This window comes from Camelus dromedarius, chromosome 11 (genome assembly GCF_036321535.1).
Source record: "Camelus dromedarius isolate mCamDro1 chromosome 11, mCamDro1.pat, whole genome shotgun sequence".
NCBI lineage: Eukaryota > Metazoa > Chordata > Mammalia > Artiodactyla > Camelidae > Camelus > Camelus dromedarius.
This window is the reverse complement of record NC_087446.1, coordinates 9170379-9237857: the sequence shown is the minus strand read 5'-3', so window position 1 is coordinate 9237857 and position 67479 is coordinate 9170379. Positions and strand designations below refer to the sequence as shown.

At 54.0% G+C, this 67479-nt stretch overlaps 2 protein-coding genes across 3 annotated transcripts; both read right to left on the bottom strand.

Annotated features, from left to right (window-relative positions):
* Positions 1-16508: 16508 nt before the first annotated feature.
* Positions 16509-30422, bottom strand: MFNG (MFNG O-fucosylpeptide 3-beta-N-acetylglucosaminyltransferase). The gene is made up of 8 exons (XM_010983611.3): positions 29932-30422; positions 26079-26127; positions 25566-25668; positions 24981-25134; positions 21949-22034; positions 19761-19926; positions 18923-19008; positions 16509-17471 (listed from the first exon to the last, which is right to left on the bottom strand). The coding sequence occupies exons 1-8, from the start codon at positions 30181-30183 to the stop codon at positions 17405-17407; spliced, it is 963 nt and encodes a 320-aa protein (XP_010981913.1). The 5' UTR covers positions 30184-30422; the 3' UTR covers positions 16509-17404.
* A 1264-nt stretch (positions 30423-31686) lies between these two features.
* Positions 31687-57955, bottom strand: CARD10 (caspase recruitment domain family member 10). 2 transcript variants are annotated; one of them, XM_064491465.1, is made up of 21 exons: positions 57937-57955; positions 57504-57755; positions 56426-56563; positions 54508-54833; positions 50636-50827; positions 49567-49722; positions 48844-48969; positions 47436-47627; positions 46277-46411; positions 45825-45940; positions 44933-44961; positions 44368-44491; positions 39192-39351; positions 38641-38752; positions 37923-38166; positions 37690-37759; positions 36533-36635; positions 35162-35320; positions 34958-35073; positions 34345-34460; positions 31687-34092 (listed from the first exon to the last, which is right to left on the bottom strand). In XM_064491465.1, exons 2-21 carry the CDS (start codon positions 57736-57738, stop codon positions 33855-33857), a joined length of 3087 nt encoding a protein of 1028 aa, XP_064347535.1. In that variant the 5' UTR covers positions 57739-57755; positions 57937-57955; the 3' UTR covers positions 31687-33854. The 2 variants fall into 2 exon arrangements, with proteins under 2 accessions (XP_064347535.1, XP_064347536.1); XM_064491466.1 differs by having other exon boundaries at positions 31696-34092; positions 34345-34457.
* Positions 57956-67479: the final 9524 nt, after the last annotated feature.

Genomic DNA, 67479 nt, shown 5'->3' with positions numbered 1-67479 from the left:
GGTGGGGGTGGAGGAGAGAGGCTCAGCCTGTTGACATGCTAGAGGAAGCAGTTGGCGGGTGAGCCCAGGCTCTGTTACTGATGGTTTTTAATTATGTAAATCAGCCCAGGGCCTGCGTCTGGCACAGGCTTGGCATCTATTAGCTGGCAGCAGAATTAATCAATAAATAACCAGCTGGATGGGGCCTGGGCAGAAGCACCCAGCCACACCCCCTCCCCCTAGAAGGGTCCTCCCAAGCTGACAGGGGTGGAGGGATTACAGGAGAGCTGCAGCTCCCAGCTGTCAGGGCAGCTGCACACACGTACACGCACGTGCATACGCATGCACGCTCCACACATGTGGCTTTGGGCGCGCCACGTATACACACAGGTGGACACATCTGCACACACAGACCCTCCGCTGCAGCAGCCTGCATGTGCCTGGCACACGGAGAGCCCAGCACATGCCCAGGAACACAGCAGTGGGAGGCAAGTCCCTTTTCGACCTCACACTTACCACCTTTTAGGCAAGACAGAGCTTTGCAAGCTCACAGCCACTGCATTTCACCTCCACAATCGCCCTGTGAGGCTGGCCGGCTGGGCTGAGGCCCCTGTTTTACGGATGGGGAGACTGAGGCTAAGAGAAGGGATTTGCCCAGGGTTATATCCAGGAGTCTTTCCTCCCCATCCCAACCCCCATTCAAAGGTTCAAAGAGGCTGAAGACTCAAGAGAACTAGGGAAGAGAAGTGGGGGATACTGGGGACCCCAAAGCCACATGAGCAATGTCCCCTCCGGCTGAGAGCAGGGCAGGCTGGGCAGCCCAGCGGGGGACAGGCCAGGGCGGGTCCAGGCAATGGAGCCCGGCGCTGTGGCCCTGTCCGCTCCCCTAGGGAGCTGTGATGAATTGCTTTCTCCTGCAGCTGGTGTGCTCACTCCCGCTCCCCGGCGCTGCCCCCATAAATCAGCCTCCTCATCTCAGCCTTGGCTGTTCTTTGATCACTTTCCAGCATCGGGGGCTGGGGTTTTTCACCATCCCGAGTGGCAGGAGGAGACTCGCAGGGAACATCGTAAAATTAATGGACATGTTTCCTCTTCCCTTCTCCCTTCTCTCTGCCTCCGGCTTTCTGCTGGCCTCGACTTCACTCTGGTCAGGCTCACTAGACATTGGATGAGGGAATGAACCAAGACGTGAATGAATTCTTGAGATGTGGGGCTGTGGGTCTCTGTCTGTGGGTCTGGCTTACTGTGTAGCTGAGGTCAGCTCTCAGCATTCACTTCCCTCAGCCTCAGCCGAGGGGCTCCCGGAAGCACTTGAGAGGCAGGAAGAGGAAGCAGGAAGGTGCCCTCTTGGTCAGCGGGCCCTGGGGGAAGCTGGGAAAGGAACCTTAGAGCCAGGGGCACCCTTTTTGGAGCCACCACTCCCTGAAGCAGTGACAAAAGCTGCAGGCTTCTGGAAAGGTCTAGGATGCCCAGCACTGGGAATTCAAAACCGTATAGAGCAGTGGTTGGTGGTTCAGCCTCTGGAGCCAGCCTCCTCAAGCTCAAGTCCAGATTCAGCCATTTAGCAGCTGTGTGACCCTGGGTAAGCTCCTTCACCTCTCTGTGCCTCAGTTCCCTTATGTGTAAAGTAGGTTGAGTTATAGTACCTACACCGTAAGTGAGTGGGTACATCCTCTTTAGAAGAGTCACTGGTGAGCACAGTTAAATGCTCTAAAAATTAGCACTTGTGCCATAATTCAAGGCATGGTGCACAGACATTCGTGTGCATAAGAGTCCCTGGAGGGCTTTGAAAACCCAGATCGCCGTCCCCCTCATCCCCTAGAGTTTTGGCCTCAGTGGGTCTGGGGAGGGGCCTGAAGTCTTCATTTCTACCACTTTACCAGCTGATACTGGGACCACTGGTCCAAGGGCCACATTTTGAAAACCCACTGAAGCCCATGTTGGTGCTCAGTCTCCAGCTCAGCTCCCCACCCACTCTATAATTTGGGAACCAGGGCCCAGACAAGTGAGCTAGTGCCCAAGGCCACACACAGAGAGTGGCTCTGGCTTGGCCTCTGGGGGTAGCCACTCTCAGCAGGAAGAGGAGGGCCCTGGAGGTGGAGGCGGCTCCATCACCACCACCTCTTCACCCCTCCATCCCCCCACCCCCACCCCCTTTCCCCCATGGCTCTAGGAGCAAAGAGACAGAATTTGCCTTCCCTGCCAGAGGTAATCTTTTAATCTCTTTGGCTTTAATCTTGCAGCCCATCATAAACCCAAATCCGCACAGGGGAAGGAAGGGGGCGGGGGACACAGATCTCGTGTCCTGGGGAGGCTTTAACTCTGCCCTTCCCCATGGATCTCCCATTCCATCTCTGCCTTCCTCGCCCCCTGCTCCTGGGAGACACTCCTCATAGGGGATGAGGAGGCAGAGAGAGAAGCCAGATGAGGTTAGACCAGATGGACTCATGTGTTAAAAAGACCCCTTTGGGGGGCAAAGCTTTCTTAAACAGGACACAAACAATATTACAAAAAATTATGAATTGGGCTTCATTACAATTAAGAACTTCTACTCAAAGACACCATTAAGAGAAAGAAAAGCCAATCCACAGATGCAGAAGAGATAATTCAATACACAGACTAGTATCCAGCATATATAAAGAACTCCTACCAATTAATAAGAAAAAAACACAGTTAAATAGGCAAAGGATAGGAACTGGCACTTCACAAAAGAGAATATCAAAATGGCCAATTTGCACATGAAAAGATACTCCACATTAGTGATTACTAGAGATACTCAAATTGAAAGCACAATAAGCTACAATTCACACCCAACAAGTGGCCAAAATTTTAAAAAGACTGATAGTATCAAATATTGGAAGGATGAGCATCAACCCTCCTTACGTAGCCAGTGGGACTGTCCTTTGGTCCCTGGGCCTGGGTCACCTGGAGCTGGCTGGGCCTGCTGGAGAGTGTCAGGAGGTCTTCTGAGATGGGCCACACTCTGCTGGCCACCCACATCCTCATGACTCCAGGATACCCCAACCTGCCCTCCCAGGTGGACCACCTGGACCCCCCAACTCAGTGCCAAGTTACAAAATCACCACTGTCATCACAATTTCTTCTGGAACATACCTGCAAGATACAGAACATCATTCTTGGCGGCTTTCTCCCTCTCCCCTCCAGAACCCCTCCATGGTTGTCTAGCAGAACCCCCTTCCGTATGGCTGGAACTGCCACAGATACTAAAGGAGAAATAAAACCCCAAAATAGCTGGACCCTGGAGGGCCTGGGTCCTGGAACTTCCTGCTGGGTCTCCTTCCCCTCACCTTCTCTGGTGGTTTGTTTTGAAACAGTCACAGAACCTGGACAAAGAGATGGTTTTCACCTTGGGAGTAAGGTCACAGGACTCTTCTATACTCTGTGGCAGAGGCATAATCTCCTGTCTCCTATTTACCTTAGTAGTAAATACTCACTTGGGTCCAGCCAAAAGATTCCATTTTCCAGCCTCCCTTGGAGACAGAAGAGGCCAATAAGGGATGAGTGTAACTTGTTACGTGGGACAGAGGGGAACATTGTGCCAGACTGTGCCCACCCCACCCAGGTAGTAGATGTAATGATGGAGATCCAGCAGCCATCTTGGAGCATGAGGTGCCCCTGAGGATGGAAGCCACATGCTAAGGTTGGTGGGACTAAGAAAGAGACGGAGCCTAGGTTCCTAATGAATTTGTTGAGCCCCTCACCGGTCCTAAATGCCTACCTCCTGACATCCTTTATGTAAGAGGGAGATAAGCCTCAATCTGGTTTAAGCCACTGTTATTTCTAGTCTCTATTATCAGCAATGAGAAGCAATCCCTCACTCAAACACAAAAGCCTTGTGAGGGAGATATCACTGCGCAACCTCCACCTCTTGCACCCCAGTTTTACAGTTGCACCCCCAGCCGCTCTGCCTCCCTCTCAGATATTCATGATGCCTGAAAGTATTCAAATCCCAGCTCCCAGACACTGTGAATCAGCCTTGGCCTGCCCTGGAGGGGACCCACAACCCAGAGTTAGTAGGGCTCCGCACAGAGCACTGGAGCTGGAGCTGTGGTCACAGTGCAGTGAGACAGCAGAGTACTCGGCTGGACCTCGTATCTCTTGTAGAGGTAAAGGGGAGGCAAAGAGCAAACAAGCAATCGAAACGAATACTAGCCTGGTAGGGTACAAGTCTCCTTTAAATTTGCCCTCCCCTGTCTTTGCCTTGTGAAACGGGAGGTTTGCCTGGGTCGCTTACAAGATGGGGAGCCATGAAATCCACCCTGAGGCCAGGAATGTCCTACAATTCAGGGCATAGCAGCTGGATACTGGGCTAGGACACCGGACAGACTGGGTTCAAGTCCCTGCTCCATGAACTGTGTACTCTCAAGGCAAATGCCTTACCTTCTTCGTGCCTTAGTGTCTTCATCTGTAAAATGGGCACCATAAGGTGGCCGTGAGGGTTACAGAGCTGACCTGGGAAGAGTTTGATGCCTGATACACAGGAGGAGCTTCTACATATCAGCCACTGTTGACACATTCATGTTGAGAACTTTCTTAATTGTATGTTTGCTGTAGGAAACAATTTCCTCAACCAGTTTTGGAACATTTCATCTGCTGACTCCACATTCGCTGCTCTGATCGTAATTAACCTGGTGGAGTGTCTCCCGGCACCAGGAGGAAGAGCCCAAAGCTTTTCCTCTTGCTTAGGTTTATGCAAGTAAAACTAAGTGGTGATTATCCGCGATTCATTTGTCAAGCACAAGGTCAAGAATCTCAATTTGTCCGTGTCACTAAGGCAGCATCAGGAAGTGCCCTACATCCCAAACTCTCTCTCTTCTGACTGACAAATTCTACCATTAGAGCCAGAGAACCCCTAGGAGGAGAAGCAATTTAAGAGCAAAGCATCTTGGAGTAAATGCACGTATCCAGGTCAGCCAGGGGTACTGAATTATGTCAAGGGAAGAGAGGGAGGGAAACGCCATGGGCAAATTTTTGGACCTTCTTGGGGGTGGTTGAGGATTCTGCAGCCGCTAAAAGCCATGAGCTCAGTCTCATCCACCTACGCAAGCCCATGAGCGTGTGAACACACACACACACACACACACACATGCACATAATCGCTTTACCCCAGCAGTAGGGGCTTAAGCTGCTATCTAGGCTGGCACCATCCCCGCCCCTAGCTGCACCAGCCACCTCTGTCCCAAGGTGGGGTTCCCAGAGGCTCAGCAAGGAAACTCTGCAGGGCTGGAAGCTGAATCCCACACAGCTAGCAGCTACCAGTGGTAACATCAGCCCTCCCTCCCTCACACACACACACACACACACACACACACACGCACCGAAACATAGCCAGAGACAACACACCAGACGCAGACGCGCACTGAACTGTCCTCCCAAAGGCAAGACAAAGCCAGAGAGACTGCAGGTAATTGTCTTGTCTCAGAAAATGCCACAGCTGCACACTCCCAGAAACAAGGGAGACCTGTGCACAGAAAACGCTCACCCACAGACCTGCTCCCCTGGGGTCTCTCTGCCCCCAGAGTCTTCTCCCTGGGAGCCAAACCCAACCAGGGTTCCCTTTCCTCCCCTACCCCCTTTCCCAGGTACTCAGGCCCCCCGGGAACCTTCACCCTCCCATACTTCCTCCATTACCACGGCTCCCAGGACCAGGGCTGCAGATAGTAGGTGCTGGACGGCAAGCCTCCCCCTCCCTTGCCTGGGGTTCGCTCCCCACATCTTCCCTCCTCAGTGGAGCTGGAGGCTCTTCTCGTTTTCCAGCAAGTGTGTGAAAACTCAGATTAGAGCAATTAGAGAAGAGTCATCGGAGGGCAAGGCAGGAGCCACCACCGCACCTAATTACCAGCTCCAGCAAGGCATCCACAGACCCACTCGCACAGATTACAAATTGGCACAAATTCCAAAGCAGGAAGGGGTGGGGAGGGGGGAGTCAGGTTCCATTTTGGGTTAGATTTCCTTGTTTCTGTTTAAGCCTATTCTCAGATGTTTGCAGCAGTTTTCACATCCATGCTCCCAAGAGAGGCAGGCAGGGCAGAAATGAGTTCAGTCCCATTTCATAGAAGGGAAAACTGAGGCTCAGGGGAAGAACAGTTGCAGAAGGCCTGGTCCACCCAGACTGGTCTTCCTAACTGGGGGTGAGGATCAGGGTAGCCCTAGTCCTGAGGAGAGGCCCCCATTGCCCCATTGGCCCTCGCCTCTCCCTGGAAAGAACCAGCAAAGGGTTGAAGCACAGGGCAGGTTCAGAATCGGCCAGAGGCACACTGTCTGATGCTCATGGTGGACTCAGCATCCGCACATGGCCTTCACCAAATGGCAAGATTATTTAATTGATGGCTGCTGCCCGTGCTGCTCCTGTGTCACTGAGCCTGGTAAAAAGATGTACGGTATGCTCTTTTCCCCTAACAAGGAGGAGGGGAAATTTCCTAGAATCTGAGTGCAGGAAGCCTATTTTCATGACCCTTTGTCTCATAAGGCCCTTCCCAAGCCCGGCCTTGTCCCACCCCCTGCTGTCCACCCCCACCCCCAGCAGCACCGCAGGCATCCTAACCTTCAGGCTAGGCCCACTGGCCCTGGCCTGGGCAAGAAGCCAGCAATGAAGCAGGAGTGCCCCCTGGTGGTGACAGTCTACACTACACACTGGGACTCCAACTTGAGGGTCTAGGCAACAGTACCCTGTATACATACCCCCCACACACTTACCTCCAGGACTGCCAGCCTAAGAAAGGAGCAAGATGGGTGCTTCTGGAAGAAGCAGAGAGCAGAGGACGTTGGAGATGGCTCTATTCCTGTCCCAGGAGAAGGGACGATAGGAGGCTCCCAGATGGCATGTACATACCAGACACAGTAAAGCAAGAAGACAGGAAAGGATTTCCAGCATCAAGCATGGTCCATCAGAGGAGCTCAGGAAACGTGGGATGGATGAATGAAAGAATGAGTGAACAAATGCAGAAATGAATTATTTGTTTCCTAAAAGGTGGTGTGAATATCACTAGTAACATACAAGGTACCTTTTAGATAATAGTTTACTTTTTAGATAGTAATGTACTTTGTAGACAATAATTCTTGTTTATTTTAAGAATCATAGACTTATTTTGTTGTATGTTAGATATATCTGGGCCATCAAGTCCATTGTATAAACTTTCTGTTTAAAACAAATGTCTTTAGTACAAAAGAAAAACATTAGGTAAATAACAGGTGGGTACCCTCAGGACCTAACATAAATGATGTTCAATAAATGCTACTGTCACTCATGAATGAAGAGCTGGCTATGCAGATACTGGTGATCTTTATAGAGCAGTAGGTCCCAAACTTTGCTGTGCACTGAAATCACCTGGAGAGTTTTAAAAAATATCTCTGGGCAGGTATGTGTCTCAGATGGCTGAGGAAGAAGCCAGTGTGTCCTGGACAGCTCCCAGAGGAGGGAAAAACCACAAAGCACCCAAATTAGGTGACATAAACTAATGCCACCTTCATTACCATTTGAAATAATGAAATCACCATCACTGGAGGAAGCAAGCAGTGCTTGGGTGACCTGGGAGTTCTTTGCTGGGTAAGAGGTTGGAGTAGATGGACTCAAAGGTAACATGCAAGGAAAGAGGAGTGAGCTATTATTTATGTACACTAGCTTCTAAATGGATACATAGCATAAAGTTAATGTGTATTTACTATAGTTTTAACACACTATTTCTCATTTATTCACCTTGTGCAACATGTTTTATTTGGCGTATGTCTTTATTATCAGTTCGTATAAATGTTACATTAGTTGCTGTGCAGAGCATTTAGAATTTGCTGTCCTGAGTTGATTTACAAGTTAGTTCTTCGTTTACAGGAGTTTTCTCCCTTAAAAGATCCTCTTCCTGATTGGAGGAGGGTATATATAGCTCAGTGGTAGAGTGTGTGCCTAGCATGCATGAAGTCCTGGGTTCAATCCCCAGTACCTCCATTAAAAACTAAATAAATAAAACGTAATTATCCCCCTCAGATATAGAATGCTGTATGTCAATTGTATATCAATAAACTAGAAGGAAAAAAAATTGTAAAAAAAATGTTTAATCCCCTTCTTCTTGAAAATTGTGTCTAGTTAATTATGAACATATATTAATATAATGTAGTTAGTGTGGCTACAATCTGTTTATCTGTTCTAATTGGATCTTGGTTTGCCTACAACAACTTTCAGTTACTTTCTTAGTTAGAAGTTGGAGGAATGAGGGGTTTGGTGTTGGCTTTGGAAAGGGATGCTGTTTGCTTCTAAATCCACACATGGTCGAGAAAGTGCAGGTTGAGTTAACATTTGATATGTGAGTTGTTCCATTATCTTGTTAGATACCATTGATAAGAGAAAAGAATTTCTAGTTGCGAATCTTCATGGCTATACCTCTGGGGAAAAAAAAACTGATGAAAATAATTCTATCTTATTTGGAAAGATTGGCATACTCATTGAGATCGAGTCTACTTTTAGAGCATTTTAATAGTATTGAAGTAGCAGCTTTTTTAAAACTTTGAGTGGATTTTTAGACATAAAACATGAATAGATTTGTCATAGCACAGGGTCAAAAATTAGTTCTGTTGATGGTAAGTTATTCAATATTAATTCCATTTTATGAGCACATGCAATAATTTGCAAATCCCATAACAGAGGGCAGTGTTATGCCAACATTTTAATCGGTATTAGGAAATGTCAGATTAGCGTCCCCAAGGAAGAAGAAATCCTGAAAACATATGTGTTAGTTTTAAAGCTGTACCTTGCTCTCTTACATAGCTACAGAGAATATAAATCATTACATCCTCTCTCAAGAGCAATTGGACAGTATCTACCTAAATAATAAATGCATCTTCTCTTTAATTCATTGATTCCACTGCTAGGAATTTACCCTCCAATATACTCAGACATAAGCATAAAAACATATGTATGAGAAAATTCATTGTTGCATTGCTTGACTAGCACATGACTGGAAACAACCTGAATTTCCATTAATAGAGGGCTAGTTAATAAAAGAAACTGTATAACTCTCCTTTGAAACAATATATGGTTGCAAAAAAGAATGAGGGCTCATCAAAAATAACCCAATTAAAAGCTGGGCAAAGAACTTGAAAAGATATTTCTCCAAAGGAGATACATAAATGGCCAATAAGCCCATGAAAAGATGCTCAAAATCACTAATCATTAGGGAAATGTAAATCAAAAACACAATGAGATACCACTTCATACCCATTAGGATGATGATTATTTAAAAACACACAGAAAAAACAAGTGGAGAAGTTCATTCTTGTGCACTGCTGATGGGAATGCAAAATGGCACAGCTGCTGTGGAAAACAGAATGTGAGTTCCTCAAAAAAAAAAAAATGTATACAAAATTACCATGTGATCCAGCAACTGCATTCCTTGGTATATTCCCAAAAGAATTGAAAGCAGGAATGCAAACAAATATTTGTACACTTGTGTTCATAGCAGAATGATTCCCAATAGTCAAAAGACTGAAGCAACCCAAGAGTCCATGGATGGATGAATGGATAAACAAAATGGGACATATACATACAATGGAATAGTATGCAGTCATAAAAAGAAATGGAGTTGTGATACATTTTACAACATGGAGGAACCTTGAAAACATTATGCTTAACTATTATGAAAAAGTTTGGGTGGTGGTTGCACAACATTGTGAAAGTAATTAGTGCCACTGAAATGCACTTAAAAATGGTTAAAATGGCATATTTTTATATTATATATATATTTCAATACAATTTTTTAAATTAATAATGTAATGTTTTAAAGGCAGGGGCAGGGAGTCTAAATCCCCTGTCTTTGAATCTGGGCTGGCCTTGGTTGATGCTGCTTGACTTCCTAAGCTGAGTCATAAGAGGCAACCCAGCCTATACCTAACTCTATTGGCTAGGAGCCCTGACCCAGCAGGTAGGAAGTCCAGCTACCCTGCAATGTCACATCAGAAAGACCTCATAGAACAAAAACAGCAATTTGACTCTTCCCCACCTGGGCATCAGACACGTGGGAGAGCCTTCAGATGATCCTAGCTCCAGCCAGAGCCACCCCGGCTGACACCCAGTGGAGTAGAGTCAAGCTGTCGCATCAAGCCCTGCCCACACTACAGATTCATGAACAAAATAAGTGGTGTCACTATTTAAGGCACTAAGTTTTAGGGTAGCTTGTTATGCAACAGTGGGTAAATGGAACAGTAAACACATTACTTATGTATTAGAATTTATTTCAATTTAATTTAAAAATAATCAGACAGAAACAAAACAGATTTGGACTACATAAATGTCTCTTGCAAACCAACTGGTAAATTGGATGTTTTCACTCTCATGATCTGTGTCCTGCCTCTGTAAAGTCATTAAAAGTGCAAATCTACTTTTACTTGAATCCCAAACAAAGCTGGGGGTGGGGTCTGGTCAATGGACTGGAGAGATGGGAACACAGGTCCATCTGGAGCCCCTTTTCCCAGAAGGCCCAGATATGGGTGGGAAAGAGAAAGGTCGCTGGAACTACGTAGCATGAAGAGACAGGTTTGCAAACCAGCAGGGCCAAATGAAAGACAAATCTAGTCAGCAGGTCCTTGAAATAAAATCCAGAAGGTGGAGTGGTGAGTGTATGTATCATGCAAGATGGGGTTCCAGGAGGCTTGAGAAGGAAGTTATGTGGCCAAAGCTAGAGAATTTCAAACCAGGACGATTGAGGGGCTAAAGGTTTATTTGTTAAGCTTAGAAGAATTTCGTTAAAAATCCAAAGTATGTCCTCCAAACTGCTGTCTCTTTCTTGTGTGTGGCCCTCATCATTCCTTCAGTTTCTGGAACTCCTGCTTGTTTTTAACTGTTCGTTGTATCTCCCTGTACTAGTCAGGGTAGACTAAGGGCTATAACAAACACCCCAAAACCCAGGGACTCATCAACACCAGCTTGTTTCTGGTTCTTCTAACAATTCAGTGCAGCTGTTTGGTGGACAGATTTCCACAAAGAGATTCTGGGACCTGGGTCCCTCCCATCTCCAGGCTCCTGTAACCCAAAGTTCTCGCCAAACAGCCAGCGACATGGGTAGAGAGAGATCATCTTGTGGGGGCGGGTTTTATGGGCCAGGCTTGCAAGTGGGGCACATTCAACAGCCAGAACTCAGACACATGGCCACCTCTCACTTCAAGGGAGGCTGGAAATATAGTCTCGCTGGGGGCCAGAAATATTGCCCTACCCACCCCCCCAATATAAGATCCATGCATGCCAGCTCTCTTGCTCAGTGCCTGTCGCCATGCCTGGCATAAATGTGGAGTCTATGAGTGAATGAATGGTGATGAGGCTGCATCCCTGGAACCAGGCTGAGTGGGCACTTTCTTTACAAATGTCCTGGGGGTGGGAGGATGTGCTCACTTTCATTTCTCAGATCAGGAAACTGAGGCTCTGAAAGCCAAACAGCAAGCACAAGGCCACACAGCTAGTCGGTGCCAGGGCCACGTCTCAAACCCAGGAAGCCTCTTCTGTCACATATCTGTTCTCTCCACTCCCCTGGCTGCCTCTCCAGTAAACACATTCAGTGACTCCGGGTCTGGTTATCTTCAAGGCCACTCTCCTTTCTCATAGTCAACGAACTGTATTTGACAAGCTGTGGGTTCCTTGGGGCGGCAGCTGTATCCCACTCGTCCCGAGGTGCCCCTTGGCTATCAGCACAGCCCGTGAACCCAGTAGGTGCTCAAACCACGTTTGGGGGATTAATTTGTTCACACTGGCTCAGGCTTCATGCTTTCCTGCTTGCACAGTATGGGGGTCGCTTACAACTTATAAAAGAAATGGAGGAGAGATTTATTATCCTGCCTCTCCCTGTGCAGTCAAAGCTGTCTCCCACCGCAGGACCGGTGCCCACCGGAAATTCCCTCCTGAAGCTCAGACGAGGGCTGAGTCACAAGCGGACCAAGGCCACAGGTATCACATGGCCTCCATCAGAATTAGACCATGAACTTCCGTCACATACACCCAGAGTGCCCTTGCCGCAGCTGGTCCCTGGAAGGAGAATAGACAGACGCAGCAGTGTGGCTTTCTGTCCATGGTGCTGAACTCACCTCAAATCCCACCTTGTTCTCTAACACAGCAGCAACTTAGATCCTCTTGGGAAATCAGGTAAAAATGCAGATTCCCTGGCCCATTCTTTGGAGACTTGGGTTCTGAGGATCTAAGATGGGGCTTTTGGAATCTGTTTCTACCAAGAACCTGTCATTCTAATACAGCCAAGCTGGTACTAGCCTGAGATTGACTCACTCACCTACATACTCATTAGTCTTCATGAAGAGCCCGCTACGTGCCAAGCACTGTGCCAGAGACTAGGAAGCACAGAGATGCATCAAGCAGGGTCTCTGCTCAGGGGGAATTTACAAAGTGATTCAGGAGGAGATGTAAGGAGGGAAGGAGGGAAACTACTCCCTCTGTGTTATGTGGACGCTGTGCCAGGTACTTTCTTCACCTTTAGCCTGCAAGGTGAGACAAGTAGGCACATGAAGACAGTACTCATACCCACAGCTAACTTTCATATCTCTCCTGAGGGTCTCCCTAGCCCTATCTGCAAGGCAGTATGTAATGCATTCTATTCCTTCTGACTTCCTTGTGGCTCAAGACCCAGACCTTCCTGATTCCTACTGCCCCGCATACCCCTTAGAATTTAGTCCTCCCTTCTTCTGCCCCATGGTCACATTTCATCATCTACATGATATGCCGTTTTCAATACTGTTCCAAGTGGGATTTGAGCTCCCTCATGAGGATAGGGCTTGTGTCTGACTCCCCTGTGTAGCCTGTAACACAGGGACCCACACCCCCACACACACAAGAAGAGGTGAGCAGTACATTTTTATTGGATGGATAACTGGGGAGAGTGGTAAGTGGGCAGAGGAATCTGCCCAGTGACTGTGCCCAAGGGAAGTGCTGGTGGGCTACAAAGCTGCTGGGACAATTGCTTAGAACGAAAAGAAACCAGGATGGGCCTCAGGGAAACCAGGAAACAGGCAAAATGCAAATCAGGCAGGGGCCAGCTTCTGGTCAAGGTCTGCCTCTCCTTTCTCTGGGTGTTTGGGGGAAACAGGAAGTAGAGTCAGGACCGAAGTGTCTGATGAGAACTGAAGTTCTCCAGGCCTGAATGTGGGGCGTGGAGGAGGGGACAGGAGGGAGAAACTGAAAAAGGGAAGGAGGAGGGACAGAGCCAGCAAAATGGAATATCCACAGGCCCCCTCATTTATTTAATTTTACTTTTTACTATGGAAAATTTCAAACACACACCAAAGTAAAGGGAATAGCATAATGAATCTCCACGTGCCCATCACCCCACTTCAACAGCCATCCCCATTTTAACATCCTTATTTCATTCCTTCCTCCCAAGCATCTCTTTAAAGAAAATTCTGGACAGTATATCATTTCATCCATATATATTTCAGATGTATCTCTCCCACATTAGAACATTTCTGAAAAAAGTAACCTCATCACACCTAATAAAATTAGTAATTTCTTAATACCATTTAATATAGAGTCTGTGTTCAAATTTCCTCATTTTTCTCCACAATGTCTTTTTAGGGTCCATTCATTTGAACTAGGATCTAAGCAAGGTCCATGCATTGCATTTTATTGTTATGACTCTTAAATCTCTTTTCACCTCTAACATTCCTTACTCCCTCTCTTAATACTGTTTTACTTGTTGGAGAAATCAGGTCTTTTGTCCTGCAGAATTGTCCTGATTGTTGATTTGGTGGGTTGAGCCCTTTAACACGTTCCTACTGTACCCCACCCCATTTCCTGAAACCTGATATTTAGATCCAGAGGGCTGATCTGTGTAGGACATTGGTCCTATTTTGGTGAGCAGACTCCCAGGTAGAGCTATGTCCTTCCAATTGCATGATATTAGGAGCACTTATGGTCAGATTTTCCCTTTCTGTGTGAGATTTAAAAACGCTCAATGTCTCCAGCCGGACCCCTCCATTATAAAGCTTCTCTGTCACCTTGCCCCCCGAGGGGTTTTAGCACCTTCCGAAGAATCTTAAAACTGACAGAGCTCTGAGAAAACCATTTCACTCATTTTCCTACTCATCCCACAAATATCTGTGCCAGGAGGTGAGCAGCAGTGAGCAAAACCAACACGGTCCCTGGGATCACTGAGCCAACAGTCAGATGGGGGCAAACAACAAACACATGTGCAAGCAGATGCCCCGACAAGAGACACCTCTGCGAAGTTTACAGCTACATAGAGAGCTACCCTAGAGTGAAGAGATGGCGGTCAGGCAGCCGCACTGTGGTGGGTGATCAGGGAGGGCCTCCCTAGGAGAGGACACTGACACTTAATAAGAGCAATCAGCTGTGCAGGGATCGGGGTGCAGGGAGAGGGACGAGCTGGTGCAGGCAGAGGGGTGCGCATCCACCAGGAGTAACGAGGAGGCGAGTGTGCCCAGCACCGGTGGGCATAGGTGAGGGGCCTGAGGGGATGCCAGCTGTGGCAACACAGGAGAGACTGACCATGGCCCAGGCGTGATGGCGGAGGGGAGGTGATGGCCAGTCCAGCACGCCTTCTGCCCCCTTTTATAGCCAAGAACACTGAGCTCGGGGAGGGCAGGGAGATACTGATTATTGAGCAAATACCTGCACCAGGAGCTTTCAGTGCAGCATCTCAAAACCACACAGCACACTATGGAGAAGTCATTGTGTATTTTACAGGTGAGGCCAGTGAACAATGAAGTCACCTGCCCAAGGGCAAAGAGGCAGAGGTGCAAAGCAGAGTACCGCCCAGGCCTGATGAGGCCCTCTGACCCTCCAGAGTTGTCCCACACTGAGATGACCACTGTGGAGCCTCAAACCTTGGCTCTGGCCCCTAAAAGCCCTCTGTCCTGGACCAAAGGCCTCCTCCTTCTCTGTGCTTCAGTTTCCTAACCTGTAAAATGGGAATAACACTTGCCCAAGGGGCCCAGCAAGGCTAAGACAGGGTGGTCCAAACTCGCCTCCCCACAATCCCTGCCTGTGGGGCCCACAAGGGTCACCTGAGGACAGCCTACGGGCAGCTACACACCCTGCCACACAGAGTCACAAAGGGTTAAACCCAGACTCCCTCCTTCCTCCATCCCAATTCTGATCCTTGCTGACTCTGCTCCCCCTCCCGACCGTAGCTATTCTGGGACAATGGAGGCAGCAGATGGCCCGAGTCCTGTTCCCTCCACCCGACCCTCAGGATCTGGGAACAACCCGCAAATCTGCTGCTGCTTCTAAAAGTGGGCTGGCCGGCCGCCTTCTGCACACAGGGTGGAGGGGACAACGGCTGTGGAGCACACCAGTCCGTCCCCACCAGGCTGTGGGCCCAGGGTCCGCCCCACTTGGCCCACATCCCACAAACCCAGTCTTAGGTCAACCCAGATAGAAAGGGGGTTTGGAAGAGTCCAAGCAGCCTGGCTCTGCACCAACAAGTACACGGTGGTCCCTCTCTGGGTCAGGCTCCTCCTCGGAAAACACGGTGCTAAGGTTCCAGTGCTCAGAGATTCCCACCAGCCCAGACAGCGTTGCGGCAGGGACAAGGTCCTCCAAGGGCCGGAGGACGTGCTCCAGAGGAGCCCCCAGGCTCGGCTGCCTGGGTCAGAGCTCCTCCATCTCTTGGGCCCTCTTGTCCCTCCTCCCACCCAGCCCCGAGCCCGCTGTGACCCTGACTCCCCAGCATCACAGGGCACGATGCGGACTGGGAGCGGACATCTCCTCTTCTTCCCTCCCTCCCCTCCCGCCAGGCACCACCAGGCCTGAAGTTTCACCATGATCACTTTCATTCAGTCATGCAATCTCTTTGGGGCCTGAAATTCTGCAGGCACGTACATACTCAGCTCTTACCCTGGCTGTCAAAGTGTCCCTTTATCTAATACCAGAGGCTGAATTTCTCAGCTCCATTCTGCCTTCCCTAATTGTCTCTTCCCTAATTCTTCCCTAATACCAGAGGCTGAATTTCTCAGCTCCATTCTGCCTTCCCTAATTAACCGCCAACCCAGGCCATGAGGGCAGATAAAAGGAGGAATCACTCCCGGCAAACCAGCACCTCGTGGCACACATATATTCCCATGTGTGCGTGTCACACAGAAGTGTGACATAGGCACCAACACATCCACACACCACCACACATCTGTCCTTATGCACAGACAAGGGTAGAAGGGTACATGGCACACACACACCTATGCACATGCTCACATGCCCTGACACACCAGAACACAGTACTCGCTCCTAACAGTTACTGTTCACTGAGCCATTCCTTTCCCCATGCCAGGCTCTGTGCTGTGCCCTTTACAAACCCTGCATCATTTCACCCACATATCAACTCCTTTTCTCATCTATAAAATGAGTGAATGGGCCAAAGAGACCAAACAGTTTCCCCAAAGTCACACAACCAGCAAAGGCAGAGCAGGGCTGTCTAGCTCGAGGACCCAAATAGACACCACTGAGAGAACGGATCAAAGACCCTGCCCCAGTCAGAAATGACTTTGGTTGCATTTAACAGAAAACTGAATCAAGAGAGGCTTAAACAAATAAGGGTTTAATTTTCTTACAGAAGCAGATTTTGGAAGGGATAGCTGTGGATGATTGTCTTGGCCTTTCCTTCATGGCAGCAAGGTGGCTGCCCGAGATCCAGACATCACACCCACATTCACAGCAGGAAGATGAGTTATAGGGCTGCAAAACCTTCCCCAGAAGCGTCTCTGCTGTCCTTGCTTAGTTCACACTAACAGACAGAGCTCTGGCTCTGGCCAGATCTGGGTCACATGGCAGCCCCTAACAGCAAGGGAAGCCAGGGAAGTGAGCAAAAGGATCATCAAGATTGGCTGGAACCCATTCTGACCCCCATCTGGATCTGAGCATGCTGATGCTCCGAACAAAATCAGATGGGGAGCAGGGGCTGGAGACTGGTCACCAGCAGCAGTATCTGCCACAGAGCCTGCCATTCTGCCACCTGGGTCCTGCCAGTGACTGGGGATCCAGCCAAGGAAGCCAAGAATGGGTGGCTCAGTGTTTGGCCATAGGGGAGTGACTGAGAGACCAGAGCTAGGGGCAGAAGCCAGAATGCACCCAGAGGCCCGTGAATTCTCTGGAGGGTTAGGACTCCCCGAGCCTAAGCAGCTCAAGGACTCCCACCTTCGTTCCAGTTCAGCCACCGAAGGCCCGTGGAAGCCCAGCCCCTGAGGCCTTTCTGGCCCTCACTCGGTGCACCTGGTCCTGAGCTGTCCGACCCACCTCCCAGGGGCTTGGGATGCCTGCAGCACCAGCCACCATCCAATCCTGGGCTTGCCCACCACTCAGAGGCCCTGCTGGGAACTGCCAACCACACAGGACCTGCCACAAGCCCCCAAGGCTGCCCGGGAGGTGAAGGACAATCAGAAGCCTCAGCCCAAACTTTGCCCCGCAGCTCAGGGTTCACCGGGCCAGCAGCTGTGGGCACCAGGGAGTATCCGGGTAGAGGAGACAATGGAGGGAACGAAACCTGTGGAGAGACCAGAAATGGACGAGACAGTCACCCCCATGGGCTCCTAGGGGAACACGTGTCCTAGAGATGGTTTGGAGCAGGGTTTTGCACCTCAGCATGATTAACATTTGGGGCCAGGTAATTCTTTGTTGTGGGCGGCTGTCCTTTGCATTGTAGGATTTTAGCAGCATCCCTTGTCTCTGCCTACAAGATGCCAGTAGCATCCCTGCGAGTCTTAACAATTAAAAATGTCTCCACACATTGCCGATTGTCCCTTGGCTGGGGCAGGGAGTGGTGCAAAATGGCCCCTGGTTGAGAACCACTAGCTTATAAAGACTTCAAAAGCCAGGGAAACCATGAAGAGACCTCAGCTGAGGCCATACCATCTGACCACACATGTTGGTTCCATCACCATTAGGCAGGAACTTAGAGAATCTAGAATCTTCAGGCTTTGAGAGAATTTAATACCAAGTCTTAAACCTCCTAGCAGTATAGCCATAGCTTGCACACCTCCACTGATGGGGAGCTCACTCCATTAGAAGGCAACACCTTTCATCTTGGAATTTGAATGTTTTTTCCCCGTATAGAGCCAAACTCTGTCTCCTTGTAATGTCCAACTGGTTCACAACAGCCCTGGCCCCAGCAGCCTTGGGACAGACAGACAGACAGCTCTATAGGACTTCAAGGGCAGAAGTGCTGGCTCCTCTAAGAATTACACACCTCAGATAAATCCAAAGCCAGACAGAGTCCAGAAGGCCTTTGGGGCATGGGGTGGGGCAGGGGGGTTCCCTGCCACCTCCCCCACTGAATCTAATGCCACTTTCCTCTCCTCTCCCACGTTCCGGTCACACTGACTTCTTTTACTTCCTTGAGTAGGTCTTGTTCCCCTGCCCCAGGGTGTCAGAGGCTGTGCACAAAGCTGCTTTACAGCAACCAGGGCAGGACAAAGAGGGCTGAGCTGAACAGTCCTAATCCCCCTGGGGCCTGTTTGGGGACAGAACTGGAAGGTGCCTAGGTGATATTTTAGCCCCCACTGCAACCCTCTATCCATCGAAAAGTATCACCAAAGAGACAAAGAGCCTAAGAAATATTCTTTTTTAAATTCCCCACGAATGCCTGAGGTTTCCTCCATTAGAGCATCTCCTTTGTTCAGTGAGGACATTTCTGTCTTCCAGGGGCTCCTGAAGAACCCCAGAGGCTTAGGCCCGGGAGAGCCCTTCAGATCCATGATGCCCAGCCTCCTTGTATTACAAATAGGGTGACTGCGGTCCAGAGAGGGCAAGTCACTTGCTCATGGTCACACAGCAATCCAGTGACAGAGCGGAGACTGAAATCCACTCCCTCCACTCCCAGCTTTGTGCTGTCAGCCACTGACCTCTCTCACTCCCTTCCCTCCCAGCTCCCCCATCTTCGGATGCCTGGACTCAGGCCCCACTCTTCCATTCTACAGTTTCAGCCCCCAGACTTACCTGGAGGGGTCCTCCTCAGGGGAGAAGGGGCCATGGAGTTTAATGACATTGAGTTTCCCTTCAAAGACACCATAGCTGAGCGTGACCTGTGCAGAGAGAAGCAGAGAAGAGAGTGAAGGGTTGAGGGGTAGCCCACTGGGGACCCCACCAGGGGGCATCATTTGGGCAGAGACAGAGAAGGCACATAAGGCTTTTGAGGGGCACAGAAAGCCTGCCTCTGTGCCTGAAATTCCACCAGTAGCAATGAGGATCCCACCCCACTCCCATTTGCCCATAAACCTATCTGTGCCCCTAAGAGTCTAGTTTATGTGGGAGGCTGGACCAATTCCCTCATTTACAGATTGGGAAACTGAGGCTCAAGAGGGGAAGGCACATTTCCAGTAAGTTGTGTGCCTGGACGGAGGTTTCCTGAGACCCACTCTAGGGCCTTGGCAATCCTTCTCCACCCACAGCCTCAGGTTACTTCACGTGCAGTGAAGATGTGGGATGCTGACCCCACACAAGAGGCAGTCAGGCACACAGGTTAAAGACTGTGGGCTTAGGGGGTCATCCAACCAGAGTTCAGATCCCTCTCTGTCTTGTTCTAGCTGTGTGCCAGTTAATTTTGCTCTCTGGATCTCAGTTTCTCCATCTGTAGTATGGGAATAATGTTAGGATCCACCCATATGAATGTTGTAAGGAACCAGAGAAATAAAGAAGATAAGGCCCCCAGTATGGTGCCTGGCACAGCAGGGGCTCTGAAAACCCCAACCATTAGGGTGCTTTGCTTTTGGTTGCCCCAGATCTGCCGCACATGCACACCTCCCCCATTGCCACCTTAGCCCCGAGGCTGACTCACCTGCTCCGGGAGCTGGGCGGCCCCCAGCAGCTGCAGGGTCTCCAGGTGGGAGTGGAAGAGGGGGCTGGGCTGCAGGTGGCCGCCCAGCTTGCACTCAACAATGTAGCCCACAGTGCAGTCGTCCGGCAGCCGAATGAGGGCAGATGTGTCCACGAAGCTGGGGCCACTGAGGGAAAAAGCCATGCTGTGGCCACTGGCCTAGGCCTTCGACACCTTGAGCTCCCCCTGTCTCTCAGAAGACCATCCCTCCACCACGGCCAGCTGGGAGAGCAGAGCTCAGCTCTAGCATCTGCCTCCTGCATACTGTGTGACCTCCAGCAAGTCACAAACCTCTGGGAGCCTCAGTTTCCTCCTCTGTAAAATGGACATGATAATGGCACTGCCCTCCCAGGGCTGTTGTGAGGATTAAGTGGAATGATGAGATGAAACTTTTATAAATGCATCCTTTCCTTCTCTCTCTTTCTTTTAGTTCATTCATTCACTCATTCTTTTGTTCTTGAGTTTGAGCATCTGCCTGGTGCCACCATGCTAGGGCTGAGGACACAGAGGTGAGAAAGAAATGTTTCCTGCCCTCACCAGCAGCCCTGCTTCTGGAGGGAGACAGACAGATGAGCAGGCCATTTCAGAGAAGGACTGGTGCTAAGTCAGAGGGAAGCACAAGGGCTGGGGACACAGAGAGGGAAGGTGGATTCCCAGAGGAGGTGGCAGTCTTCTGTTTTGCTTTTCATTTAATCGTGGCAGTGGCAGTTGTTAAAAGGAGTCTTACAGGATGAGCTGGAGTCAGCCAAGTGCCACGAGGGAGAGAAGCAGTGTCCCAGGCAAAGGCATCACCTGACTGCCTACCCCGTGAACACCCTGGGGCCAGGCTGGGCAGCTGGCCCCACTGCTCAGAATGCCTGACTAAGGGATCAAGTGCATGCAGAAGCCCAGCCTTCACTCCCCTACCCAAGGGGCCGTGCCAGGGGCTGAGGCACAGAGAGGGGGCGCCTTTTTTTTAATTCACACAAATGTACCATAGAGGTGGGCCAAAGCCCAGATGGGGGCATGCCAGGCACAGGGATGACCCCGGACCCTGTGTACACGCCTGCTGTCAACAGGACCTAGGACAGCATTCCTGCTCCCAGTCAGGGCACAAACTGCCCCTGCAGGACCCCTTCCATCCAGGGCAGGCTGGTGCAGAGGCAAAGCACTCAGATCTTGGAACCAAACCCAGCAGCTGAGTGACCTTGAACCAATCACTTGCTTAACCTCTCAGTGCCTCAGTTTCCTCAGTCAAGTAGAAATAAGGCCCAGGGTGGTGGGTAGGAACGTAGGTGTTTAGCATGCACGAGGTCCTGAGTTCAATCCCCAGTACCTCCATTTCAAAATAAAATAAAATAAATAAAACCAAATTACCTCCCCCTCCAAAAATAAAGACTTAAAAAAATAAGGCCAATATCCCTTCCTCCCTTCCTCCCTTCCTCCAGGGGGGGCTGTGATACTGTTAGCAAAGCACAGGCCTGGCTCAGAGTCAACCCTTAATATGAGGTAGTGACAGCGATGTGGCTGTTAATGACAATAGTGGCCTGCCCAGCTAATCTCAAGAGGCTAGACCTTTGCCATGTCCTCTCTGGAACACCAGTACCCCTGCCCCATACTGAGAGCTCCCACTGCACCCACAATCCCCTTCACTCTGGGCCTCTCTCAGACCACCTTAGCTCAAATGCTACCTCTGCCAGGAAGCCTGCCCTCCCATCCCCAAGCAGAAGGCCCTACTTCCTCCTCTGAGTGTCCCTGCACTTGGCCTTCACCTCCCCTGCAAGAGTGACCAGTCAGAAGAGGGCTAAAATAGAACCTAATATTTGCCTGGCTTGGACCACGTGCCAGCCCAGACACTCTCTCATTTAACCCTACTCACAACGGACGACCATCAGATCCATTTTACAGATGGGGGTACTGAGGCTCCAGGAGATTACACAACTTGCCTGTGTGTGGCAGAGTGCACTAGGCTGTGTACCCCCAAAGGCAAGGTGGCAGGCAGCTTACCCACCACTAAATGTGTAAATCTGTGACTCAGTGGGAATGAGAGGGAGTTCCTCTTGAGCTTGTTCTCAAATCCTTCCTGCTGCAAAGTCCCCCACACACACCAGCCACCACCCCTTTTCTGCAACCCCCACCCTCCCCCACCTGCCTGCTGGTCTCCACTTACCTGGCCCATGGGGCCATCTTCAAAGCCAGTTTGCGGTTGATGCAGAAGCCAGCACCTCCAGTGGCGAACCAGAACTGTACAAGCCTCTGAGGGGAGAAAGGGGGTGGGCCAAAGTGCAGGGTGAGCCTGGGGGTGGGGGCAAGAGCCAGGCCACCCCTTGCCTCCATCCAGCATGACTCAAAAGCTTTGCATTTCACATCTGTCTAGAGTCTTGCTACAGCCTGGCATTATTATGTTCATTTTATAGATAAGGAAACTGAGGCCCAAAGTAACACAGCTAATTAAGAATGATAGCACCTGAAACTAACATTGTAAATCAACTACACTTCAATAAAAAACTAAATTTAAAAAAAAAAAATGATGGTGACACCAGTTAGACCTCAGTCTGGCTGGATTTCAGTTAAAGAGGCCACGTATCATATTTGTCCAACCGCTGCACCTTACTCCTATCCCCAGAGAAATGTCTCTGCCTCACCCCATGCGGTTCAGGAGGGGCTGCTAAACACAGCACCTGCTCCCACAGGCCACAGAGACGGGAAAGTGCCCCAGGAATGACGGATCACAAGACCACACCCCTTGACCCAGTGACTGGCTCAGCAGCAGGCACATGACTTAGGCTAGCCAATCAGAGTCCTTTCCTGAGCTCCATATGCTATGAGAGAGAGATGCTTTTACAGGGTCACCAGTAAATATAATGCTGATGCCATTTCCACCAGGCTACTTACACTGACCTTACCACTCCCAACTCCTGGGATCAAGAATGCTTTTCCACAAAAGGAGAGAATGAGGCCTCTCATGGAGTAGAGAGAAGGGCAGAGGCCTGTGAGCCCGTGAGGCCAGCAAACGCCTTGACATCTCAATCTCAGGAACCAATACCATTCCTTTGGGGTTTCAACCACTTTCTGCCCTCACCCAACATCACCACGGCCCAAAGTCTCTTCTACCTCCTCTACGGGGACCTGGAAATTCACCCATGGATTTCTTTAAAGCTTTTGAGAAACACTACATTTTCAGCTGTACCACCTCTTGGTCAAACAAGTGCCCTAAGGTTACCTTCTCCCAAGTACACAGTTGGTGCTTCATTGATGCGTGTTGCATTGGGTTGAGTTATCTCCCGCGATGCAGCAGTGAGAAGAGCCCTGGGCAGGGAGTTGGAAAGTCTGACAGTGGGCCCCCCGCCTCCTCCACTGCACAGCTGTGTAACCTTGAGAAAGCCCCTCCCCGGACCTCAGATTTGTCAACTGTGAGTACAACACTGGTTCCAGTTCTGAAATCCAGTGGCTCTCCTGGCCCAGAGGTGTCCTCCTCCTAAAGACCTCTGTGAGCTTACTTCTGAGACGCTGAACTCTTAGAGAGAGGTCGGGCCTCAACCAGGCAGAATGAATGGTTTCTTGAGGCCCTGACACACAGGAGGCGCCCAATAAATGCTACTAGTTTAATGAATTGATGAGGGCAGGGGTCCCACTCCCAAGGAATTATAGTAACACCAGCGGTGACCGTATAGGCACCTAACCCCGAGCACTGACTGTGCCGAGCCCTGCGCTAAGAGCTGTAATGCAGGTGAGGTGACCAAGGTGCACAGAACTGAGGTCGCTTGCCTGAGGTCCCAGAGCTGGGACTGACCCTGAGCCAGAGCTCTTGCCCTGTTTGCTGTCCCACCCCAGGGGATGCCAGGGTCTGAACAGGCCAGGACCTTTGGGTCAGAGTCCTGGGATCCCACCTGTGGAGTCTAAAGGAGGGCATTCATGCACGTTGTGGGGTTGGGGCGTGGGTGTGCCCAGCAGGGCTCCAAATCTGCACAGGAAGAACACGGCTTGGAGTCACGAGGCTGAGCTGAGCCGGGTGCTGATCTGTAAGACTCAGTAGTGCCTGCCACATGCCAGGCCCCTTCCCAAGCACTTGGATAGATGACCTCATTTAATTCTTTTTTTGCCCACAACCACCCTATGAGGTAGTGACTATTATTGATTTTACAGATGAGGAAACTGAGGCACAGAGAGGTGAGATGACTTCAATCAAGGTCACAAAGCCAAAAGGTAGCAAGGTGTGTGAACTCTGGGAGTCAGGTCCCAGAGCAGAGCTCCCAACTCCAGGCCAAGGGTCAGGTGCGTGGGAGCCTCGGGGACCTGTCAGCTCACCTGGAATCAGCTCGTTCACACACACCTCCAGGGCCCAGGAGGATTAATTAGGGCTCAGAGGCTGATTAGCTGCAGATAATTAAGGTTTTGTGTTTCCTGCTTTGGTTTCCCTAGTGAAGCAGATGGTGACCCCGGGAGGGAGAAAGCCCCACAGCAGGCCCAGTTCCGCTCCAGGCGCTGCCTCTAGGGAGGAGGACCCCTGACTTGCCCTTTCACTGGGGCCAAAGGAGGCCGAGGGTCCTGTGCCATCCCAACACTGGGAGCCTGGTGGGTGCTGGGGATGAGGGAAAACCATCCAACATACCTCTACTAAAAAAAATTCTACACTGTTTCTCTGAAAGTCAAATTTAACAGGTATCCTGGTTTTTCGTTTGTCTTCTAAATCTAGTGACCTTAATCTGTCCATTCAGGTCTGGAGCTGAAGCTGGTGCTGGGGACCCTGTTGTGCCAAGTGTCAACTCCTCAGTTGCTGGTTAGAGATGAGGGGTACCTAGGGGAGGGTTCAGGGCTCCCGGCAGCAGCAATTTCCCACCTGGCCCAGCAGTACTTAGCATTTTAACAACCTGTACAACTGCATGGTGATACCAGGTGGTTAGGCGCCCTGCCATGGAGTCAGGAAGCCTCAGCCCACCCCCATCTCACTGTGTGCCCAGGACGAGCCGCTGCTCCTCAGTGGCCCAGGCCCTACTAAGTGCCATCTCGATGCCTCGTCTGCGTTATCTCAGTCTCCCCATTTCATAAAGGAGGAGACAGGATCAGAGGCCAAGCCACCAGCCTAGACAGGCAGGGATGCAGCCAAATCAGAAACCCAGGAAATCCATCAGGCCCTTCTACAGCCCCGCCCCCGCGTGGCCCCGCCCCCGGGACCAGCGGCCAATGCAGGGAGCTACCCACCGTGCGGTTGCGGGGCTGTGGCTCAGAAGCGTGGATGGGCCGGTTCAGGCTGGGCCGGCCTACGTAGACGTCGAGGGTCTGCGGAAAGGCTTTCAGCAGCTTCAGCAGCGCCCTAGGGTTCAGATAGTTGTCGTCGTCCACATGGCAGAACCATCTGTGGGGGTGCGAGGGGGGACAGTGAGCTTGCAGGGGGTCCCAAAGGCTGCCAGCCAGCCAGCCAGCCAGCCACACTCCGCCTGCGCCCCGATAAGGAGTCAACAAACAGCTATGGGGTGGGGGTAGCTAACATTTAAGGCACCTGTTCTGTGCCAAGCAGCATCTTGTGTAAGCTCATGCGGAAGCTGTGCACACTTCACAGGTCCGGACCTAGACTCAAAAAGGTTAAAACACTTGCTCAAAGTCACACAGCCAGTGAATGGCAGGATTCGAACCCAGACTATCTGCCCAGAGACAGACCCCAGGCAAGCCCTACATAATTAAATTCACAAGACCTAAACAACTTTACTTTTTTGACACAACCATTCCAATAAGGAATTGGCCTAAAGCAAAGGTCACGCCTGCCCCCAAAGTCCAAGGTGAACTCACCTCAGCCCACTGGCCAGGAAGGCATCGAACTCAGCAGCCATCTTGCAGGACAGGGCAGGGTGGCTGTGCTCCGCAGAGCAATTGGTGATCACGAGGTGGGACCCTAGAGAAGTGAGGACAAGTCAGGGGCCCCTGCCCAGCTCCTCCCCAGAGCCCTGCACAGTGTGAGCATGCAGATTAAGGAGAGGCCTCAGAGAGCCTGGAGCGGTCCACCCACTCCCATTTTACATATAAGGAAACTGAAGCCAGGGAGGGCTGAACTGCTCAGGACCCCAGAGCTAATGGACAGTAGGCAGAGCTGGGACCCAGGTGTCCAGGGCTTTGTCCAGCACAGTCCCTCCCCACACCCATCCTTGTTGCCAGGCAAGAAGCCTGCTCCCTTCCTGGGCACAGGGGGAATCCCCATGTGCCAAGGTGGGCAGCCTTGTCTCCCGGAGACCCCCCAGGCCAGGGAGCAGCCACCCCAGCTTTCCTTGGTAACAGCCAAGGTGCCCCTACCCAACCCAGAGTTACCCAGTCTCTCCTGGAGACCTTCATCTGGGCTGTCAGTGAAGATGAATGTCTAGGAAAGAGAAATCGAATCAAAACTAGGGTCAGCCAAGGGGAGGCCGGTGCCAGCCCACAGCCCACCACCGCCAAGTCCAGGTGGAGGCACACAGCAGACCTCTGTCCTCCTTCAGTGAGGGGCACATGCCCCTCTCACAGTCACACACTCCTTTAGGACAACATGACTTTCTCAGCTACCCAGCCCCCCTCCCCCATACAACACACATAAGCCAGCTTTTGTAGACACACAACTTTAAAGTGTACACCAGCCCATGAGTCTCACACTCAGCCCCCTTACAGACCAGCACCCACTGGGACCCTGCCAGAATCACACACCCTTGGCAGAATCACACACCCTTGGCAGAATCACACCTTCTTCAACCACACTCACACACACACACATCACAGTCCCACAAACACATATACACAACACTGGGACACTGTACTCCTTAAGGAGATAGGCAGGACTTTGACAGCCACGCAAACTCCCTGCGTAAGTGTCAGGGCCCTTACACATCTCCCTAATAGGACAGGTGCCGACAAATAGCATTCACACTCCTGGTCCCCTGTAACCTCACTAGACCTCCAGACAGGTGTTGTGATCTGTCCCCTTTGCAGATGGCAGATGGAGGCTAAGTGATGGATCATGGCTGTGCAGGTGGCCAGAGCTGAGCTAAGATTCGAACCCACAGGCCTGGACCTCTCCCTAGCTGTCACCTCCCACCGCGGCCAGACATCTCCCCAGGGACCTAGCAGGGGCCTCAGACTCAGTGTGTGAGCGCCCGTGTGCCCCCAGACCTGGGCCCCTCTCACTCTTCCCTTTTTCACTGGGACCCAACACCTTGGGGTCACCATGCCTCCTCTCTTTCTCTCACACCCACATCCAATCTGTCAGCAAATTCTGTCCACCCAATTCTCAAACTACCAGCATGCGTCCTCTCCCCGCAGCCTCCACGGCCAGCCGCAGTCCAGCCCCCCTCGTCACCTCCTGCCCACTTTGCTGCCATCACCTTTTCCCTGCTCTGCCTGCTCTGTCCTGCCCACCCTAAGTCTGTTTTCAACACAGCCCCAGGGGAGCCTGTGAAGTAAGTCAGATCTTTCTCTCCCTGCTCCCTGGCAAACTTTTGCCACCAAACAGTCACCAGATAGTGGAACTCTCTGAAGTCTGGAGCATGGGCCAAATGGGCCAGGGAATGCTTGTGAATGAATCCATGGTGGGGAGAGGGGAAGACGGGTCCCACAGCAGAGCCCGGCAGGCTGGTGTTTTTGGTCCCCGGGAATCCTGAGGCTGGCACAGGGCGGTAGGCAGAATTTCTTCTAAGCTGAGGGTTGCATTTGATTTGTTTCAAGGAGGGACCCTGACAATGGTTAAAACCTCGCAGGAAAACAAAGGGACAGACAGCCTGCTGGGGTCAGGGGAGGGGGTGGCCGGGGACCATCTGCTACAGAGGAGGGGAGATGTGGGGCTGTCGTTTCTCCCCCCACCCGCCCCTGCCCTCGAGGACAGTGGGGAAGAGAAAGTCTCCCCCTGGATCAAAAAACGTGCCTCCCCCAAGCCCACCCCCTCTGCCTGGGACAAAGGCTGCACACGAGCCCTGGCCCGCTGCCACAAAGGCCCACCTGCCACCCGGCCGCCTTTAACCAGCTGGGGCGGGTGCCCAGCCCTGGAGTTAACTAGCTCAGGCCTGCTCCTGATGGCAGAGCTGAGAGAGGCGCCGAGATCCTCCTGCCCTGTGCAGCTGGGAAACTGAGAGCTGAAAGGGAAGCCCTTTGGACAAGGTCACCGGTAGAAATGAGCCAAAGGGTGGAGACAAAGGGGGCCCAGAGGCAGTGACCAGAGTGGGTCTCCCTGTCTCCTCTCCTCGTTCTCTGTTTGAGCATCCTTCCTCTTTTCGACTCTGCCTGAAAGGACAAGATTCTAGACTCTGCTCCTTGTGCTAGGGGCAAGGATGGGGGGGATGGGAGTGTAAAACTAAGCGAATTCATCTCCTACATCTGCTTAACTTGGCTCAGTTTCCTCACCTGTAAAATGGGACTATCAGTACCTCCCACTTGGGTTGTTGTGAGGCTTAAATAGATGGATACACCTGATGTATGTCCCTTAGATGCTGCGAGCTGGCGGGTACTCCCTCTGGCTGCCTGGTTAGCATCTGGGATTGACCTCATGGCACAGACCGGGTGGCTGCTTGCCTCTCCTCTAGCAGCCTGGTCCTCCCAGACCTAGACCCTCAGGCTGGAGGCGCAAGTGACCGGGTAGCTGTGGGATCCCAGGTCTCCACAGGGAAGGAGAGGCCCCTGCCGGGAGGTGGGGGCTGGGTCCCACTGGGCTCCGCCCCCTCAGGCCTCCCGGGTGATGCTGGCAAGCACTTCCTCCTCTCTGGCCTCAGTTCCTTCATCTGGAGCAGGGGCACCACCATAGTGATCAAGACAAGACAGGAAAGGGCCTCAGACCACGTGAGGCCATGCTCCCGGGTACACACAGACACAGCACCATAAACAGGAAGGTCTGTGGGGAGGGCCAGGCTCAGCGGCTTCCGCAAGCGGAACCAGAACCTCCCCAAGATGAGAAGCCGCACAGAGCCCCAGGGAAAAGCCCGAGGTGTGGGCGGTCCAGCAAGGGAAGTGTTCATCCAGGGTGCCAAGACATTAGGGCCAAGAAATCAGGGTGGGGGTGTCCCCTCCCTAGGGGGCCCTGGCCTTTTCCAGGTACCACCTCCCCTCTCCTTGGTCTCCAGGAGCCCCAACCCCCTCCAAAGTCTCAGTCAGTCACTTCCTCCCACTGTACCAGCCACCAAAGTGGGGCAGCACGTGTGTGTGCCACGCACGTGCGCAGGTACGTGTACAAATCTGCCCCACCACCTCCCCCAGAGGCGGCTCCCAACACCCCCAAATCACTGACTTTGCTTGAGGAGGGCACTGGGTGTGGGGAGGGGAAGACCCAGAAGGGACTCTGCTTGTCAGCGCCGCCTTCCCAGAAAGACACAAGCCATGCACCCCTGTCACACACACGCCTCATCGTTTGCACATCTAACACTGACACTTTGGCTCCATGCATGTGAGCATACACACATGTGTATACACACACACATACGCATGAAATCCTGCAGGCCAGGCAGGCCTCTCCCTCCACCTCTTGCCCACCACTGCCTCAGCCACCACCATCCCAGCACACATCCTCACTCCCTCCCTCCCTCGGAAACCGCCCCACAGGAAATGGAGCACAGGAGGTGAGGTGCCAGTGCCCTGGGCACACCCTGGGCAGCAGAGGCATGGGGGCAGGGGCTGTCGGGAATTCTGAAAGGATACCCCCCTGCCCCTCTCCCCAAACAAGGTCCCACCAGGACGTTCCCCTCCTCATCAGCTCAGCCCCTGTGCTCCACCCTCACAGCCAAGGCAGGAGGACAACACCCAGGGCCTGGACAGGGGCAGCCGGGCCTGGACACATGTCAGAGTCAGGGCCTTGCCCCAGCTGCCCAACACCCACCACTGCCCCCGATGCCAGGCTGGGCCAGGATGGGCAGGAAGGAAGCCTGCACTGTAACAACTAAGGAATAGAGGGACCCCCAGGAGGGACCCAGAAGCCTAGGGTAGGGGCCCAGCCTGGCCCCAAAAAGAAACGAAGCAGAGGACACCTGGCTCTGAGGCCAGCGACGGGCACAGTCAGGGCCACAGGAGCCCCTGATGCTGGGAGCAAGGAGGGCAAGACAGCCCAGGTGAAGCAGGTGGGTGAGCAGTTTCTCCCTCGAGGCTGCCAAGGACCTCAACTCAGTAGAAAGGCCTCTGTGAGTCCCTCCTGGGCCCGCAGCCACCCACTTGTCACCTGTTCCCTGGTCCTGGAGACCCATGTGTCCAGCAGCAGCTCCAGGCGGGAGCGGTGGAAGACCCGGGTCGTCTTGACTGCGATGAAGACGTCGTGCAGCTGCAGCTCAGGGAACAGACGGCTTGGCGGGCTCAGCCCAGGGGTCTCCAGCCCGCCCTGCGGGGACAGGCTGGAGTGGTACCGGAGGGAGAGGAGCCCCATGCACAGAAGGGTGAGGAGGGCTCCGGCCAGGCCCCGGAGCCGGCACTGCATTGGCTCTGGGACCTCAGACAGCTCAGCCCCCAAATCCCAACTAGACGGGGAGGGGAGGCTGCTCAGGAGGGAGCCCCAGCAAAGGCAAAAGTCTGCCAGGCATCAGGGGCGGGCCAGGAGGGGAGAAGTGGGAGCTGGTGCTCTGGCCCTGGAGGCTGAGCCATGGCAGCCCCGCCGCCACCAGCCCTCCACCTGCTCCGCAGCCCTCCCGCCACCACCGCCACCGCGGGCTCTGGAGCGCCTGGCCCCGCCTCTGCCTCCAGCGCAGCCCAGGGGCGGGGCCGGCCCAGGGAAGCCCCAGAGGTGGCTGAAAAGAGGCACTGGCTGAAGGGACAGCCCCGGCTCTGCCAGCTGCCACGGTGGGGGTGGGGGCAACAACAACCCCTCCATGCTTGGATGGGAGGCAGGGGCCCTCCAGCCTTCCCACTCCCCAGGGACCACTGGCTAAGCTCATTCAACACTCTATTTTCTGGTGTCCTGGTAGCCAGCCTCCCAGGTTTTGCTCACATCATTCCTCATCCTGGATGCTCTCCCCTAGCCCCCGCCATCCTCACTCATGTTCCCTCTACCAGGCTTGATGTTATTTAGACTTTAAGGCTCAGCTCAATTGTTCCCTCTTCCAGGAAGCCCCCCAACCTCGGGGGCTCCCACAGTAGTTCCTTTAATCTTTACAACAGTACTAGAATTGTTATTTCCAATTTATTGCTGAACACATAAGGCTCAGAATGATCTAAGATGATCCAGCCGCTCAGCCACAGAGCCAGGTGGAACCCAGGTCTCTGGCCCTCATCTGGCTCACAGGAGTTCCCCTGAGGGTGCATGTCCTGCTGTGGCCCACCATACTCTATCTTACTCAGCAGTCTTTATTTCTGCCTCTCTCCCAGCCAAGCCAGTGAATGGAGGACCTTCTCCAGCTACCATCTCTGTCTTGTTTTGTATAAGGTCACTCACATCTTGTCCTCCCTCCACTAGAACACTGCACTGGCTCCCATCTCCCTCAGAACAAAAGCCAAAGATCAGACACCAGCCTACAGGCCTTGTGTAAGCTGGGCCCCTGTTACCTCCAACCCCATCTCTCCTACTATCGTCCCCTTGCTCGCTCACTCCAGACCCAGTGGGCTTCTGGCCAGCTCAAGGACACACTCACCTCAGGACCTTTGCACATGCTGTTCCTGCCTCAGCCTCTCCCTAGAGATCCACACAACTCACACCCTCACCTCCTTCAAGTCTACGCAAATGTTTTCTTCTCCATGAGGCCTTCCCAGACTATTTTATTTGAAGTGCAATCCCTTCTCCCTCCTTCCCAGCCCCCCAGGTCTCTCCTTCCCAGGTCCCCTTTTCTGCTGTGTTCTCTCCATAGCATTTTTCATCTGCCAACATCCTGTATATTTTACTTATTTATTGTCTGTATTCCTCATGAGAATATCAGAGCAGAGATTTCTTTTTATTCACTGAATCCCCAGTGCCTAGAAGAATGCCTGGCACATGGTAGGAGCTCAATAAAGATTTGTTAATTAAACAGAAAAAAGTACCAGATGGCTGGTGAATTGAACTGGGCCTGCTGTGGCCCAACCCTGCATTAGCACTGTAGAGGGAGAGCAAAGGAAAATCAATCCTCTGGACTCACTCTCCTATGAGCCAGCCCCGTGCCAGGCCTCTTCACTGCCCATCTTCTCAGAACAGCATCATCAAGGGATGATCTCAGGCTTTGTGTCACACAGACCAGGGGTCAGATCCTGATTTGGCCACTCAAAAGCTGTGTGACTCGGGGCAAGTTACTTCACATCTCTGAACTTTACTTTCATTTGTAAAATAGGGACAAAAAGAAGACTTGGTGAAGATGAAAGGATTGGTGGGCTTCTCCACCCCATGGAAAGGACATCTAACAAGGGACCAGGCAATCACAGCTGAGACACTGGGCTCCTGCATCTTCCCCTAGACTCCTATGTCCATAGACAGAGCACTGGGCCAGACACACAGCAAGCAATAGGGGAGGTTCATTTACTGAAATGAGCATGACCGAGTCTCCACACCCAGGAAGCCCACAGAGACCCATAATGCTGCCACAAAGCAGAGTATGGCATGGCCCAGAATTCCTAAGGACTGGGAGACTCAGGCAGGCTTCGTGGAAATGGTGCCTGACCCAGACTTCAAAGGACACTGAGATTTAGGCAGCCTCCACCCCTGGACTTGGCCTTCCCAGCCTTATTTCCTACAGTCCCCAGGCAGCCAAACTCAACCCATTTTCTGCCTCTGAGACTTTGTTCTTGAGGTTCCCTCCACTTAGTAAACCCACTCCCCCAAAAACCTCCCAGAGGCCTGCCCGAGTTCATCATTGTGACTGAGGACAGTTGTAGGAAGACCAAGAACAATATATAGGCATGTAAGTCCAATAAGCGCTTCTTGAAGAAAGGAATCCAACACCTCAAGTTCATGCGGCACCTCCTCCAGTAAGCCCACCTGGATTTCTTTCATTGGTAGTGACCATCCTCTCTGGTGGAGCAGTCTCAGGGCCCTGACAGTATACTGAGGGTTTGCTCTTAGTCTCCTGGATTCAGCAGCAGGGCCCCTTAAGCCTAAGACCACACCCTGCCGGCCCAGCATCTCCACTCCAGGGGCACTCCTCTGATGCTCAGACATAGGCAGGGCTGAGCACAGGGGTGGCCCATCTGTGGGGCCCCACTCCGGTCATTTAGGGGCAGGTAAGGTGATGCCAGCACAGATGGCAGGCAGCTCTGGGATGAGTCAGGGGTGAAATCTGACCCTCCCCTCGGGCAAGCAGAGACCTGAAAGGTGGTATCAACCTCAGCTGCGGGTGGCGACAAGTGGGTGAATGGAAAGGGGGGACCCCAGGCCAGGGATGCAAGCAAGCAAAAGGCCACCAGCTTCTATGACAAACTATTTAATGTTCCATAATGTGCGGCTTCTGAGTGAAAAAAAGGCCCGTTATAATTTCACGAGCTGTACATTCTGGTAACTGAGCGGCTGGCCCCTCCCCACCCAACCCTCCGAGAGGCAGGGCAGGGCAGGGGCGCCATGAGAACATGGTCCTGGGTGTGCTCACCAGGAACACACATGTGTTAGTGCCAAGTGTCATGGGAGTGGGGGCATGACATTTACACAGGGGAGAACCACAGATACACGTGACTGTAAGACACGAGGGTTACAGGTGACAGTGGACCGGGGGAAGCCACAACGCCCCTGTGGAGGTACACACAGGAAATGTGAGCTGGACGGGCGGGTCACGAGAGATGGGCTCGGGGCCCCTGTGAGCAGAAGAGGCCCCGAAGCCGGGAGACCTCGTGCCGGAGGGAGGGACAGACACGAGCTGCCCCAAAAGAACCCAGGTGTGCAAACCAGTGCACAGGAGTGAGAACGCAGATGCTCTGAGGTGAGCAACGAGGGAGAGGACACAGGTGTGCGTGAGACCCACGAGAACGGGTCCATGGAGACACGAGGCCACGGGAAGGCCCAGAGCAGCAAGTAGAGGGGTGGGCGGAAGCTCTGCCCCAGGGGCTCCTGCGGGTGAGAGAGCCCAGAGCCCAGAAGCAAAAATCCCAGGATCTGGGAAGGCTCAGGATGGGGAGGACCCGGCTCCACCGCAGACACCAGGGTCCCTGCTGGTGGCTTCTGAAGTGCGTGAGGAAGGCACAGGCATCAGAAGGGGCCCCTCAGGCCTCGCTGCTGCTGCTGCTGCAGCCTCTGGCGCTGCCGCGCTCCACCCACACGAGGCGGGCCTGCTCCTGCAGGATGCGGCCACGCACCACCTTGGCCAGCTCCTCTGAGTGGCCCCACTCGTGGGCCAGCACCTGCACCCACGAGCAGGGTAGCCCCCAGAGCACCTGCTCCGAGCCTCGGCACTGCCGCAGCAGCTCGGAGTCCCGCCAGCCCGGCCGGCCCAGCAGACCCCTGCGGAGAGAGGAGAGTAGGCGGTGGTCAGGGTGGTCAGGGTGGGGGATAAAGATGGACCATGAGATGGAGAGAAGGGGACAGACTAAGATGTGGAGAGCCTGAGAAAGAGGATGGACAAAGAGAGATAAAAAGAGAACGGGAGGCAAACAAAGAGATGGAGAAGAGGAAGAGACAGAGACAGAGACAAAGAGACAGAGGCATCGGAAAGGGAGGAAGAGGGGTCCTCCCCATCCTCCCAGCCCGTCTCACCTGACCTCCCGGACATTCTTCTCAGTCACCTCCACGTGGATGATGATGGGGTAGATCTCGTTCTGGACCAGCTCCCGCACACCCCGCGCACCCAGCTCCAACAAGCAGTGCTTCTTCTCGGGGGTGGGTCAAGGCTACATTTTACTCCCAGACCAGAGACCCCACTAACCCCCCACCCCCTGACTGGGCCCGAAAGCACAGCCCCCTACAGGTCCTGTGTCCTCACCCAGAGGGACCTTGGCAACAAGGAAAGAACTGGAAGGGTAGGCCCAAGACCAAGGGACATAAGTCACTACCCACCACTGGACCTCAGCCTCCCCATCCGTAGAATGGAGCTGACCCCACCCCCAGCAGCCCGGGCCAGCTCCAGGGAAGCGGCAAGTCTGACCACAAGGACGAACAGGTGAAATGTATCAGCCTCTAGGGCGACCCACATGAGGCTGGCTGCCCCAGCCCACTCACTTCACAGGTGACGAAAAAGGCCCAAAGAAGGGAAGGGAAGGGACTTGCCCAGGGTCACTCTGCAGGTGAGCGGCACAGGCCTGCACTCAGACTCTACTCTCGGGCCCAGAGGACCGCCCCCACTCACTGCCACCCTGCCCCAAGCACCTACCTTCCCGACAGACTCCTGGATGGCACGGATCCTGCTGCCCAGCCCCGGAGGGGCAGGCCAGGCTTTGGGGGCTCCAGGCGCTGAGGATGTGCACTGCTCCTCCCCAGAGAGGCTTTCTGAAGAGCCAGGAGAGGCAAGAATGAAGGGCCAGTAGGCCTGGCTGCCCCGAGGGTGCTGCCTCCCCTGTCCGGCACGCAGGCTCACCCGCTGGGCACACTTGGAAGTCCAGACGGGAGCTGGGCAGGTCTAGGAGGTTGCGGATGAGCCGGGGCGCCAGGCACTCAGGCAGAAGCACCACGGGCCGCAAGGCAGACACCAGCAGGGGCCGCACCAGGCTGTAGGGTTTGAGGCTCTGCTCGGGCTCTGGGTGGCGGAGCGGGTGCGGAAAAGATGAGAGTGGGGGCAGGGCCCCAGCTCATCTTCCCTGGGGCGGCCTTCCTCTCGATACTCAAAACCCCAATGCCTCTCCTAAAGTCACCCCACCCACTTCCCTTCCTAAGTCCCACTGCTGCTTCTCCCACAGCCACAGCAGAGCTGCCCCTCCCTCTCTGGGACCCGTGCTGTGGGCTCCTCCCGGATCCTCTGCCTCACCCTTGCCCCCTACAGGCCATTCTCCTCTCAACAGCTGGAGAGAGGCTTTAAAGCTGAAGTCAGATCCTGTTAACTCCCCTGCTTTCAAAGCACCAGTGACTTCCCACAACTCTCAGGAAGAAGGCCACATCCTCCATGTGGGTGACCCAGCCCTGCCAGAGCCTGGAGAGGCAGCGAGCCACGTGCCCCATCATAACAGCCTCCATTCCTGCCTCACAGCTCAACGGCTCTAACCATGGGCTTTTGCATGCCCAGGGGTGACACAGCCCCACCTTTGCACCTCTTGGCCCAGTTAACTCTCCTTTCAGAGCCCAAGTCACATTTTCCCAGGTCCCCAGATGGGCAGGGTCTCCAGCCTGTGCTCCCATCAGGCCACAATGCGTGACAGAGTTAGTGCTCAGTACTCACTTGCTGTACTGTGTCCTCCAAACACACTACACTTAGCCATGCCTCTGAGCCTTTGCACAAGCTATGCCTTCTGCCTGGCACAAATGCCTCTTCATTCTTGAAGGCCCCCGTTCAAACCATCTCCCTTCCAGGAAGTCTTTCCTAACCACCCTCTCCTCCTTGCCCTTCAGAACTGCTATTCCCTTATCTGGGCTCCCCTAGTCCCTTTTCCCTGATCTGGCCAGGCCTCACCCTCCTGCCTCCAGGAACTCCATCCAGGGTTGTCATGGCACCTGCCATCACACACAGGCTAGAAGCACAGCTCCGCGTGCTTTGCCAGACGAGGACAGGCCCATGCTCGTGCGGGCCCCAAACTCACACAGACCCACAGTCACACTTGGACACATGTGCCTCCCCCAGCAAGCTCCCTCAACCCTGGCATCTCCCACCAGGCCCTGGCATGGGCCCTGCCCCCCACCAGAACCCTCCAACAGGCCCTTCAGGACCAGAGGGACCACCAAGGCCAAAAGACCTCCAGATGTGCACACTCCTGGACACTGGGCAGCGCAGGACATGCCTTCACACCTCTGCACCCACCTGAGCAGGGCTCCAGCAGCAGCTGCTCCGGGGAGTCCCCAGCAGGACTCCCCACGTGCTTGGGCTTCACCAGCCGCAGCTGGTCCAAGGCTCGCTTCTTCAGCTGGGGTGGGGGTAGGGAAAGAGGGGCACCTGAGAGCTCAGCTCCACCCCACCCTCCCGGAGAGGGGTTCCCCTCGCTGCCAGTGCTGTCCAGGCTCACAGGTCAGCACAGGAGCCCCCACCCACCAGGCTTCCCCCCGTCTCCACCGGGCCCAGCACAGCCCCTGAGGCAAGGAGGGTGACCATTTCTAAGGGCCCAGGGAAGCAAGCCTGCCAGAGCCAGTTAGAGCCAGAGGAGCCTTAGATCTCCCCCCACTTTACAGATGGGGAAACCGAGGACCAGAAATCACACAAGGATACACACTTTGGAGTCTCTTCCAATGAATTAGCAACGTGACCTCGGGTAGGAAGACTACGGAAACCAGTAACGACAGCCCTGATGATACCAACAGCTGACAGGTATCGAAAGCCTACAATGAGACAAACACTGCCCAGACCCCACGTGTGCATGGATTCACTGAAGCCCTCCACTGCCCACAAGGCAGGCAGCATAATCCCCTCAATTTACAGATGGGGAAACAGAGCCTCAAGGGAGGGTCAGGTGGTTGTCCAAGGTCACAGGGCTGAGAAGGAGCAGAGCTGGGATTCAAATCCAGGCGGCCTGGCTCCAGAACCCAGGCTCCCCACCTTCTCTCTAGCACCATGGTCTCTTGAGATATTTGACCTCTCTCAGCCTGCCTCTGCCCCAGGGGACAGTGGGGACCACCACCCAGCCCAGTCCTGGTCCAGGGATTAGAGAAGGGGGTGTGGTCATTGTTCTGTTAAGTGCTCACCACATGCCACGCATGCTCCTGGGCAACAGGCACCCTGCCTCACTTCCTCCTCTCAACTATCTGAACAGGGAGCCCTGCCGCTCCCTTTGCTGGGCACATCGTAGAGGCTCAACCAGTCCAAGTGGAGGAGCAACCAAGGAGATCACCAAGAGGTGAGCAACCAAGTCTGGGTGGGGCCTCCTCCCCCAACTGCCAGAGAGTGCAGCCTGATCTCTCCCTTTTGGGCCCCACCCTTGGAACCCCCCTCCCAGGCCCTCACCCTGCCCTCCCAGCCTTGCTTACATTACTGCGGGGCCCCCGGTGTCGGCTGGAGGGCAGGCATTTCTCCTGAACTTCTAGGAGCTGCTGGGCTCTGTGGGGGTTGGGGGATCATGCATTTGTAGGGAGAAAGGGAGCCCCTCACCTCCTCTCCTCCAGGCCCCCATCCTATCCCAGAGGATAGCAAAGGAATGCGCGAGGAAGGAGAAAGAGTCCCCCATCCCAGTCTCAGCTCCCAGGGCTCTTGGCTGTGTCACCTCTGATAATTGGGCACAGTGCCTCGGTCCAGGTCCCGCAGCGTGAGGGGGTCAACCCGTGTGCAGAACCACTCCTGCCGCCGCTTGTACGCAGGGTCCACCAGCCGCAGGATCTCTTGGGCCTTCACACACAGGGCGTGGGGGTCGGCCCGCTCAGGCAGGGTGAGGTTGGCTCGAATGTAGAAGGGCTCAGCACCTGGCCTCTTCACCCAGGCATCTAGGGCCTCATGGAAGGACTGGCAGGCTGGGCATGGACAGGGCAGGGGGTAGCAGGGAGGATAAGAGGAGGAGGAAGTCAGGGATCAACCTCGGAGAGGCCACAGACATGGCCCTCTCGAGGCCTAAGCGGCCAGGACCCCATCTCCCCCATCTTAAATGAGAGTCCAAGGCCCATAGAGGGCAGGGACTGGCCCAAAACCACCAACCCCTCTAGGGACAGACCCAGGACCCGAACCCAGGTCTCCGGACTCCTTTCCAGTGCTCCTTTCACTGTAAGTTGCATACTGAAGACAGGACAGAGGAAGGGCACAAGAACAGACGACCAGCCAGGAGGCAGCAGTGCAGAAGGGAAGGGCCAGGAGTCAGGAGGTGGAGTGTCCTCCCTCAGGCCTCAGTTGTCCCACTCACACCATGGGCAGGATGAGCCCTCTCTTGCGCCCTCAGTTCTGACCATCCAGGACTCCTGAGTTCCCAGTACCTTCCCCCAGGCCAGACTTACCCTTGAAGTCCATCAGGAAGGGGAGTGTGGATGCCTGGTTCCAGGGCAAGGTTCTCTGCTGGGCCTCCCCTTCCAGGCCTGCCCCCTCCAAGCCAGCAGCCTCTGCCCTTGGCTGGGAGAAAACACAGGCAGGGAGGGAAGTGAGTTTCCCAGGGCTTCCCAGGACAGCCCTGAGGCTGGAGAACACCGGGCATGGGGGTGGCTATGTCTCAAAATTCAGATGCCCCCACCTCACAGTGCATGTGCCCAGTAGAATCAGTGCTCACAGCAACAGGACTCTTGCCCCAAGCCTGGTTCAGTCTGGTCTTCCCCACGTGTAAGGGTGGGGAGATGTCCAGGTGCAGTCAGTCTGCCCCACCTCCCAGCCCCCGCCCAATCAGATTTCACTTAATGCTGGCTGAGGCGGGGCAACCAGCAGCTGGTCACTGAGCCCGCCTCTGCTTTGGCCAATCCCCCAAAACTGCGCAGTGACCTAGCTCCACCAATCAGAGGACATCCCGCCTCAGCTATCGCACTGACTCCGCCCACAGCTTAGAGGGGCGGGGCCTCACCTCTCTTGGCTCCACCTTCGCAGACCCTGGCCCAGAGAGCACCCTCCGCACCACGGCCCCAGGCCAGTTATCCCCAGGGAACGACAAGCCATCTGAGCCCTTGTCCTGGGACTCGGGCCCCCCTGGGGGACTCCAGCCTGACACTCGGATGGCCAGAGACCTGAGAAGAGAGAAAGAAGATGGGAATTCGAGTTTAGTCAGGTATTTTGATTCAGTTCAACATTCTTGGAAAACCACAGTGATTCCCCCAAGGATGCCATGACTCCCACCATCGGGCCACTGCACCTGCTGCAATGCCCTTCCCCCTCATTCTCCGCCTGGCAAATTATGCTCATCCTTCAAAGCTCAGGTCAAAAGAGGCCGCTCCCTCCAAGACCCCTGCACACAATGAGGCGGAGGCTTCCTGCCGGAGTGCCGTAGTTTTGTATTTTTCCTTTTGTTCCCTCCCTAAGAAAGAACACCCTGAGAACCAGCCTGCTATCATGTTCAACTCCAGATCCCTAGCCCCAAACACTGTGTCTGGCACATAGCAGATGACTTAAAAGCTTGTTATGCTCACAGCCCAGGGAGGGAGGTCGCCCTTAGAACATAACACAGATCAGAGATGGTTACAGCCAGCAGTGGGAGCACAAAGGGGAACGGCTTCCCAGAGGAAGCAGCAGCTGGGCTGCATCACAGTGAAGAACAGAAGCACTCTGGGAACCGACAAGGGAGAACATGGTTCCAGGCTGAAGGGCTGGTATGGGCAAAGGAGTGGAGGACAGGATACAGGATGGAAGAATTTAATAACAACAATAATAACAGGAGAAGCAAACATTTACTGGGTGCCTCCCATGTGCCAGACACCATGCTAAGCTCCTTGCCCTAATTAACTCATTTAACATCCAGGGAAATAGCTCCAAGGCACACTGGAGCCAGCCTGTGGAGGGCATGGAATGAACTCTGGCCTCCCTCTCATGGGCAGTGGGAACCGGGACAGTTAACACAAAGAGTCACCAAGATCCCCATCATGGCAGGACTCTGCCTGTCCCTGGATGAGAACTGGTGGCACCCTGTGGCCAGATTCAGAGAAAACTGACCAGAAGTCTCCCCATAAACCCTCTGCTATGGCTCTGAGGAAGGGAGAGGCCAGGGTCAGTGGGTGTTCCCCAGCTGGAGGGGAGGCCCAGGCAGAGCTGGGGCGTTCACTCACCTCCCCACCCACCCACCCTGGCAGCTGCAGCCACACTGCCACACTGCCTCCTGCTGCCAGCCGGGAGTGGGCAAGGCTGCAAGGACCTTAAGCCAATCAGCACCCATGCAGAGCGGGGAAACCCCAGCCTTGGGGAGTCCGTCTAGCTCCTGCCCCCTCAGTCAATACAGAGAGCCAGGCCCAAAGGGCTGTGGCTAGACATGGATGTTGGAAGCACCAGCGCCGCCTTGGCAGGCTTCTTCAGTCCTGGGACTGTCCTGGCCGCACTGATGTGGCAAGAAAGGCCTGGGGAGAGAGAAGAGGCCTGAGGCCAGGGCTGGCTATGCTGCCCAATGGCCGTACAGCTGAAGCAACACAGTCCAGCTCCAGCCCCAGTGTTAACCATATGAAGACCTGGGCAAGTGAGGTGGCCACTTGATTCTACCATCACATGCATAAAGCAAGGGCACGCATCTCCCACCGTGGCTGTGAGGGTCAGGCAAATGTAGAGATAATGCAGGTAGAGGTGGAAACCAGAGGGCTCCAGGACCTTCCAGCTGCAGGCCTGCCCCGAAATGGGTTGTGCAATTCACTGGGTCATAATCAACACTGTTTTTTAATGAGATGGGTTAGAAAATAGAAGCCTGCCTCCCTTCAAGTAAATCCAACTATCTTCCTGTGCCCCTTTTGTTTCAGGCACATGTACTGGGTTTCTCTCAGTGTGGGCTGTGGTCAGAAGAGTTTGAGAAAGACATGGAGGGCGCCAGCAGGAACTCTGGGGCCAGGCAGCCTGGCAGCCTACCTCTTGGCCTCAGCCATCCTATCTGCATCTAACTACCTTGTTGTACAATTCAGTTAGTTAAAACATAGGAGGTTGTTAGAACAGTGCCCAAGAAAACTAAGTGCTCAATAAAAATTAGACATTCATTGTCAACAGGTGTGATTCAAGACAAGTCACCTCCCTGTGGCCCTGTTTCCCCACCCATTTCAAACCCACAGACAACTGACCATCACAGCTTCCCTAGTCGAGGGCCCGGTGAGCAGCCTGCACCCAGGCCCTCCAGGCCTCACCTGCTAGCCCCCAGCCCCTGCCTCGGCACACCCCTCCCTTCCCTGCAATTCCAGCATCAGGGCAAGTCCTCGGCTACCCCAAGGTTTTCATGCTCCGAGACCCAGCTCAGCCATCCCTTCCTTCAAGACGCCCTGCCCACCTTCCTGAAGGACCAAGTGACTTCTCTGGGCCTCCACGGCCCCAGGCTACCACCTGGGGGCTCACTGCGGGGAGGGTCCAGATCAGGTCCCTCAGCCCCAGGCCTCAGCAGACAAGTGGGTGGGAGAAGAGAGAAGAACGCGAGTGGGGGTCTACCTACACCAACCTCTCAGGACTCCTGGGTCTCCGGCAACATAATCTGATTGACCCCAACCCTGCCTGTGGGAAGGACAGGAGAAAACTCCTAACCCCTTCCCCCAGTGTCAGGTCACAGGGGACCTGGGGGCACAGGGGAACGGGGCCAAGTCCTTCACTCTGCCAGCCTGAGCAGTGATGGCCCAAGTGGCCTGGATGAGTGTTGTCCCACCCTAGAGCACTATGGGAAGATCCCTAGTCAGGTCAGGGACCCATGAAGCTGAGACTTAAGCATGTCACACAGATTACCTCACTGAACCATCCTGACAACCCTAAGGGGGCCATCTGTTATTAAAGAAGAGGGAAGCTGAGGCCCGGGGAATTTATACCTTGATGAGTTACACAGCTGGTGGGTGGTGAGTCAGGCAATGACCTACTCGAACCCTCCCTGTGCAAGGTCGGCCGGTGCCGGAGACCCTGTGTCTGTGTGACAAGTGTGGGCAAGGGCAGCCCTGCCAAGGTGACAGCACCCCCATACTCTCCTAATGCCCTCCCCACTCAGCAACTCACTTTCACTCTTTCCCACCGGCCTGTCCAACCGCCGGCCTGCCCCAGCGTTGCACATGCCCCCCGCCCCAGCTCGCCCCAAGGCCCTGGGAGCCAAGACGGGCAGAGGAGAGCGGAGGGCTGAAAACGCCCAGTACACAGTGAGCGCTCAACCCGAGCATGAAGTCAACGCAGGTTCCACAGAACGAAAGGACAAAGGAATCCCCCGCTCCACCACCAAGAGGCCTTGGGTAAAATTCCTGACTCTCTGAGCCTCATTTTCTTCATCTGTATAATGGGGCTCGCAGGGCTACTCTGAGGATTAAGCCACAACAGCAATAATCATAATAGCTAAGAGCTAACTTATCACTGCCTGAGAGCCAGGCGCTGTTCTAAGCACTCTGATAGGAATACCCCAACCCCTACAATGACCTCAGGGGACAGGCACTACTGTGACCCCATTTTACAGAGCAGGAAACTGAGGCACTGGGAAATTTGCCCAAGGCCCCGTGGTCACAAGTGACAGAGCTGGGATTTCAGCTGGCTCCCAAATCTGTTCTTCCCCACTATGCTCCGAGCTGGAACCCTGCCCCCACTTCAGGATACATGCAAACAGCAACCCCCAGCCAGTTAGGGCTAAAACATCCTTGACCTCCCATCTGTCCACCCCTTTCTTCTCAGACCACCACCCCTGCCCCTACCCAAGTCTGTGTTCTCCCCCATCTTCCCCCTCCCAGGAACTGTGTGGGCAGCAGAGGTGGCCCCATGTGATCATGGGGCCCAGGTGGGGGTTGGACCAGAAACTCCAGCTCCCTCTGCTGCATCCCGGCGCCCCCTGGACAGCAGCCAGGACCCCTGCTGCAGGCCAGAGCGGAGGCAGGGAGGAAGGGCCGAGGCAGGCAGGAAGGGAGGCGCCTCCGCCCCTTCCCCTAGAAGCACGTCCTGCACAGTGAGAAACAATGTCACACTGGGCCCTGTGCCGGAGGGTGAGGGTGGGGGCAGGGACCTGGCCAGGGGCCTGGCCAAGCTGCTTCCAGGAGGCAGGAGGCCCCGGTTCTGCTCTGCTCTGATTTCTTGTCCTCTCTATCCAGCATCCCTGCATTACAGCTCTGACAATCAGTGCTTCCTATGTCCGCTCCAAAACCCAGATCTGATCAGCTCACTCTGGACCTTGACCCTGGCACCTCCCAGCTGTGTGACCTCCAGCAAATCGCTTAACCTCTCTGAGTCTCAGTTTCCTCTTCCATAAAACAGGGGTAATCATAATAACACCTACCTCCCAGAACAGAGGGAATGCTGTAAGGCAGCCAGCAGCCCGCCTTGCATTTAGCAATAGCTAAGCCAGCCCAGGTTTCCCAGCTCGGACAAGCCAAAATCCACACTTCCCCAGCCTGACTCACAAAGCCTGCCCTGGCCTCGACTTTCGCCTTTTCCCCTCCCCCGCCCTCACCCCCTGCTCCAGTCACCACCATACTCCAGGCCCTGGACGGCCTCCTTTTCCACGTCACCCAGCTGTCTGAGTTCAAAGGCCACATTCTCAGATCGGCCTCTTCTATTGCCCACCCTCCTGAGATCACTGACGGGCTTGACCAGGGAGGCCACTCATCCACCAGAACAGAGCACACTGCCTGCAGCTCGCTCTGAGCCGATGTGGTTCATGACTCCGGTCGTGGGCCTGAGGCCAGCCCAGCTGCAGGGGCTCCCAGGGCGGCCCCACCCGACCCTCAGCACGAAGTTTGCTGGGAGGTTCACTCCTGCTGGGAGCTCCAAGCCAGGAGGACAGGCGAGCAGAATGTCGGTACAAGTAACAGCTACCATTTACCGAGCATCCACCATACGCCTGGCGAAGCGGGGTGCTTTTCTGCGACAAGTCTTAAACCTCCAAACACCATCTGCAGAAGAGATAACTGTGCCCCTTTAGCCGATGAGGAAACTGAGGCCCAGAGAGGTGAAGTGACCAGCCCAAGTCTCCCAGATGATAAGCGGTGGTTTTGAATCCAGTCTCTGCTTCTGTCTAAAGACCTTAATAGTCTGGCAGCTGCATAAGGCAAAGATTTCGCTGCTGCTCCCTCCCACCTTGCCCCTGCTCCACCCACCGCAGGCGGCTGGGATACCTGTTGAGGAGATCCAGGCCACAGCCTCTGGCCAGAAGGCCGTCCGGCTTTCCCAGAGGCCACACGCTGTCAGAGGATGAGGATGATGAGAGGCCGGGAGACCAGGGCTTAAGGGTCACGCTCCCTGGGGAGGAAAAGTGAGGTTCAGGGGTGCCAGACTGAGCAATGGGAGAGGGCCGGGGTCCATGAGAAAGGGTTGAGCCCCTCGAGCCCAGGGATGGCCCAGGGCCCAGAGGCCTGGGACTTCGCAGGTTTGATGCTCCAGGAACACATTGGACCCACTAGCCTGGGCTGGCCAGGGTGACCCTTGAGTTTCCTGGAAAAAGGTGGAGGGTGGACTGGAACTGAGGAGGCCCATACAGGACAGCCAGGACAGGGAGAGAGGACCAGGGTGGGCTCAGGGTGAGAGGTGTGAACCAACTTCCCCAGGAGGGCAGAATCCCCCTGCCTGACCAGGGGACAGCAAAGCCTCAGGGAGGGGATGCAGGCCAAGGGCAGAGCAGGCGGCACAGGGCTCAGGTGGGCCCCCAGATGCACCCTCCCCGTGGAGTCCCCTGGCCTTTACCTGTGATGTCCGACATGCTGCTGAAGGACCTGGGCGGACAGAGGACGGGAGGGGCCGGCGTGAGGCACAGTGGGTGCTCAGCCCCAACCCCTGCTCCCGCCCCTGGGCCACCAATAGGCCAGCAACACTCAAGCACATGCAAGCTAGACCCAAGGCGGGGGTCTCAGGCACAGGGTGCTCATGCCATCCAATCCCCTTAAGGGCAAGAAGCTAACATCCTGAACTCTGCCCTGTGTCCTTCCACCTAGAAGGCCTGGCCTGTCCTCTAATGCCACTCCCTCTCAGAAGCCTGCCCTGACCTCTCACACCTCATCTCAGCCCCACTTTCCATTTCTGTCATTCATGGCTCTGGGGTCTGCCTCCCACACTACACCATCACCTCCTCATCACACACCCATCATGGCGGGGTCAGTCATCTGACAGGGGGACATACACCAGGAGGCAGGACATCCCCTGCCCTCGGTCTTGCGCCAGCAAGCACAGTTCGGTTTTTCCAGCTCCCATTTACTGCCACTGCCTGAACCTGAGGCCTGACTGTCTTGCCTGAGGTCCCCAACCCCTTGGAACTGCCTCCGTGTCTCCTAGTCTTGAACCACCCAGGCTTCCCTGTGGATTTAGGATCTTTGAGACTTAACCTCCAATGACTCTCATGCCAGGGTGCTCAGCAGGGACTGAGCCCATTCTGTGCTTTGACCTTGTCTTAATCCCTGACCTCAGTTACACCTATGACTCCTGGGACCTGGGTTTCCAGAGCTCCAGCCATTCAAGGGCAGTAAAGGGAGGTGACAGCCTGGACCTGACCCTGGCATCAGGGATTCTAGGAGATGGCTGTTTCGGGTAACAGCAGCACCCCCTCCCTGGGCCACTGCTGCCCTCTTCCCAGCCTGTTTACCTCTTAGGGGGTGCAGGGTCCTCCTCACGCTGCCGGCGGAGGATGGAACCAGCGCTGGGGGGGAAGGGCAGGATGGAGAGGCGGTTGATCTCCTTCTCGCTGTCGGTGGCCTCTTCCTGCAACGCCATGGCAGGGCCTGGTCACCCCCAGGTACCTGCCTAAAACTGAACATATCTAGTTTGTGTCCATTTCACAGATGAGAACTAGGGCCCAGAGCAGAGGAGTGGGCTCTGTGGGGTTACGGTGTGTGAGTGGCTCCCCTGGTCTCCGGGTGCCCAGGTTCAGCTCTGAGCTCTCTGCATGAGCTTAAATAAGGCACTTGGCCTTCGTGGGCATCGATTTCCTCTCATGTGAAACAGAACTGTTAGCAAACTGGAAAGCACTCTACATGTCAGTAATTACACGACGGCCATCAGTACCCCCCGATATCCGGGCTAGGACAGCTGTCTTACCGAGGTGTGGGGCTCAGAACCCCCCATGACAGCCGCCTCCCCTGCTGCTTCCGGGCCTCCGAGTGGGGAGGGGAACTCGCTCAGGCTCCAGGTACTGCTGAGGTTGGAGCACAGGGAATGGGAAGATGCACAGGCCTGGGAGAGGAAGAGGGTGGGGAGAGGTCAGCAGCGCTGGGCCAGGGCCAGCCACTGCCATTTTCTAAATGCCTGCCACGTGCCAGGACCAGGGACACGGTTGGGAATGAGGGAGCTGGATCCCTGCCCTCATGGAGCTCACTGCCGAGCAGAGGAGACAAACTATAAACAAGCAGACAGATGAAGGAAATAAACCCCAGCTGCCAAGAGACTCAGGAAGGAAGGTACCCAGGGTGGGAAAGGCACTCAAAAGCCCCACCCAGCCTGGGGCATCAGAGTGCCTTCCAGAGAAAGTGTGGTTAGAACTGAGAGCTTAAGGATAAATAGGTGTTAAGTAGATAAAGTTGGAAAGGATGGTCTAGGCAGACAGAACAGTATGTGCAAAGACAGAACAGTATGTGCAAAGGCCCTGAGGCAGGACTGTGACACATTCCAGGAATTGAAAGGCTGAGACCCAGGGAACCAGGCTGGGTGTGGAAGCTGGGGTAAAGGGCCCCTCTGCAGGGCCTCTAGGGCATGGAAAGGGGCTTTGCCTTTCACCTAAAACCCACTGAGGATTTTTAACAGTCAGATATCACAGATTCATGCTCCCTTTGTTCTATTTCTTCAGGCATTAAACTCCTGGCTAATTGACAAGCAGTTTAAGCAAACCCAAGATGGGAAAAGACAGAGTTCCTGGCAGAGGTCTGAGAGCCAGTGTCTGGTTTATAAGTGGTCTGAGAGCCCAGCTCCATTTGCTGGCTGGCTAAGTGATCTTGGGCAAGCCTCTGACTCTCTCTGGGCCCTGTGGGAACTGGACTAGCTAATCTCTGAGGGACTTGTATGGCCCATGATTTGCATTCTAAGATGCTCACAGGCCCTCGGGCAGCCAGGCTTCTCCAAGTGTATACTAAGACAGACTTCAAACTGTTCTCTGTGCCCTAGGTGCAACCCCAGAAACTCAGAGACCAACATGCTCCTGGCCTGTCCCCTGATGCACCAACCCTGGCCAAGAGTTCCCGCTCGTACTCATGACCCCGCTCACCTTGAGGTAGGGGCCGCCCTGGACCCGCTGCAGCTGCACCTCCAGCAAGGCCTTGGCCCCCTCCAGGCTGGTGAGCGTGGTCAGCAGCTCATCCCGCTCAGCCTCCAGGCCCCGCACCTGCTTCCGGTACTGGTCCTTCTCGATGAGGCTCTGTGAGTACTGCAGCTGGATCCGGTCTCGGCTCTGGATGGCCTGGCGAGAACGGGCAGGGAGGTGTTGGGCCAGCAGCCGAAGGAGCCAGGCTGGCTCAGCTGTCCTGGCCTCCGACCTCTCAGATGGGGGTGGTGGCAACAGGCACAGCAGCTAACATTTATTACAGAATTCCCGTGGGCCAGGCCCCATGCTAAATATCAGCTCATTTAATCTTCAGACAAACTCTCCAAGTTAAGAGATTTTTCGTTATGCTCATTTTATACACAGGGAAACCAAACCAGCAGGGACAGAGCTGCAGAATCCAGGCTCTGAGCATTTCCCAAAAACAACTTAAGGGGGGAGGGTGATAGCTCAGTGGCAGGGCGCATGTTTAGCATGCACGAGGTCCTGGGTTCAATCCTCAGTACTAAAATGAAAAAAAAAAAAAACCATAAAACTTCCCTGTGAGATCTACGGTGTGCAGGGCACTCTATTCCCAGCCTCTAGGGTCCAAACCCAGCCACTGCACCAAAAGCACTTTTCTGCACAATGAAGACCAGGGTCCCTGAGAGCTGGGCCCACGGCTGGGACCTGCCACTCACTGTCTGAGAGGGAGCTAGGGCTAGAGACCTACGGGCTAGGAGCAGGTGGGTAAATGCAGGTTCCTGGGCCTACCCAGACCACCTGAATCAGAATGTCTGGGGACGAAACTTCAAATCTGAATTTTCACCAGGCCCACCAGGGGATCCTAAGGCCCATTCTCATGCGTGGACTTCAACTCCTCTAGCGGGACTCAAATTTGGTCCAAGGACAAAACTTCCTGCCCGCCCCACTGCATTGGGAGCCTCAGACAAGGAGGCCTGGGGGCCCTCAGCCCACCCTGTAGCCTCAGGAGATGAGGGCCATGGTACCCAGGGCCTGGGAGCCAGAACTTTTGAGAATTTATTCATCAGCAAACATTTGTAAGCACCTCCCCATGTAGACCTTGCCCTGGTTGTGGGGAGAACAAGGGATTCAGATGGAAAGGCTGCCAGGACCAACTTTTGTAACTGTCCCAGGAGCCCAGGTGAGGCAGGGGTGTTCGGGGGGCAGGCTGGAGCATCTCGAGTGCTCAGGTCCCATGTCTGATTCTCCTGGCCTACCTGCCCCATCTTAAATGAATGAGTGCACTGTTTACCTCTGTCTACAATTCTGGTCCCACCTGCCCCTCCTCATCTTCCCCAGGATGAGAACTAGCGGCCAGAGAAGGGCTGTGCAGACTGCAGGACGGCCTCACCTGGTCCCGCTCCTTCTCGATCTCCTCCAACTGGGCCAGGACGGTGGCCATGCGGTGCTTGTACAGGTCACAGTCTTTCTGCAGCGTCCGGTGCTTCAGCCGCAGGTCCTCCATCTCCTGCAGGTACTGTGGGCAGGGCAGGGCGGAGCAGGGTGGGACACACCCAGGGTCAGGTCCCAGGACTGGGGACCAGGGGAAGCTACCCAGCAGGTGCCCAGCAGGTGCCCAGCAGATCCAGAGAGAGAGGCCTGAGCCCCAGTAATGAGTGCCCACCTTCCCAGCTGGGCGGCTGGGACGACTGACTTCACCTCACTGGGCCTCAGCTGCCTAATCTTAAAACAGGGCTAACGACCCCAGCCCAGCCCGCCTCAGCCTCCCCATCTAAACTCTGGTCTGCCTCCTTACTCTGCTCTGCTTCTTCCACAGCCCTTATCACCTTGTTACATGAACGAACGGACTGAGGATTACGTGTATTGCGCCCTGTTTGTCTCCCCAGCTAGAATCTGCCCTCCACAGGAGCAGGTCCTCTGTTTTGTTCACTGATGTATCTCAATAAATATCTGAGGACAACTGAGTGCACAGTTCTTGGCACAGGAACTGGGCACACAGCAGATGCTGGGAGAAGGCTGGCTAAACTGGTGATGCCCACCACCCTCCCCTCCCCAGGAGCCTCCCCAGGCTGTTAGCGAGAAGGTGGTGGGGAGGGGAGCACGTGGACACCACCTTGTCCCGCAGCTCCTCGGCCCACTGCAGCTCCCCCTGCACAGCATGCAGCTTCTGGCACAGCTCCTGCCTGCTGTCCTGCGCCTCCCGCCAGTCATGCTCCAGGATGTCCAGCAGGATCCGCTCGGAGCCTGGGGCTCCAGGCCGGCTCGCCTCCTGGGGGTTCAGAGTTCAGGGCTGCCTCAGCCTCTGGCTCAGGGCCCACCTTGAGTGTGGGAGTAAGGAGGACACAAGGCCCTCGGCCCCACCCCCACTAGCTCTGCCATCTTGTCCCAGGACCTTGACCTCTCTGGACCTCGCTTCCCTTAAGTGAGTAGGTGTGGCCCCATCAGCCCTGCCCACCCTCCAGGGAGCATCTGAGGTACAAATGAGGTAAGTGGATGAGGGCGTGCTCAGACAAGCTGGGCCGGAAACTTATTCCTCAACAAGAACCAGGCCTGTTCTCTCTTGCTCTGGCCCCAAACCGTCGCCCAGGACAGCAGATGGGTGCCATTTCCAAGGCCTATTCCTCCGGCCCCAACAAGGGGTCTTCACAGGGGCTGAGCCTGGCCCAGGCAAGTAGACCATGAGCCCAAGGTCCAGCCCTCAGACCCATGCCCCAGCCAGGCACCCCCAATCCCATGAAGTACATTAGGGCCCCAGCTCCCTCTCCCACTTCCTGTGTGGAACAATGGCCAGGTGGCAGGCCCACATTGCCAATGACCTGGCACTGACCTGCCACAGGACACCGAGCAAGCCCCAGCGCCACCCAGACCTCAGGGGTCTCAACCTTTCCGGGGTCAGACTCCTCTACAAATCTAAGGAAAGCTGGGGCCTTCTCCCCAGAAAAATGCTCACACACAGTTTCACGGAGTTCAGAGGCCTCCTGGGGCCACCCACAGACCCCAGACTGAGTCCAGGGTGAACCCAGCACTGAGGGCCCTCCGTTCAGAGCTTAAGACAAGAGGCCAGCCAGGATTCCAACCAGATCTCAGATCCCAGGATCTAGAATCCTCTTTCTCCAGGCCTCAGCGGGAAGAGTGAGCAGCAGGAGGGTCTGATGTCCCGTGCCCCCCACCCCGCCCCATACCTGCTGCAGGCCCTCCTGTAGCTCCTGCAGCGACGCCACGAGCCGCTGGTTCTCGGCGCGCAGCTCGGAGACCAGGTCCGCGCTGTCGGGCTCCTTCTCCTTCTCCTCGGCCCCAGGGAGTGGCCCTCTGGCCCTTCGCAGCAGCGTGCACTCTTCCTCCAGCCGGCTCACTTTGAGCTTGAGCTGATCCACCTGGGGCCCAGGACAGGAGTCAGGCCAGAGAGGGACCACCAGCCAGGCCAAAAGTCAGAGGTCCCGCTCCCTCACTCCTGGGTGCCTTCCCAAATCCCAGAGGGGCCTGAGCTGGAGTCCTCCCCGGACATGTCTATGAAGAAGGGACAGACTGGAAAAATACAACGAGGAAGGAAGGGAGGCAGCAAGGCCAGCCACCCTTCCAGGAGAGTCTGCCTCAAGGACTTGTGGGTGCGTCACAATGCGTGCATCTGTACCGCAGTTCCGACGCTGGGCACAGGCAGCTGAGCACGGCACCAGTGTGACGGGGAAGGAGGGCTGCACCAAGAACAGGAGGACCCAGGGGCTGGGCCCCGCTCTGCCCCTGACTCAGTGTGGCCTTGAGCAGTCATGGCCCCCCTCTGTGCCTCCATTTCCTTATCTCCCCGGGGGGAGAAGGAGGAGGATGGTTTTGAGGGTCTCACCCAGCCCAAGAGCCAGGATGTCCCCCTCTCACCCAGCCCCCCCCCCACTCAACATACACTCAGGGAACAGATGTGAGTGTGACCTGCCCTTAAAGATCCTCCCACCAGAGCTTCCACTCGGGAAGACTGTGCTATAGGTTCATCCCCAACAAGAATTCCAAGTCCAGGGTCCAGGTTTCAATGGCACCACTCTACCCTCTGCCATCCTAAGCAAGTCACCTACCTCCTCTGGGCCTCAGTTTCCCCATCGGTAAAATGGGCCCATTCAATCCCCTGCTCCACCACCTGCCTCCCAAAGTCATTGCAAGAATCAAACAAGACAGCAGGTGGGCAGAGGCCTTTAAATTGTCAGAGGCTGGCTGTAAAGCTGCTGGGGGTGTGACAGTGGCCGTCTTTACAGCTTTAAATAAAATCCTACAACCCCAGGCTGTCACCAGCTCAGCGTGGGCAGCCAGAAGCTGGCCAGGGGTACTGAGTAGGCGGCTGGGTGGTAGCCGCCTGGCAGAGAGCAGACATGCATGGCCAGTTTGCTGGATTATGAATGCAATCGGCCAGAGTGATTTTCCAAATGCATGTAGGGTCTGAGGTGGCTAGACAGTGACAAGAGTGGCAGCAGGTGGCAAGCCACAAAATGAAGTCATTGCTGGAAAAGAGGCACAATGGCCTCTGGGGCTACACTCAGGCGTGCCAATGTCTGGTGCCCTGGGAGTGCCCTGGCCTCGCTTGGAAAGGCCTTGCAGCACCCCCGCCAGGGCCTGGCATGGCAACACACACACACACACACACACACACACACACACACACACACACGCAAGGGTCTGGAAGCTGGGTCAGGCAGTTCCATGAATTAACAGTGCGCTCCTCCTCCGCAAAGGACTCAGAAAGAAATTCATGACTCTCACATTCCTTTCCCCTCACAAAACACGCTTTGTGAACCGCCAGAGAAAGACAGCTAGCTACAAGGGCAAGCATGGTCACACCCTCTCCAGCAAACCGCAGCCACACACCATGGCCTCCCACCTGATCCGCGGCCAGCAGGCTCCCCGGATGAGCTCAGGGGACAGGGCACCCGGAGTCTTCACCGAACGCCAGGAAATACAGATGTATTTAATCCCAGTGTACAAACTCACTTAGCACAAAATTACAGCGTTCGTTCCCTTAAGTTTATGTTGCTTAGAAATAACAGCTCATTAAATTTGCACCTTATAAAACACAGTATTAAATCACAGCCACTACACACCTGTCCATGGGTAGGGGGTGAGGGGAGGGAACCCAAGCTGCCAAGAAAAGCAGGATCAGCTGCTCTGCTCATTTCCATCTGCAAAGCCTTTGTAAATTTTGTGGCAGAAAAGCTCCAATAAGTTAAGGCACATTTACAGTAGCTACGTCTAAAATCTTATCTATGAATTGAATTTCACCCTTTACCCTCTACCCACTAAACTGGGGGAAAGCAGTCATTATCATCCTACTGGTAAATTTCTGCACCTCTAGGTGGCCACACTATGTGCACCTGCAACTGATCCACAGACACACAGAGGAACCTCTTCTTCATCCCCCTACCCCATCCCAGGAGACCCCCAGGTGGTTGGACACACACACACACACAGGACATCCCCCCAGTCATATGCACACATCAGCCACTTCAGGGGCCTAACTCACAATCACACCCAACCCAAAGGTGAGACAAACCGTGCCGACCACAGCCCCTCCCAACACCCGGGAGCCGACAGCCATCATGCTGTCCTCTCCGAGCAGGCTCACCCTGCCTGCCACCCACCCCACTCCACCCCCAGCAGTGCCCAGAGCAAAGTCAGGAATTCTCAATCTTGGAACCCTGGGAAAGTGCTCCAACCAACCTCTCTGTGCCTCCGTTCCTTCATCATCAAATGGGGACAGTGCCCCCGCCAACCCCCCTCCCAACAGAGTTGCTGGAAAATTAAAGGAACTGATGGATGTCAAGCCTGGAGGACCATTCCTAGTTCACAGGAGATGATGTTTTGCTGTGATGTCATCTGCATCTGTGACTGCTTGCTTCGAGGAAGAGGAAACTGAGGCTCAAGTGGGCCTGGCAGCCTGGGCTCGTCAGTCTGTGTCCTCAAAGTCCCCAGTCAGGACTCGTTTCCCCAGACGTCAACCCCTCCGCACACAGAGTCGAGAGCTCCATCACACCAGTGCCCCTGCACTTACAGCCTCACATGTGCCACCCATCATCCACAAGCACCTGTCACCCCCTGCAACAGCCACCACTGAGGCTCATGGGGTCAGGGGTTTCACATCCCACAGTCAGCATCCCCCTGTAGAACCTCGCACAGTATTGCTGGGCACAGCCTACTGTGCGCCACTGGCAGTGATAAATCCTGCCCAGCACTAGCTAATTAAATCTTTGGGACAAGTCCCTTTGGCCATAAAATACCAGCTTTATCCCCATGCTAAGTCGCAACAAGAAACCAAGAAGGAGAGGCTCTGTTTCTCAGCCTGTAAGAGGCACAGCCTCACTCACTCATGGAGAAAACCGGGTGAGACTTCACCGGGACGGGAGTAAGCAGAACAGCAGCGTGGGGCAGAGGCCAGCGCTGGTGCCAGGAGACCTGGTTCAAATCCAGGTGTGCCATTTCCCACTTTGTGACCTTGAGTAGGTCTCTTTACATCTAAGCCTGTGTCTGTATGTCAATATGAGAACCTGGTGCCTGGTGCCTTGGTGAGATTGCCTGACACGATGCACATAACCAGCATGGCACAGAGTGGCACTTAATAATAATAATATTCACTACAGCGGCTAAGATGATACAAGTTTTGAGCACTGTGTACCAGCACCAACTGCCCCCGCACATGCGGACACTCTGGGCCAGGCCACTGACTGTGGAGCTGTCCTGTGCGCTTAGGGTTTTTAGCAGCATCCCTGGCCTCTACCCACTAGATGCCAACAGCACATTCCTGGTTGTAACCACCAAAAATATCTTCAGGCATGGCCAATTGTTTCTGGGGAGCACAATCACCCCCAGTTGAGAACCACAGTCATAACTCAATGAAATCAGTGCTATCAACATCCCCATGTTACAGATGAGAACACTGAGGCACAGGGCAGAAAAGGGATTTGCCCACGATCCAATAGCAGGCAGCTGGTGGCTCTGGGACACCAGCTGGCTACCACATTACCATCCTTTTTTGAAAAGCTGCCTCTTCCCCACTGTCCCCGCCCATCTCCCCAGGGCCTACCGCCAGCTGCAAGTCCCGGCTGCGCAGCACGGCCGAGTTCTTCTCCTCACTGAGCTGTGCCAGGCGCATGGCAATCATGTAGTTCTCGTCCTTAAGCCGCAACAGCTCCAGGCTCCCCGCCTCCCAGTCCTCCCGCAGCCGCTGGCAGCGCTCTTGTGTCTGTTGCTGCTCCCGCAGCCGCTGCTCCAGCCCTGCCCGCTCCTCCTCTAGCATCCGGCCCCGGGCCTGCAGCTGCTGCTCCCGCTGCAGCTGGCTCTTACGGGCTTCCCGCAGCCGCCGCACCTCTGTCATCAGGAACTGGGTCAGGCCCTCGGGCCCCTCCTCATCTGCCAGGGACAGGGGAGAGAAAAGTCAAATCAGGCAAATAAAATCCAGGAGGATAGCAGACTGCACAGAAAAATGCAAACCAGAAAAACACTAGCAGGAAATATTGGAGTCTAGTTTTATAATTTGGGGTAGAGAAGGCATTCCTAAACAAGGCGCAAAATCCAAGAGCTATAGGAGATTTCTGCATGATGACAGATGCAACAAAGTTAAAAGACAAGCAACAGAGTGGGAGAAAATATAACAAATATAACTAAGGACTCAGAGCTACAATATATAAAGAGCTCCTACAAATCAATAAGCAAACAACCAAATAAAAATGTGGGCAAAAATTATCAACAGGCAAATCCTAAAACAAAAATAGCTGGTAAACATGGGAAAATATGTTCCAACTCACTAGCAATAATAACAATAATAATTGTACCACTAACATTTGACTTTACTCTTTGGGTTAGATACACGTTAATTTATTTAATCTTCACAATAACACTTAAGGTAGGTACTATTTATTGTTCCCATTTTAAAGACAGAAAAACTGAGGCACAGAAATGTCATTCACCCAGGGTTTACTAACTAGTAAGCTGTGAATATCTCTCAACAAAGTACAAACTTAAAACAACAACATATTATCTTAGACATATCTGACTGCGAGAATGTTTTTAAATGATTCCCAGGATGGATGAGGGTCCTGCAAAATGGGCACTCAAACACTGCTGGAGGGATGTATGTTTAGTTAACATTTAAAATAAGCATTCTCAGAGAAAAGAAATTGCTAATGTGCTAAATTAACCTTTGGAGATAAATTAGCAGCATGACTAATTTAGCCATTGCTGTCAGTCACCTTCAGACAAGGGGATGGGAAAATAAATTAATTAACTAATTAAACAAAATAAAATACACATTCTCTTTAAGAAGTCTGACTTCTTGGAACCTCTCCTCCTGAGACACACATTTCCACAAAGACACACCTAGAAGGATGTTCCCAGCATTGTTTGTAATGTTGCAAACTATAAACAACCTAGACATCCATCAATAGGGAACGGGTTAAATTACTTACGGCACGTTACTAATGAAGCCTATGCAGTCATTTAAAACAAGCGTAATAGATGTAGACAAATCACAAAAGCAGTTGTTCTGAGAAAACGCAAAATACGGAGCAAGATATGTAAGATGATCGTGTGTGTGTGTGTGTAAATGCAGAGAAGGGGGATTTGCCAAACTGTTACCAGACAGACCAGAGCTGAAGGAAGAAGTAAACATCTTTCCTATGTATTCTAAAGTCTCCTGGAGTACTTGAATTTTTTACAGAAGAAACTGTAAACTGGTGCACACCTGACACACACGTCAGAGAACAATTTTAGGGGGAAAGAGCCACATTAAGAGTGTGGGCTCTGAACTCAGACTAACTGCCTTAGAATCGCAGCCCTACACTCAGCCTGCTAGGAGGCCTTGGGCAAATAGCTTCAGTTTGCTCTGTGCCTCAGTTTCCCCATCTGTTCAGCAAGGATAATGGGAGTGCCTCCCTCACATGGACAGAGAAAGGAACCTCTGCACTGGTGTCCGAGGCACTGGCACCCACTGCGGACCCACTCACCAAGGATCATGGAGCAGCGCTGGGCAGGTTCTTGGCCCGTGAGGAGCGTGAAGTGCTCAGGGTAGTAGAACTCCAGGGCTTCCAGGAAGGCCTCATAGCCCCTCTTGCCACGGCAGCGCAAGATATCCATCAGTCGCCCTGGGGAGAGGCAAAGGGTGCCCAAGGGTCAAGGTGAGGGCTTCCCCCAGTGCCTAGCCATTCTCTTCCCCTCCCCTCCAACACTCCAGGGCCCACGTTCCCCAGATTTTTAAATCAGTGACACACACAGGAGCCTGTCTCAACACATCATGGAGGAGAACCCGTCTGCCACAGCCAGGAGAGCCAGGACCCACCCCCCCATGGCACCCGTGTTTCAACAGCTCCCCAAGCCCCTGCCATCCCTCTGACAGCCCCTGCCTCCTCCCGACACACACACACAGATACAGGGCCAGCAAGTGCAGCCTGCCTTTTCAATGGCAAGGAGAAGCCCCCTCCACCTCTAAACACAAAGTAAAATATTTCTCTCCTTGGCCAATGCCTGAAATTCCACTAGACCCTCATCCCTCTGCCAGCTCTGGTTCGAAGGCACAACTTATGGGAGAAGGCACCCTCAATAATACTGAGATGGGTCTTGAGCACTTGAGGAAAAATAACTCTTAAGGAGTGAGTGGCACACAGAAGGCAGGGGGCAGAAAGAATTGAAAAGATGAAAGGATACAGGAAAGATGCCAAGTCCACCAGCTGTGACCAGGAGGTCCCAAGCCTATCCTGCCCTGGTAACCATAGACAACTCCCTGCTCTAAGGTGGGCCCAGGAAGTGGGAGAAAAACCCAAGATAGACAAAACCCAAACGCGGTGTGGGCACGGCGGACACGCTGGGTCGTAATGGTGGTTCAGGAGAACATAGAATGGTAGGCACAACAACTACCCCACTCTACGGATGTGGAGACCGAGGCCCCGGGAACCAGAGCTTTTGGCCTCGCGCTCCAGGACTCTGTGCGCGACGCTCAAGCACACGGCTGGCCCCGAAGAAGGCCCCAGGGAAGGCCCTGGGGCACCGCCCGCTCAGGCCGGACCCCGCGCGCCCCCCACGGCTCACCGGTGCGGTTGGCACGGCACGGGAAGCGGTAGGTGCTCAGCACCTCTTCCTCGTCCTGCTCGTCGATGACCCGGCATTGGCGCAGATACGGCGTGAGCTTGGCCGGGTTGAGGGCGCGCGTCAGCCGGTGCCGGACGCTCTCGATCCGCTCCCACAGCGCGTCCTCCTCCGCCTCGGACCCCGAGCCGGCCCCAGCCTCCTCCTCGGCCTCCCCCGCCTCAGCCCCGCCCGGCATGGCAGCGTCCTCTGGATCTGCGGGCCAGCGGCGCACAGGGGTCAGCAAGGGCGCCGGGGACCGGGTGCGCGGGCTGATCCCAGCTCGGGGCGTCGCCCGCAGGACGGGCCGCCCGTCGCCGCCGGAGCCACCCGGCCCCACGCGCACCCGGTCCGCCCGGGGTTGGGGGTGCCCAGCCCCCGCGCCCGGGGAACTCACCCCGCACGCCACAGCCGCCTGGGACTCCGGGGTCGGCGCTCGGGCGGCGGCTCCGCCGGCGCGGGGGGGCGGGGTCCGCGACGCCCCCGGCCCCGCCCCCTGCCCCGCGGCCGCCGGGGCTGCCCGGACCGCCCCACATCGCCGCCCAGGTCCCTGCCGAGTGTCCGGCCGGCCAGCCACCCGCACGTCCGCCCGCAAGCCCGGCTCCCCGCCGTCCGGCCGCCGCGCGCCTCCCCCCGCCCCACGCTTCCTGTTTCCCGCCGGCTCTCCTGGCCCTGGCTCGGCGGGGTCCCGGCGGCCCGCCCACACCTGCCCGGCCTCGGGGCGGGGCGGAGCCCGACGGGACACGCTCGCTCACACCCTCCCGCTCGCCGCCACACACCCTCTCCCGCGCTCGCGGGGCACGCGGCCTCGGCTCCCCTGGCCCACTACGCGCCCGGGGCCCCGCCGGCCCACCGCTCGCACCTGGCGCCGACCTTGGCACGCAGCCTGCACGGCGGCCACACGTCACATCAGCACGTGGCACACCCGGTCACACCAGCACACAGCATTGTATCACACACAGGGTCACCCTACAGCGCGCACACGTCACACTGTCGCACAGGTCACGCCAGCGCACAGTGTACTCTGAACTCAAAGGTCCCACACAACCTGGACGTCACACCAACCTTGTGCATACGCCACACACCACACACCCTGTCACAGTCCTATCCGCTCCGTTTCTCAGGAAATGACCGTGCAGTGTGCGGCAGGGCTCCCACGCTTCCAAGAACTCTCACAGGTCTCTCCTTCAGAATTCTCCCAGGTGCAGAGCACTTCCATGGCTCGGCTTAGCTGTGGGCCTACTGGGACACTCGGTGACAGCACTGTCCAGGAACACTGAATCCTGTTCCCAGCCAGGCCTCTGACCTTCTCCTGACCTGGCCCCAGTGTCCCCAGACAGACTGCCAGCTCTGGCACCTTCACTCAAGCTAAAGGGCAGCCCCTGGGTGGGCAGCAAAGGCAGAGGTTGTGGCTGCCTTCTCAGAGATGAGAGTCTGAACTCTCAGGGCATCACTGCCTGCTCCCCTCCTACATAAAGTCTCAACGGAGAACATGGAGACCGGACTAGGAACCCCACATTTCCCAAAGGGTGTTCCTCCAGCTGCTGGATCCAGAAGTGCTCGGGAGTGGTTCTGTGGTCAAGTCAAGTAAGTTGGAGAAACACTGCATCCATTCTCCCCCCTCCCCCCTTAGGAAACTCGTGGGCACTTACCATGATAAGGTGCATACCCATATCTGCCGGCGCAGGCGATACCATCTCTCCATGCCATAGAAACTGCCAGTGGGGCCCACTGCAAGTGAGGAGTGGAGGGGCAGAGCTGGTACAGCAAAGAGGTGTGAGTTCCCTGAACTCCTTCCATACTGTCTGAATTAAACACCATGTACATTTGTGTTATTTATCCAAAGAAATAAAAGTTTTCAACAAATGAAGGCCCTGAAAAGCCCTGCATAAAGAAACTGGTTTAACTTTATATATTCTAGTATAATTTCTCAAACTTAATTAACCATTTTTGTTTGTTTGTGTTGCTTTGGAGATCACCTGTTCACATCAAGAAGAAACGCTTTGGAAGTACTGAATTCTAGTGCAAAGTTCTCAGTTCACAGAGGAGGAAGCAGAGGCCAAATAGGACACAGAATTTGCTCAAATTCACACAGTGAGGAAGCAGTGGGACCAGGCCAGAGCCCAGCGCCTGGCCCTTCTTTCTCCTCACCCAGGCTCTGTGCCCAGACACACACCAGGCCACCTTCCCAACAGCCCTGGGTGCCCTCGGCCTCCTGTACTCCTCCCACCAGCAGCCCTGCTCATTGTGAATGTTTTTAACTTAGCCAGGAGAATGGGATGAAAGCCTTAGAAAATGCATCTATGGTTACTTTCTTATCAAGAAGCCTAAGCAGGGCCTGGAGCTAAGGCACAGAAATCAAGGACCCTGCAGACAAGTGGACAGAGCAGTGACAGGACACTGGTCTGAGCAGGGATAGGCTGGGTCCCCAACAGTCCTGGAGAAGCTGCAGTTCCCACGGGCACCATGCTCACACATTCACGTGCAGTTGCACACACAGACACACACACACGCTTGCCCTCAATGGACGTCCAGCCATTTGGGGGACAAGTGGGGACACACTCGCCTCCCCCCAAAACAGCCTCCTCGTTCGTCTCCTGTCCCTAGGCGTCCACAGCACCAAGGAAGGAAGTGTGCAATTTAGCATCACCTCCACTAATGTCCTCTTATAGGTTCTGCTACATTCATCTCTCTGCCACGCACCAGGAAGGCAGGAACTGCAGCAGGAAGACAGGGGGTCTAGACCTCACATCAGGGGCCCTGGATCTTATCCCAGGCTCACTGTTACGAGTCCTGTTCCTCTGAGCCTCAATTTCCTTGTCTGTAAAAGGCAGGTTATGAGTAATCCCAGCCACACCTTGAGAGGAAGACTGTGTAGGAGCAGAGAAAGTGCCCTAGAGACCTACATTTGACCTTAGTTTAGTCTCCTGAGACAAATTCCTTCCTCTTTCAATATCTACGTCTGTAAAATGGGCCTAATGGTCCCCCTAGGCAGGGACCGTCTCTGCGCTACAATTCCTTTATTTGTGAAATGGACACTGGGCAGTCAGTCCTCTTCCTGCTTCAGAGCAAAGCGTGTCCCCATGTCTCAGACCAGTCCATGTCCCACCACCTCTGACCCTGCTGGTCCAGGTTACTAACCTGCCCACCCACAGGGAACTGGGCTAGTCTGCTCTGCAGCCAGAGAGATCGCTTTAAAAACAGTCAGTACCCTCCAGAGGTTTCCCACCAAACTGGAATATAATGCAAATTGCCCCGAGGCCCCGCCAGCTGCCCCACCCACCCCATACTGGCCCCCTCACTCATCCACCTCATTCCGTTCCTAGAACTGGTCAGCTTTTCTCACCTCAGGGACTTTGCTCAGCCTGTCCCCTCTGCCTGAAATGCTTGTCCCTCAGCTCCTGGCATGGAGGGCTCCTTCTAGCTACTCAAGTCTCAGATGAAATGTCACCTCCCTTGGGACAGGAGGGTCCACAGAGGCAGAGCCCCCCCTGCGTGGTCCCCATGCACCCCCTCAAGCCACCCTGTGCTATTTTCTCCATCTCTCATCTCTCCATCTAATGTTTCCCCATTTCTCGATTTCTTTACCTGTTTGTTGCCTGCTTCTGCTCCAAAAACAGAAATTCTTGGTCAGCAGCAGTGGGCTGGAATGTTCCCAGAACAGTAAGGATGAGGGATGGAGAAGGAGACAGAGCAGAAGGCCGTACAGGTCATTGGCAAGACTTCAGCTTTCCCTTTTATCAGCAGTAATACAGGGGACCCTTGAACAACGCGGGTTTAAACTGTACGGGTCCACTTATCAGCAGATTTTTTTTCAATAAATATGTACTACAATACTATATCATCCTTGGTTGGTTGAATCCAAGGATGCAGAACCTGGGATATGGAGGGCAGATTGTAAAGTTTTAAGTGGATTTTCAGCTGCACAGGGAGTCAGTGCTTCTAACCCCCACATTGTCCAAGGGGCAACTGTACTAGATTATTTGTGAAATGGGCACTGGGCAGTCTGTCCTCTTCCTGCTTCAAAGCAAAGTGTGCCCCCATGTCTCAGACCAGTCCGTGCCCCACTACCTCTGATCCTGCTGGTCCAAGCTACTAACCTGCCCACCCACAGGGCACTGGGCTACAGTCTGCTCAAAGCCCAGAGGCAGGCATCAAACTTTCCATTCACTCCGTTAGGGGGCCCTGGCACCTTCCCTGTTTCTCTTAGGCAGCCTCTGATTGCACCCCAGGAATTGGAGCCTTGATTTCTCTCTCCTGCTAGACTATAAATGTGGGTGCATGGTGGACCTGGGCTCTCTCACCTGAGTCCCCAGACTGATCTCACCTTGTCTGGCCATCTCATCACCAAGAGCAGGGCCTGGGTCTCATACATGGCAGCACCCAGCACGGGACCTGGCACACAGTAGGTGTTCAGCAGGAAATGGGTGAACGGATCTGGCACTGGGGAGAATTCCTTTTGATGGTCTGAACGCCACCAGAGTCAGATAGCCCCAGGGTTCAAATCCCAGTACAACATTCAACAGTGATCCTGGGCAAGTCACTATTTAACTTTTCTCTACCCTTCATCTGAGGGGCCTTGCACAGCCCGAGTTTAGGGTCGTGCTAAATGTATATGCTCAGTTGAGTTCACCTAATGATGTCTCTTTCTCTTCCACTGCCCAGTGTCTGCCTAGGGTCGCTCAGTGCAGTAGGGGACCTACCCGGCCATGGGGGACCTACTTCTCTGGGACCTATTCCATGGGGGTGGGGAAGGAAGGGGGAGGACGGGGAGTCTTTTGTGGCCTATCGCAGGTGTCTGGGCCAGAAGCATCTTTAAGACTATCACCTTTCATTAGCTGTAAAAAAAAAAAAAAAAAAGAAGGAAGAAGGAAACCCTGCCATTTGCAGCAACATGGATGGACCTAGAGGGCCTTACACTAAGTGAAATAAGTCAGACAGAGAAAGACAAGTACTGTATGATCTCACATGTGGAATCCAAAAAAAAAATAAAGAACTTATGGAAACAGGACAGATTGGTGTTTGCCAGGGGTGGGGGCTATGAGAATGGGGAAACAGGTGAAGGGAGTCAAAATGTACAAACTTCCAGTTACAAGATAATAAATGGTGGAGATGTAGTCTACAGCAGGGCGATTATAGTTAACAATACTGTATTGTATATTTGAAAGTTGCTAAGAGAGTTTTTAGTTCTCCTGGCAAGGAAAAAACAATTTGTAACTAGGCGAGGTGATAGATGTTAACTAAACTTAATTGTGGTGATCATTTCACGATAGATGCACGTATCAAATCATTGCGTGTACACCTCAACTAATAGAACGCTGTGCATCAATTATATCTCAATAAAACTGGAGGGAAAGACTGCCATTTTACAGAAATTGGGGGAAATGTGACCCAAGGCTTCAGTAGCCTGGGTGAGCCCTGGGTTCCCCAAGGCAGGGACAGCAGGGCACCTTGAGGAGCACAAGTTATGGCCACCGGGAGCCACCCTCTAGCATCACATGAGCATCCACAGGGGCCAAAGGGCGGAGATGTGGCTGGATCCCCACCTTCTCTTTCCCCCGTGACTACCCTCAGCAGCCTTGGCAGCAGCAGAGTAGAAAGGCAACTCACCCTCATTCCAATTCAGATCAATTACAGAAAGATTTGTGCCTGCCTATCCTGGGGCTCCCTGGGGGCTGGGAGCTGGGCTGAGCTGAGGGGTCCTGTTTGGCAAGTGCAGGGCTGGCCTGGGAGAAGACAGAGAAAGCAGCCAGAAATTGAAGCTTAGCTTCTCCGACCCAGACCCCTTCCCCATGACTATACCACCCAGCCACATGGCAGGTCCTCTCTGTGCCTCAGTTTGCCCCTCTGCACCACAAGGTAATTGCAGGCAGGAGCCTATCCCACCTGCCTCTGACCCTCCTCCTGAGAGAAGATGGAAACCCCAAGGCAGATGCCGGACACAGCCAAGGCTGCCATGGGATGCCATAAGCCACCCGGCAGCTTTTTAGGGAGCACATCCCAAAGGAGGCAGCCTCTTAGGAATGCTGCCTGGGGGCCCTAAATTCCAGAAAAAAAGCCTACAGAATTGTTTGGGCTGAGTCAGTAGGAAAGGCGGGCTGGGGGACCTGCCAGCTCTGAGTCACTGGGGCCTTACTGGCTTGCATGCCTTCCTTTGTTGCCTGCCAGAACCAAACGTGGGATCCTGCAGACCCAGGTTCAAATTCCACTTCAGCGAGGTCGTGACCCTGGGCAATGGAGACAATAACTGTTGTGTGCCATTAACTGAACGACTTTATGTAACATGCTTGGCACGAAGTTGGCACTCAGTAACAACAATAGCAAACCGTTTTGACTGTGTACTGGATATATTAGAGCATTATGTATATTATGTTTTCCAGAATTAGCTCCTTAAAATCTTAACAAACAGCTAGAACACATAGAGTCACAGGGGCAATTTTGTTGGTGCTGCGCTAAGCCTGGGGTGGGGGGTGGGGGGGCCTGCCCTGTCCTGTGTGATCCTCCTTCCCCCTCCCACCCAGGCCCACTTGTCAGGCCGTTTCCCCACCCAGTCTCTGTCTGCAGCCCTGTTCAGTGTCCTGGACCAATCACTTTAGGTTAAGTCGCTTGCAATGGTAAGAAGATGGAGTCCTCTGTCTGAGGGACATCAAAAACTAAAGCTGAGGAAGAGGCAAGAGAAGGAAAGGCAATCCAGGTAGAAGGAACAGCCAGTGCAAAGGCCCAGGGGCCGGAAATCTCACCTTCTGTTCCCCACCCCAGGACCCCCCATTCCCCTCACTTGCTCGGACTTGCCCCCTTCCGAGCCAACAGTGCTGCTCAGGGTAGTCCCCATGACTCAGACCCCACCCCGGGGGGAGGAGATGAGGTGCGGGGGCGGTCCTGCCTGGAAGGCCGGTGAATAATCATCCCACCAGCGTTCAATGTTCACTCACCTCCCGGAGAGAGCTCAGACCCGGTGCAGGGCACTGAACTCATCCGTCTCTCACGCAAGCGCAGGGGGCGGGGCTTGTTGCTCTCCCAGGCCGGGTGAGGAAGCCAAGGCTCAGGTACGGCCATCAGCAAAGCTGCTCTGTCCCAGTCAGCAGCCTGTTGACTTCAGCGCGCTCTTGGGAGGATGAACAGCCTGCGTGTGGACAAGGTTTGAACCCTACTCTACTCCTCACTTGTGACTGGACTTTGGGGAGCCGGAACCTCCTTTTGTGACCTCATTTTCCCCTATGTGTGCAGTGGGGGTGGCCTGATGAAATGAACCCGCAGCACGGCACAGGCCTGCATTCAAACCCCGACTCGGTGCCTCCGTCTCCTTACCTGTGAATGGGGATAGGTAAAATAGAACCTACCGGATAGGGCTGTTCTGACGATGAAATAATATTCACAAAGTGCCCTGCACGTAGTAGGTATTCAGTATAGTGATGGCTGTTGCAATCCACCAGGGCTCTATTTGCTGGGGAGATCCCGCCCTCCCCTCAACCTCCTGGTCCAAGTCCCGCACGCTTGGACCCTGCAGAACCTCTGCGCTGGTCCCACCTCCTCTGGCTGGAATGCCTTTCCCTTCCCTTTTCTCCTGACTGTTCCTCCATATCCTTTGTTCTGGCCCACAGGTCCCCTCCTCTGTGAGGTTTCTCTGTCCACAGGGTCTTCCACTTTCTATGTCTGCCCTTTGAGGGCTCATGAAAATCTGTCAACTCTTTGATGTATTTGTCCCCTTCCATCCCCCATAGAATGTAAGGCCCTGACAGCCAGTGTGGCATCCACATCCTTCACTGCTGCATCCCTAGAACCTAGCTCCATGCCTGGTACACAGCTGGTACTCCAGAGATACAGGCAGAATGAACAAATGAATGAATCATCCATATTAGGTTTCTGATGGGTCTTACACCCTGAAGAAGCCCCCAGAGCTTCGAGATGACGGGACCCCAGGGCCTGGGGCCATCATAGTAACTGCCAACATTACAGAGTGCTTCTTGTGTGCTGGGCCATTCTGAGTGCTTTCCATGAATTAATCCCTTTAACCCTTGCAATAGACATGAGAAGTAGCCACTATTACTACCCCATTTTATGGATGAGGACACTGAGGCTCTAAGTTAAGTACCTTGCCCAAGGGCACCCACCTGGGAAGTGGGAGATCTGGAATTTGAACCCAGACAGAGTCTGGTCCTGGAATCAACTTGATTTTTTTTTTTAAATAGGCACATTTTTTAGAGCTGTTTTAAGTTCACAGCAAAACTGAGCAGAAGGTGTAGACATTTCCTGTATACCTTCTGCCTCCTCAGAGGCATAACCTGTCTCGTTATCACCATCCCCCATCATCAACTTGCTTTTCAACACTGCCCAACACTGCAAACAGGAAGGCTTCCTGGAGGAGGCAGGGCAGTAGCAGGATGTGGAAGAGTGGAATAGATTCCTGCACCACAGACAGGGCAGCTTGTTTGTGCAGTAGGAAACTGGATGTTCCCGGTGCGACTGGATGAGTGGCAGAGAGAGGGCCTGGAAAAAGCCCTGGGGAATAAAGTTACCAGATGTTCCCGCTGTCTACTGATGCACATCAATCCACCCAAAACACAGTAGCATAAAACAACCACCACCATTTGCGTAGCTCATGAATCTGCACTTGGGTGGCTCATCTCTGCTCACATGGCATCAGTTGGGATCAAAGGACAACTAGAGGTTGGCCGGCTGGGGGTCCTCAGGCACCTCTGTCAGCAGTCCCCCTGCGTGGTCTCTAAGCACCACAGCATCAGGGCAGCCAGCTTCCCACATGGCCCGTCCAAAGAGGGCCAGAGCAATCCATTGCCTTTTATGACCTGGCCTTGGACGTCAGCCAGTGTCATTTCTGTCACACTTTATTGGTCAAACGGTTTGCCCAGGGTGGGGGTGGCAGCAGGAGCATGGACTGTACCTCTTGATGGAGGAGTGACAAGGTCCTGAAAGAGCACATGTGGAGTGAAAAATACTGTGCTGGACATTTTTGAAGATGTATTCTATCACAGAGGGCGACTGGGGCTGGGTCACAGAGTCAGCCCAGGACCTGCTCTCCCCGTGCACCACCAACTCAGTCTCCAAGTCCTGCATCGAGGGACTGCATGCCTCAAAGCTTTTTATAAAGCTATTAAAAAAATATTTAGTTAGGTGTAAAACACAATAAGATGCACAGATCTTAAGTGGGAACTCAATGGAGTTTGATCGATGGCTATACCTGGGTGACCACCACCCAGATCAAGACAATGGCTGTTTCCAGTGCCCAGTCAAGACCTCCTCCAGAGGCAACTACTCCTCTGTCCTCTGTCGCCACGGATTATTTCACCTATTTTTGTTCTTCATAGAAACAGAATCACCCAGTGTGTGCTCTTTTGTCTTGGGGGTCTTTCATTCACCAAATGTCAATGAGATTCTTCCATGCAGGTACGTGTATTTGCAGAGTATCCAGTCTCATTACTGAATAGTATTCTATTTTGTGAATATACTGTTTAGTGGACATGTGGGGCTCCTACCTGGGGGCTATTACAAATACTGCTGCTGTGAATAGTCATGAGCACTTCTTCCCATAAACATACGTACGCATTTCTGTTGGACTCACACCCAGAAGTCAGGTTGCTTGGTCATAGGGTTGGCATGTGTTCAGCCACAGTAGATCTGCCAAGAAGTCTTGCCACAGGCTTGTACCGTTTCCCACTGCCACAGGTGGTGGGTGAGAGTTCCACACCCTCACCAGCACTTACTGTGGGCACTTTCCTTTTAGTCTATCGATTGGAGGTGGAGTGGAAACTAGTTTTCTAAATCTCATGAAGCGCCACCATTTCTAAGACAGCTTCAAGGCGAGATGACAGGAAGGTAAACACCGTGTACAGTGGGGAGCCAACAGGAGCATCTCGCTAGTGTTTTACTTGGCTTTCCTTTATTTTATATGTTGATTTTTTTATTGAGGAGATTACAGATTGTT

Coding starts and splice junctions, on each gene's coding strand:
- CARD10 (XM_064491465.1), bottom strand. CDS start 57,738: ATGCCGGGCGGGGCTGAGGCGGGGGAGGCCGAGGAGGAGGCTGGGGCC. Junction 56,564..57,503: donor GTGCCGTGCCAACCGCACCG/GTGAGCCGTGGG, acceptor GCCTCTCCCCAG/GGCGACTGATGGATATCTTG. Junction 48,970..49,566: donor CCGAGGAGCTGCGGGACAAG/GTGGTGTCCACG, acceptor CCCTGCCCACAG/TACCTGCAGGAGATGGAGGA.
- MFNG (XM_010983611.3), bottom strand. CDS start 30,183: ATGCAGTGCCGGCTCCGGGGCCTGGCCGGAGCCCTCCTCACCCTTCTG. Junction 22,035..24,980: donor CACAGCCCCGCAACCGCACG/GTGGGTAGCTCC, acceptor TTCTCCCCTCAG/AGGCTTGTACAGTTCTGGTT. Junction 19,009..19,760: donor CCGCCCAGCTCCCGGAGCAG/GTGAGTCAGCCT, acceptor CTCTCTGCACAG/GTCACGCTCAGCTATGGTGT.